This window comes from Salvelinus alpinus, chromosome 13, assembly GCF_045679555.1.
Source record: "Salvelinus alpinus chromosome 13, SLU_Salpinus.1, whole genome shotgun sequence".
In the NCBI taxonomy this organism is placed as follows: domain Eukaryota; kingdom Metazoa; phylum Chordata; class Actinopteri; order Salmoniformes; family Salmonidae; genus Salvelinus; species Salvelinus alpinus.
The window spans coordinates 4,102,861-4,174,949 of record NC_092098.1 but is presented as its reverse complement, the minus strand read 5'-3'; the positions used below and the strand labels follow the sequence as shown (position 1 = coordinate 4,174,949).

The window sequence follows — 72,089 nt, the reverse complement described above, 5'->3', positions numbered from 1 at the left end:
GAACTTTTCCATGCAACAATGTCTCTGGAAAACTTCCACATTATTTCCAGGATTGTCCGCTTCGATAACTGAGACACCAGACAAGCTAGCTGCAATCATGTCAGTGTGGGACAAGCGGGTGTACCATATCCCTTGTTTTACAACCCTGGGCTCAATGATACTGTTTATGAGCAGCTTATGCCATTTAGGGGCTGCTGCCCCTTCAGGTAGTACATACCATCTACACCCGCAAAATATGGAATCAAGTTCTTGGCTGCCTGTTATGCTGCTTCATCATATGCGTGGAACTTGCAAGTGTATACAAGGAAGCCAAATGGAGGAGACCTTGAGAAGAACCAAGGGATGCGGGTTGTCCTGGACGTGACACAGGGAATCCGTGGTCACAACATCACACGCGATCAACTTTTTTACTTCAAACAAGTTGGGACAGGAGCTCAAGAGGAAGCTGACGAATGTAGGATCAGTACGAAAAACAAGCCAGAGCTCCCACCTCAGCTGTTGATGACACAGACCAGGCCTATCAATTCCACTAAGTTTGTTCACGGCTGACACGTCCTTAGTGTCCTACGTGCAAAGAAGGGAAAAGTGTGGTACTCATGAGAGATGGAAGAATCGGTAGCCAGAAACATTAAAAAACAGAAATTATAATGGATATAATGCCACAAAAGGTGGGGTAGACAATTGGTGCAAAAGAAGAACCCTACGCAGGCCACTTGTGATATTCTTCAACATCTTGGACAACTCGTTTGTCACCTGGATGGCGTTTAACCCAGATTGGAACAGAAGGAAGCTCCAGAGGAGACAGCTCTTTCTCGAGGAGCTGGGCAAGGCATTGGTAAGACCTCAAATCCAGAGGATGCAACATATCCCAAGGACCCCAGCTTCTGCAGCCATTGTGAGGAGGATTCAGGAGGAGGATGATGGTGCCCCATCCACCCGACTTACAGAACCAACAACTCCAATACCGGAAGTAAGTGTGAGTGATGTTGTTGTGTGTGTGTGTGTGTGTGTGTGTGTGTGTGTGTGTGTGTGTGTGTGTGTGTGTGTGTGTGTGTGTGTGTGTGTGTGTGTGTGTGTGTGTGTGTGTGTGTGTGTCTGACTCTCCTACCTTGGCCTGCTGTAACTATATGAGTGAATGAGTGAGTGAGTGAGATGTTAGTAAAATTCCTGAACTAAATGTTTTCATCATTCTAGATTGCAGCCAGTAGCAACAAGAAGCACTGTGACGTGTGTGGACCCAAGAAGGACAGGAAGACACAGTACACATGCATCAAGTGCAATAAATACATTTGCAACTAACACACAGTAAAACTGTGGTGTGTAGTCCGACCTTAATTTGTGTTCAATGGGGCTCATTTCTAATTTCCATAAAACACTGTATCTAAAATGTTTCCTTCCAAGTTGTTCAGTTCAAAGCAATAAACATCAATAGTGATAAAAACCTTGTTTCATTTATATTTGTTCAAGACACACATGATTTATTCCACCCGTGTCTTGGTTACAATTTATTTTTGTTTACAAAAATCTAATTTGATCCAAAAAAGAGAATAGCGCTTTTATTGATAAATGTGATCTAGCAGAGGTACAGTTGAAGTCGGAAGTTTACATACACTTAGGTTGGAGTCATTAAAACTTGTTTTTCAACCACTCCACAAATGTCTTGTTAACAAACTATAGTTTTGGTAAGTCGGTTAGGACAAGTCATTTTTCCAACAATTGTTTACAGACAGATTATTTCACTTATAATTCACTGTATCACAATTCCAGTGGGTCAGAAGTTTACATACACTAAGTTGACTGTGCCTTTAAACAGCTTGGAAAATTCCAGATAATTATGTCATGGCTTTAGAAGCTTCTGATAGGCTAATTGACATAATTTGAGTCAATTGGAGGTGTACCTGTGGATGTATTTCAAGGCCTACTGTCACGACTTCTGCCGAAGTCGATGCCTCTCCTTGTTCGGGTGGTGCTCGGCGATCGACGTCACCGGTCTTCTAGCCATCATTGATCTATGTTTCATTTTCCATTGGTTTTGTCTGGTCTTCTTACACACCTGGTTCCAATCCCATTCATTAATTGTTGTGTATTTAACCCTCTGTTTCCCCTCATGTCCTTGTCAGAGATTGTTCATGTTCTATGGATTGGTGTGCGACGGGTTCTTGTACCCACATTTATTTTATTATGGACTTTGGTTTTGGAGTTTATGTTTTAAGTTATTAAAATACTCAATTTATACCAAGTTGAATTCTCCTCCGCTTGACTTCCCTGCCACCTACATACACAACGTGACACCTACCTTCAAACTCAGTGCCTCTTTGCTTGACATCATGGGAAAATCAAAAGAAATCAGCCAAGACTTCGGAAAAATTATTGTAGACAAGTCTGGTTCATCCTTGAGAGCAATTTCCAAACGCCTGAAGGTGCCACGTTCATCTGTACAAACAATAGTACGCAAGTATAAACACCATGGGACCACGCAGCCATCATACCGCTCAGGAAGGAGAAGCGTTCTGTCTCCTAGAGACGAACATACTTTCGTGCGACGTGCAAATCAATCCCAGAACAACAGCAAAGGACCTTGTGAAAATGCTGAAAGAAACAAGTACAAAAGTATCTATATCCACAGTAAAACGAGTCCTATATCGACATAACCTGAAAGGCCGCTCAGCAAGGAAGAAGCCACTGCTCCAAAACTGCCATAAAAAAAGCCAGACTACGGTTTGTAACTGCACATGGGGACAAAGATCATACTTTTTGAAGAAATGTCCTCTGGTCTGATGAAACAAAAATAAAAATGTTTGGGCGTAATGACCATCGTTATGTTTGGAGGAAAAGGGGGATGCTTGCAAGCTGAAGAACACTATCCCAACCATGAAGCACGGGGGTGGCAGCATCATGTTGTGGGGTGCTTTGCTGTAGGAGGGACTGGTGCACGTCACAAAATAGATGGAGTCATGAGGATGGAAAATTATGTGGATATATTGAAGCAACATCTCAAGACATCAGTCAGGAAGTTAAAGCTTGGTCGCAAATGGGTCTTCCAAATGGACAATGACCCCAAGCATACTTCCAAAGTTGTGGCAAAATGGCTTAAGGACAACAAAGTCAATTCAATTCAATTCAATTTTATTTTATATAGCCCTTCGTACATCAGCTAATATCTCGAAGTGCTGTACAGACACCCAGCCTAAAACCCCAAACAGCTAGTAATGCAGGTGTAGAAGCACGGTGGCTAGGAAAAACTCCCTAGAAAGGCCAAAACCTAGGAAGAAACCTAGAGAGGAACCAGGCTATGAGGGGTGGCCAGTCCTCTTCTGGCTGTGCCGGGTGGAGATTATAACAAAACTATGCCAAGATGTTCAAAAATGTTCATAAGTGACAAGCATGGTCAAATAATAATCATGAATAATTTTCAGTTGGCTTTTCATAGCCGATCATCAAGAGTTGAAAAACAACAGGTCTGGGACAGGTGGCGGTTCCATAACCGCAGGCAGAACAGCTGAAACTGGAATAGCAGCAAGGCCAGGCGGACTGGGGACAGCAAGGAGTCACCACGGGCGGCAGTCCCGACGCATGGTCCTAGGGCCCAGGTCCTCCGAGAGAAAGAAAGAGAGAAGGAGAAAATTAGAGAGAGCCAAGATTTTCAAAATGTTCATAAATGACAAGCATGGTCAAATAATAATCAGGAATAAATCTCAGTTGGCTTTTCATAGCCGATCATTAAGAGTTGAAAACAGCAGGTCTGGGACAGGTAGGGGTTCCATAACCGCAGGCAGAACAGTTGAAACTGGAATAGCAGCAAGGCCAGGCGGACTGGGGACAGCAAGGAGTCACCACGGCCGGTAGTCCCGACGTATGGTCCTAGGGCTCAGGTCCTCCGAGAGAAAGAAAGAGAGAAGGAGAAAATTAGAGAGCGCCAAGATTTTCAAAATGTTCATAAATGACAAGCATGGTCAAATAATAATCAGGAATAAATCTCAGTTGGCTTTTCATAGCCGATCATTAAGAGTTGAAAACAGCAGGTCTGGGACAGGTAGGGGTTCCGTAACCGCAGGCAGAACAGTTGAAACTGGAATAGCAGCAAGGCCAGGCGGACTGGGGACAGCAAGGTGTCATCATGCCCGGTAGTCCTGACATATGGTCCTAGGGCTCAGGTTCTCAGAGAGAAAGAGAGAACGAAAGAATTAGAGAGAGCATACTTAAATTCACACAGGACACTGGATAAGACAGGAGAAGTACTCCAGGTAACCAACTGACCCTAGCCCCCCGACACATAAACTACTGCAGCATAAATACTGGAGGCTGAGACAGGAGCGGTCAGGAGACACTGTGGCCCCATCCGAAGAAACCCCCGGACAGGGCCAAACAGGAAGGATATAACCCCACCCACTTTGCCAAAGCACAGCCCCCGCACCACTAGAGGGAAATCCTCAACCACCAACATTACAATCCGGAGACAAGGCCGAGTATAACCCACAAAGGTCTCCACCACAGCACAAACCAAGGGGGGGCGCCAACCCAGACAGGAAGATCACGTCAGTAACTCAACCCACTCAAGTGACGCACCCCTCCTAGGGACGGCATGAAAGAGCACCAGCAAGCCAGTGACTCAGCCCCTGTAACAGGGTTAGAGGCAGAGAATCCCAGTGGAGAGAGGGGAACCGGCCTGGCAGAGACAGCAAGGGCGGTTCGTTGCTCCAGAGCCTTTCCGTTCACCTTCACACTCCTGGGCCAGACTACACTCAACCATATGACCTACTGAAGAGATAAGTCTTCAGTAAAGACTTAAAGGTTGAGACCGAGTCTGCGTCTCTCACATGGGTAGGCAGACTGTTCCATAAAAATGGAGATCTATAGGAGAAAGCCCTGCCTCCCGCTGTTTGCTTAGAAATTCTAGGGACAATTAGGAGGCCTGCGTCTTGTGACCGTAGCGTACGTATTGGTATGTACGGCAGGACCAACTCGGAAAGATAGGTAGGAGCAAGCCCATGTAACGCTTTATAGGTTAACAGTAAAACCTTGAAATCAGCCCTTGCCTTAACAGGAAGCCAGTGTAGGGAAGCTAGCACTGGAGTAATGTGATCAAATTTCTTGGTTCTAGTCAGGATTCTAGCAGCCGTATTTAGCACTAACTGAAGTTTATTTAGTGCTTTATCCGGGTAGCCGGAAAGTAGAGCATTGCAGTAGTCTAACCTAGAAGTAACAAATGCATGGATTAATTTTTCTGCATCATTTTTGGACAGAAAATTTCTGATTTTTGCAATGTTACGTAGATGGAAAAAAGCTGTCCTTGAAACAGTCTTGATGTGTTCGTCAAAAGAGAGATCAGGGTCAAGAGTAACGCCGAGGTCCTTCACAGTTTTATTTGAGACGACTTTACAACCATCAAGATGAATTGTCAGATTTAACAGAAGATCTCTTTGTTTCTTGGGACCTAGAACAAGCATCTCTGTTTTGTCCGAGTTTAAAAGTAGAAAGTTGTCAGCCATCCACTTCCTTATGTCTGAAACACAGGCTTCTAGCGAGGGCAATTTTGGGGCTTCACCATGTTTCATTGAAATGTACAGCTGTGTGTCATCCGCATAGCAGTGAAAGTTAACATTATGTTTTCGAATAACATCCCCAAGAGGTAAAATATATAGTGAAAACAATAGTGGTCCTAAAACGGAACCTTGAGGAACACCGAAATGTACAGTTGATTTGTCAGAGGACAGACCATTCACAGAGACAAACTGATATCTTTCCGACAGGTAAGATCTAAACCAGGCCAGAACTTGTCCGTGTAGACCAATTTGGGTTTCCAGTCTCTCCAAAAGAATATGGTGATCGATGGTGTCAAAGGCAGCACTAAGGTCTAGTAGCACGAGGACAGATGCAGAGCCTCGGTCTGACGCCATTAAAAGGTCATTTACCACCTTCACAAGTGCAGTCTCAGTGCTATGATGGGGTCTAAAACCAGACTGAAGCATTTCGTATACATTGTTTGTCTTCAGAAAGGCAGTGAGTTGCTGCGCAACAGCTTTTTCTAAAATTTTTGAGAGGAATGGAAGATTCGATATAGGCCGATAGTTTTTTATATTTTCCGGGTCAAGGTTTGGCTTTTTCAAGAGAGGCTTTATCACTGCCACTTTTAGTGAGTCTGGTACACATCCGGTGGATAGAGAGCTGTTTATTATGTTCAACATAGGAGGGCCAAGCACAGGAAGCAGCTCCTTCAGCAGTTTAGTAGGAATAGGATCCAGTATGCAGCTTGAAGGTTTAGAGGCCATGATTATTTTCATCATTGTGTCAAGAGATATAGTACTAAAACACTTAAGTGTCTCTCCCGATCCCAGGCCCTCGCAGAGCTGTGCGGATCCAGGACAGCTAAGCCCTGGAGGAATACGCAGATTCAAAGAGGAGTCCGTAATTTGCTTTCTAATGGTCATGATCTTTTCCTCAAAGAAGTTCATGAATTTATTACTGCTGAAGTGAAAGCCATCCTCTCTTGGGGAATGCTGCTTTTTAGTTAGTTTCGCAACAGTATCAAAAATAAATTTTGGATTGTTCTTATTTTCCTCGATTAAGTTGGAAAAGTAGGATGATCGAGCAGCAGTGAGGGCTCTTCGGTACTGCACGGTACTGTCTTTCCAAGCTAGTCGGAAGACTTCCAGTTTGGTGTGGCGCCATTTCCGTTCCAATTTCCTGGAAGCTTGCTTCAAAGCTCGGGTATTTTCTGTATACCAGGGAGCTAGTTTCTTATGACAAATGTTTTTCGTTTTTAGGGGTGCAACTGCATCTAGGGTATTGCGCAAGGTTAAATTGAGTTCCTCAGTTAGGTGGTTAACTGATTTTTGTCCTCTGATGTCCTTGGGTAGGCAGAAGGAGTCTGGAAGGGCATCAAGGAATTTTTGTGTTGTCTGAGAATTTATAGCACGACTTTTGATGCTCCTTGGTTGGGGTCTGAGCAGATTATTTGTTGCGATTGCAAACGTAATAAAATGGTGGTCCGATAGTCCAGGATTATGTGGAAAAACATTAAGATCTACAACATTTATTCCATGGGACAAAACTAGGTCCAGAGTATGACTGTGGCAGTGAGTAGGTCCAGAGACATGTTGGACAAAACCCACTGAGTCGATGATGGCTCCGAAAGACTTTTGGAGTGGGTCTGTGGACTTCTCCATGTGAATATTAAAATCACCAAAAATTAGAATATGATCTGCTATGACTACAAGGTCTGATAGGAATTCAGGAAACTCAGAGAGGAACGCTGTATATGGCCCAGGAGGCCTGTAAACAGTAGCTATAAAAAGTGATTGAGTAGGCTGCATAGATTTCATGACTAGAAGCTCAAAAGACGAAAACGCCATTTATTTTTTTGTAAATTGAAATTTGCTATCGTAAATGTTAGCAACACCTCCGCCTTTGCGGGATGCACGGGGGATATGGTCACTAGTGTAACCAGGCGGTGAGGCCTCATTTAACACAGTAAATTCATCAGGCTTAAGCCATGTTTCAGTCAGGCCAATCACATCAAGATTATGATCAGTGATTAGTTCATTGACTATGACTGCCTTTGAAGTGAGGGATCTAACATTAAGTAACCCTATTTTGAGATGTGAGGTATCACGATCTCTTTCAATAATGGCAGGAATGGAGGAGGTCTTTATCCTAATAAGATTGCTAAGGCGAACACCGCCATGTTTAGTTTTGCCCAACCTAGGTCGAGGCACAGACACAGTCTCAATGGGTATGGCTGAGCTGACTACACTGACTGTGCTATTGGCAGACTCCACTAAGCTGGCAGGTTGGCTAACAGCCTGCTGCCTGGCCTGCACCCTATTTCATTGTGGGGCTAGAGGAGTTAGAGCCCTATCTATGTTGGTAGATAAGATGAGAGCACCCCTCCAGCTAGGATGGAGTCCGTCACTCCTCAGCAGGTCAGGCTTGGTCCTGTTTGTGGGTGAGTCCCAGAAAGAGGGCCAGTTATCTACAAATTCTATCTTTTGGGAGGGGCAGAAAACAGTTTTCAACCAGCGATTGAGTGCTGAGACTCTGCTGTAGAGCTCGTCACTCCCCCTAACTGGGAGGGGGCCAGAGACAATTACTCGATGCCGACACATCTTTCTAGCTGATTTACACGCTGAAGCTATGTTGCACTTGGTGACCTCTGACTGTTTCATCCTAACATCGTTGGTGCCGACGTGGATAACAATATCTCTATACTCTCTACACTCGCCAGATTTAGCTTTAGCCAGCACCATCTTTAGATTAGCCTTAACGTCGGTAGCCCTGCCCCCTGGTAAACAGTGTATGATCGCTGGGTGATTCGCTTTAAGTCTAATACTGCGGGTAATGGAGTCGCCAATGACTAGGGTTTTCAATTTGTCAGAGCTAATGGTGGGAGCCTTCGGCGTCTCAGACCCCGTAACGGGAGGAGTAGAGACAAGAGAAAACTCAGACTCAGACTCCGACTCGCTACATAATGGGGAGAACCGGTTGAAAGTTTCTGTCGGCTGAATGAGCGACACCGGTTGAGCATTCCAACAGCATTTCCCTCCAGAAGCCATGAGAAAGTTGTCCGGCTGCGGGGACTGTGCGGGGGGATTTATACTAACGTTACTATCTGTACTTACTGGTGGCACAGACGCTGTTTCTTCCTTTCCTACACTGAAATTACCCTTGCCTAACGATTGCGTCTGAAGCTGGGCTTGTAGCACAGCTATTCTCGCCGTAAGGCGATCGTTCTCCTGTATATTATGAGTACAGCGACTGCAATTAAAAGACATCATGTTAATGTTAGTACTTAGCTTCGGCTGTTGAAGGTGTTGACGAACCATGTCCAGATAAAGCGTCCGGAGTGAAAAAGTTGAATGAGGGAAGAAAGTTGCGATGGAAAAACTAAAAATATAAACGGTAATTAAAAACAAAACAAAAAAAACGTAAAGTTGTCAGCTAGCAAAGTAAAGTAAAGTTGGCAGCAAAACGCACAGCAACACGTCTGCAGACTCAACAGGTAGTCAACAGGTAGTGACTACCTGACTACCTATAATTCAAGTCAAGGTATTGGAGTGGCCATCACAAAGCCCTGACCTCAATCCTATAGAAAATTTGTGGACAGAACTGAAAAAGCGTGTGCGAGCAAGGAGGCCTACAAACCTGACTCAGTTACACCAGCTCTGTCAGGAGGAATGGGCCAAAATTCACCCAACTTATTGTGGGAAGCTTGTAGAAGGCTACCCAAAATGTTTGACCCAAGTTAAACAATTTAAAGACAATGCTACCAAATACTAATTGAGTGTATGTAAATGTATGACCCACTGGGAATGTGATGAAAGAAATTAAAGTGAAATAAATCTTTCTCTCTACTATTATTCTGACATTTCACATCCTTAAAATAAAGTGGTGATCCTAACTGACCCAAGGCAGGGCATTTTTACTAGGATTAAATGTCAGGAATTGTGAAAAGCTGAGTTTAAATGTATTTCGCTTAGGTGTTTGTAAACCTCCGACTTCAATTGTAAATGGCAAATATTAACCATGTATCATGTCTATATTGCTTGTAATTGTTATAATTCAATATCTAAGTATTAAGTATTTTTACGTCAATTGTTATGGCTGTATTGTTTTAAAAACCCAATAATGTTGTGGGACCATCAGCACCGCATACATTGGGTGAATAACAAAAACATGAACACCACACAAGGGTTAACAATTAACTCCCATTTTGTCCATCTCGCACTAGTAACATGTTGTGCTTCCATGCTGTTAACTATGGTTGCTACAGTGTGTGGAAGACACAGATCCACTTTTTGACCCATTGTAATCGAAGCAGTCGCTTCTACCGCCCTCAGACACAGTGGCATTCCTCTCGCCACTGAGTCTAACGATTTACTCCAGTACATTACTGGTCTGTCTTTCCCCCATGAATTTGCGTAGCCTGCACTGCAATGCTCTTCATGTTCATGAACAAAAATGTTTTAGGGTCATTTTAGGTTTGGCTACCCCAGTGATGGCTCTTGACACAATTGCTTCTTTAGCTAGACAAACGCTTCCACACTTGACTCCACTCTAGTCTTTCATGGGGACCCTTCCACCCTTTCGTCAATTATTTAAGTGCCTGAGCAATTTCAGAATATGATGGAATAATATGTCTCACAAAATTGAAAACCCCTTGGGTTTTCCTGAGTGTGTGAGGAGTGTTTGGTTGTGCCAGAGAACGCAGTGTTCCTATTTGATCACGTGTAATGTGCCTCATGCCTTTGAAATCGAAATCCCCAAATACAGTGTATTTGGAAAGTTTTCAGACCCCTTTACTTTCTCCTCATTTTCTTACGTTACAGCCTTATTCTAAAATGATTTTAAAAACAAAATCCTCATCAATCTACACTAGGGCTTTGGCAGTCACAAAATGTTGTCAGCCAGTGATTGTCAGGTATATAAATGTTGGCCTCATGGTAATTGACTGTTAATTAACATAAACACATTTAGCATCTCCTGGCTCCCACTGAAGCAGACCTATGGAACAACTACATTTTAAAAAGTCTAATAAATCCATGTAATATAGCTTACACCTTCACAATAAATCCATTATTTATTTTAGACAGGTCTAAAGAAGCATGACATGAAGAAAATGTAGTCTATTTCAGAAGAACAGAATAGCATACTCTGCGTTGTCCTAATGTTAGGTCCTGATCTGGCTACTATTCCATATGACTGTGGGCTACACTAGTTCATTTAGCAGACAAGATTTGCTTAGAATTCTGTGGCATTATTTTATAGTATGAAGAATACAATTGAACAAAACCGAATAAAATAGAAAGGATATTTTAGAGAGTGCGCACGTACGGCTATTCTCTGTTGAGCAGTTAACAAATAAATAGGTATTCCTATATGCTTAATTTAGAGTTAATAATGTAACTTTAGTTGTTCTACATGTTTTGATGTTTAATACAGTGTAAGGCTGCATGATGCGACTCTAATGACGATTTGAAAAAAGTCGCTAGAAAGACATGAGCTCTGCTTTCTTTTTTTGCGCAGGCTGTACACACCACATCAGTCACTCATTCATAATTTGACAAGCACTTGACAATGCGGCATCCCCTTTGTGTGGTCATAATGCACCTTAAAAAAACATGCTTTTTGCGGCCAGTGGCCATTGTGCCCTTCTCCCTGACCGCTGAGCACTCCAAATCCCCTTTCACTCACATGGCTCTCCATCATGTGATAGGGTCTTTCTCACAGGCTACAAGTGAAAACAGACACATCGGGGACGCAACTCCGCGTCCTTATCCAATTCCGAGGAGCATATTGAAGATATTGGAAGAACTGTCCACATTTACTTTATCAGCCAACAAGATGAGTAGGCTTAACGAACAGCAAAAGCACTAGCCTATGTCAATCTACTATCCCCCATAGTACAAAAGTTGACCTATTCTATTCTGTGAGAGTAATACATATTCCAAACATAGTCTGTGACAGTTGTGGAATGCAATAGATCACAAAATAATACAACCATAGGCTGGACACAAGCTAGGTCATTGCATTGGCCGTGGAGCCCAGTTTCGTAATATTACCATATTTCCCAGCTACTTGCCGTAGTTTTGAAGTAATCACGAAAAACAGGCCTTATTTTAGGGCATTTTTCACCCTGCCAGCTCCTATTAGTTCTTTTGAGCACCGTAGTACCAACTCGCCTTCCCTAACGTTTTATTCCCAGTTTATTGTTCTACTTCACAATGCCTGCTTTGCTATTGATGGCAGTGAGACCTGCCCACGCTGTTTGTAGTTAAAATGTAAACAAAAAAATGCTCATGGAACTCTGAGGTCATTGTTTACTATAGAGACATATAGGTACAGTGGGGAGAACAAATATTTGATACACTGCCGATTTTCCTACTTACAAAGCATGTAGAGGTCTGTAATTTTTATCATAGGTACACTTCAACTGTGAGAGACGGAATCTAAAACAAAAATCCAGAAAATCACATTGTGTGATTTTTTTAAGTAATTAATTTGCATTTTATTGCATGACATAAGTATTTGATAACCTACCAACCAGTAAGAATTCTGGCTCTCACAGACCTGTTCGTTTTTCTTTAAGAAGCCCTCCTGTTCTCCACTCATTACCTGTATTAACTGCACCTGTTTGAACTCGTTACCTGTATAAAAGACACCTGTCCACACACTCAAACAGACTCCAACCTCTCCACAATGGCCAAGACCAGAGAGCTGTGTAAGGACATCAGGGATAAAATTGTAGACCTGCACAAGGCTGGGATGGGCTACAGGACAATAGGCAAGCAGCTTGGTGAGAAGGCAACAACTGTTGCCGCAATTATTAGAAAATGGAAGAAGTTCAAGATGACGGTCAATCACCCTCGGTCTGGGGCTCCATGCAAGATCTGACCTTGTGGGGCATCAATGATCATGAGGAAGGTGAGGGATCAGCCCAAAACTACACGGCAGGACCTGGTCAATGACCTGAAGAGAGAGCTGGGACCACATTAGTAACACACTACGCCGTCATAGATTAAAATCCTGCAGCGCAAGCAAGGTCCCCCTGCTCAAGCCAGCGCATGTCCAGGCCTGTCTGAAGTTTGCCAATGACCATCTGGATGATCCAGAGGAGGAATGGGAGAAGGTCATGTGGTCTGATGAGACAAAAATAGAGCTTTTTGGTCTAAACTCCACTCGCCGTGTTTGGAGGAAGAAGAAGGATGAGTACAACCCCAAGAACACCATCCCAACCGTGAAGCATGGAGGTGGAAACATCATTCTTTGGGGATGCTTTTCTGCAAAGGGGACCGGACGACTGCACCGTATTGAGGGGAGGATGGATGGGGCCATGTATCGCGAGATCTTGGCCAACAACCTCCTTCCCTCAGTAAGAGCATTGAAGATGGGTCGTGGCTGGGTCTTCCAGCATGACAATGACCCGAAACACACAGCCAGCCAGAGTGGCTCCGTAAGAAGCATCTCAAGGTCCTGGAGTGGCCTAGCCAGTCTCCAGACCTGAACCCAATAGAAAATCTTTGGAGGGAGCTGAAAGTCCGTATTGCCCAGCGACAGCCCCGAAACCTGAAGGATCTGGCGAAGGTCTGTATGGAGGAGTGGGCCAAAATCCCTGCTGCAGTGTGTGCAAACCTGGTCAAGAACTACAGGAAACGTATGATCTCTGTAATTGCAAACAAAGTTTCTGTACCAAATATTAAGTTCTGCTTTTCTGATGTATCAAATACTTATGTCATGCAATAAAATGCAAATTCATTACTTAAAAATCATACAATGTGATTTTCTGGATTTTTGTTTTAGATTCCGTCTCTCCATCCCCACAACGGCGAGGAGATGGAATTGGGCCTGAGACCATTATATGTCCTGATAATTTCTGAGCATTCTCCAAGAGATGTAAGAAATTGTGTCTTAGTTTACAGATTTCACACACATAATATCATTAGACCCAATATGCAACACAACTGTTTTCAGAGCAGGAATCTGTTTCTTGATGGTGGGCATGACTTCTAATAAATCCAATACCCACGCTCCAGGAAAACAAAGTGTACGGGTATTTAGGACTTCTAACCATGGAGCTTCCCATAATAAGGGTTGATGGCTGATGTCCATCTCGAGCCGGAGCCCTCAGCCCAACCTTTGAAAGTTAATAAACTTGTAAACTCACTTTTAAGAAAATGGCCTTTGAATGGTTTGGTACTACTACTGGAGAGCCCTTCTTTGTCTACTCCCATTCAGCATCGTTCACACCCTCTTAAGCTTTAGCCCCACCCATATCTTTTTAATGGTTGATCTGAGCGTTCTGTACTAACTAGCAGTCAAGCATCCCTGTAATTATTATACACAATATATTCACAATAGCTATTGATAACAAATGTGTATTTTGTGGTTGTGACCCAGAGACTCTTGACCGTTTATTTTGGGACTGTTCTTATGTCAGAATATATTGGGGTGAGTTAGAAAGTTTAATTTTGATCCAAATTATGTGGACCCTGATTTAACTTTCAATGTTCATTTGTTTATTTTTCATGGTGGGCGGAGAACAAACCCCTCTTCACATTGTTTAACCTGTCTAGCCCCGGGGTTCCGCTAGCGGAACTCCTCCCACATTCCACTGAAAAGGCAGAGCGCGAAATTCAAAAAATATTGTACTTTCACACATTAACAAGTCCAATACAGACATTTACATTTACATTTAAGTCATTTAGCAGACGCTCTTATCCAGAGCGACTTACAAATTGGTGCATTCACCTTATGATATCCAGTGGAACAGCCACTTTACAATAGTGCATCTAACTCTTTTAAGGGGGAGGGGGGGGTTAGAAGGATTACTTTATCCTATCCTAGGTATTCCTTAAAGAGGTGGGGTTTCAGGTGTCTCCGGAAGGTGGTGATTGACTCCGCTGACCTGGCGTCGTGAGGGAGTTTGTTCCACCATTGGGGTGCCAGAGCAGCGAACAGTTTTGACTGGGCTGAGCGGGAACTGTACTTCCTCAGAGGTAGGGAGGCGAGCAGGCCAGAGGTGGATGAACGCAGTGCCCTTGTTTGGGTGTAGGGCCTGATCAGAGCCTGAAGGTACGGAGGTGCCGTTCCCCTCACAGCTCCGTAGGCAAGCACCATGGTCTTGTAGCGGATGCGAGCTTCAACTGGAAGCCAGTGGAGAGAGCGGAGGAGCGGGGTGACGTGAGAGAACTTGGGAAGGTTGAACACCAGACGGGCTGCGGCGTTCTGGATGAGTTGTAGGGGTTTAATAGCACAGGCAGGGAGCCCAGCCAACAGCGAGTTGCAGTAGTCCAGACGGGAGATGACAAGTGCCTGGATTAGGACCTGCGCTGCTTCCTGTGTGAGGCAGGGTCGTACTCTGCGAATGTTGTAGAGCATGAACCTACAGGAACGGGTCACCGCCTTCATGTGAGTTGAGAACGACAGGGTGTTGTCCAGGATCACGCCAAGGTTCTTAGCACTCTGGGAGGAGGACACAATGGAGTTGTCAACCGTGATGGCGAGATCATGGAACGGGCAGCCCTTCCCCGGGAGGAAGAGCAGCTCCGTCTTGCCGAGGTTCAGCTTGAGGTGGTGATCCGTCATCCACACTGATATGTCTGCCAGACATGCAGAGATGCGATTCGCCACCTGGTTATCAGAGGGGGGAAAGGAGAAGATTTTTTTATTTATTTTATTTTTATTTTAACGTTATTTTACCAGGTAAGTTGACTGAGAACACGTTCTCATTTGCAGCAACGACCTGGGGAATAGTTACAGGGGAGAGGAGGGGGATGAATGAGCCAATTGTTAAATGGGGATTATTAGGTGACCGTGATGGTTGAGGGCCAGATTGGGAATTTAGCCAGGACACCGGGGTTAACACCCCTACTCTTACGATAAGTGCCATGGGATCTTTAATGACCTCAGAGAGTCAGGACACCCGTTTAACGTCCCATCCGAAAGACGGCACCCTACACAGAGCAGTGTCCCCAATCACTGCCCTGGGGCATTGGGATCTTTGTTTAGACCAGAGGAAAGGGTGCCTCCTACTGGCCCTCCAACACCACTTCCAGCAGCACCTGGTCTCCCATCCAGGGACTGACCAGGACCAACCCTGCTTAGCTTCAGAAGCAAGCCAGCAGTGGTATGCAGGGTGGTATGCTGTATGATTAATTGTGTGTCGTCTGCATAGCAATGATAGGAGAGACCATGTGAGGATATGACAGAGCCAAGTGACTTGGTGTATAGCGAGAATAGGAGAGGGCCTAGAACAGAGCCCTGGGGGACACCAGTGGTGAGAGCACGTGGTGCGGAGACAGATTCTCGCCACGCCACCTGGTAGGAGCGACCTGTCAGGTAGGACGCAATCCAAGCGTGGGCCGCGCCGGAGATGCCCAGCTCGGAGAGGGTGGAGAGGAGGATCTGATGGTTCACAGTATCAAAGGCAGCCGATAGGTCTAGAAGGATGAGAGCAGAGGAGAGAGAGTTAGCTTTAGCAGTGCGGAGCGCCTCCGTGACACAGAGAAGAGCAGTCTCAGTTGAATGACTAGTCTTGAAACCTGACTGATTTGGATCAAGAAGGTCATTCTGAGAGAGATAGCAGGAGAGCTGGCCAAGGGCGGCACGTTCAAGAGTTTTGGAGAGAAAAGAAAGAAGGGATACTGGTCTGTAGTTGTTGACATCGGAGGGATCGAGTGCAGGTTTTTTTCTTTTCTTTTTTTCTTTTTATTTTTTTATTTATTTTTACAGCAAATGAAAGATAAACATCTTGTGAATCCAGTCAACATGTCCGATTTTTAAAATGTTTTACAGCGAAAACACCACGTATATTTATGTTAGCTCACCACCAAATACAAAAAAGCACAGACATTTCTTTCACAGCACAGGTAGCTTGCACAAAACCAACCAAACTAACCAAGAACCAACCAAACAAACCAAGAAACAACTTCATCAGATGACAGTCTTATAACATGTTATACAATAAATCTATGTTTTGTATGAAAAATTTGCATATTTGAGGTATAAATCATAGTTTTACATTGCAGCTACCATCACAGCTACCATCACAAATAGCACCGAAGCAGCCAGAGTAATTATAGAGACCAATGTGAAATACCTAAATACTCATCATAAAACATTTATGAAAAATACATGGTGTACAGCAAATGAAAGACAAACATCTTGTGAATCCAGCCAATATTTCAGATTTTTTAAGTGTTTTACAGCGAAAACACAATATAGCATTATATTAGCTTACTACAATAGCCAACAAGGCAACAGTAGCGATAGCGACAAAACCAGCAAAAGATATTAATTATTTCACTAACCTTCATAAACTTCATCAGATGACAGTCCTATAACATCATATTGCACAATACATATATGGTTTGTTCGAAAATGTGCATATTTAGAGCTGAAATCCGTGGTTATACATTGTGAAAACGTAGCAACTATTTTCCAGAATCTCCGGAAATATTTCTGACACTCACCTATTCTGACCAAATAACTAATCATAAACTTTACTAAAAAATACATGTTGTACAGGAAATGATAGATATACTAGTTCTTAATGCAATCGCCGTGTTAGAATTCTAAAAATAACTTTAGTACGACATACAGCTTACGTTATAGCGAGAGAGCGCCCAAAATCTGGGTGGAAACTAATAGTAAACATTTGACAGAAATACGAAATAACATCATAAATGGGTCCTACTTTTGGTGAGCTTCCATCAGAATCTTGTACAAGGGGTCCTTTGTCCAGAATAATCGTTGTTTGGATTTAGAATGTCCTCTTCGTCTGTTGATTTAGCAGCCAAAACTTGCCAAGTGGCGCGAAGCTGTCCATCGTCGCCAAAACTCCCGAAAAAATTTCAATAATCTGATAAAACTATATTGAAAAAACATACTTTACGATGATATTATCACATTTATCAAATAAAATCAAAGCCGGAGATATTAGCCGTCTATAAGGAAAGCTTTTCAGAAGCCAAAGCTGATGTCCTTCCCGCGTCTTCCTGAACAAAGGAAATTGGGGTCATGTCATTCCAAGACCTCTCTTTTGACCATAGATATAGCTAGACTCCCCATTTCACCTCTCACTGCCTATTGACATCTAGTGGAAGGCGTATGAAGTGCATGTATAGTCATAAATTTCAAGCAAATTGATAGGGAGGCCCTGGAACAGAGCCTCGATTTCAGATTTTTCACTTTCTGACAGGAAGTTTGCTGCAAAATTAGTTCTGTTTTACTCACAGATATAATTCAAACGGTTTTAGAAACTTGAGTGTTTTCTATCCAATAGTAATAATATGCATATTGTACGAGCAAGAATAGAGTACGAGGCCGTTTAAATTGGGCACGATTTTTCCCCAAAGTGAAAATAGCGCCCTCTATCCTCATAGGTAGAATTCCATTTTTTTATTTTTTATTATCAGTCAGTGTAAAAACAAAAAAGCAATACTGTACGTACCATAAAACATTTTGACAAATTGAAAATGTGTCTCGATATGTAATAGCCCTGTCTGTTAGGTTTATGTACTCTTGTTTGTATATTTCTGTTTTTGTATTTGTTTAGTTCAGAATATTAATTTTAAAAATGACTATTAAAAAAAATGTAAATAGCAGCCAAGCACCCAAGCTAACTGTCTAACATTGGCTAGCTTGGTAGCTATTTCCAGACACAAAATGAGAGAACATCCCACTATGACCATTTTACTCGCCCTAGCAGAGCTGGTTAGGCAGTTTTCATGTTATCCAGAGTGTTGGTGACTGTAACTGTGCTGGTGGTAACAATTTAATTACACTTTTTTGCCGACGTTTACTGACACCTGCCATATTCAACGGGTGTTGAGCGTTTGCAAATTCATCAGTTATTCTGCACTCTCTGCACACTCAGACGAGAGTATATGTCCAGACTGAATTTACAAACGCACTCGAAATGGTTACTTGAATAGTGGAGTCTTTTATTAATACATGTAGCTAGCTAGCTAGCTAAACAATGAACCATAATCACAACTCATGACGTTACTACCCTGCATGAATCTGCAGGTAACTAACCAACGTCTATCAACAGTTGACGCAGATACATAACAAAAAGCAGCGTTAGACAGGATTACCAACACATAATGACCAGCTCAAATAGACAGAAGCCTGCTATATGGCAGACCAATCCAAACTCATCTCTCGGCATGTCCAGCCCACTCATTATCTCAGCCAATCATGGCTAGCGGAAAGGTTGCTCCCTTTTTCTGTGGCTAAACCAACTATTTAGAAATTGTTCTATTTTTTATTTTTTTTTAAATGAAGAAGTATTCGTATTCTTTCTAAGTGTCACTCAGAAGGACTATATTCTTTTGGTGTGCGCAAATGAGTGCGCTATTTATCGCTATTTCTGACTTTCGTGATGCATCTGCTTGGTTGGAAAATGTTTGTGACGTGCTCCGGGGAGAGTGCGCACTTAGTTATTTATCTCCGGTATTGAATATACTATTTTCTTAAATTTGATAGTTTATTTACATATTAGAGTACCTGAGGATTGATTAGGAATGTTGTTTGACATGTTTGGACCAAGTTTATTGGTAACGTTTTGGATTCATTTTGTATGCATTTTGAATGAGGGGAAACAGGTGGATTATTGAATGAAGCGCGCCAAATAAACTTACTTTTTTGGGATATAAAGAAGGACTTTATCGAACAAAAGGACCATTTGTTATGTAACTGGGACCCTTGTGATTGCAACCAGATGAAGATCTTCAAAGGTAAGGGATTTATTTTATCGCTATTTCTGACTTTCGCGATGCATCTGCTTGGTTGGAAAATGTTTTTAATGCTTTTGTATGCGGGGCGCTGTCCTCAGATAATCGCATGGTATGCTTTCGCCGTAAAGCCTTTTTGAAATCTGACAAAGCGGCTGGATAAACAAGAAGTTAAGCTTTATTTTGATGTATTACACTTATATTTTCGTGAATGTTGAATATTTATATTTCTGTAGTTTAAATTTTCATCTTTTTGCAATCTCAAATGTCTCATTGACACAATGAATGGTCGTTTTGTTCAATAAATTGCCTCTTTATATCCCCAAAATGTCCCATTTATTTGGCGCGTTTGATTCAGAAATACACCGGTTCCAACTCGCCCAACATGACTACAAAGTATCTAATAAATTACCTGTAAACTTGGTCCAAACATTTCAAACAACGTTCCTAATCCAACCTCAGGTATCCTAAAATGTAAATAATCTATAAAATTTAAGACGGGATAAGCAGTTTCTAATACCGAAGAAAAATAACACAGAGCGCACTCCTGTTCACGCGAACAAAAGACTAGAGCTCTTTGTCCCCTCCATTCTCACTGCCTTGCAATCTAACCAACAATGCATGTGACGTAAAGGTAATGGCGGACTGAACAAAGTTATGTAGAGCACCTCAAGATAAAACGTAATATTCAATATTGACAAGTTAGACTAAAATATTAGCACTACATAATCTGGTGGGTGATAACCTTCAATCTGGATAATAACACAACACAAAACAAATCTTAAGACTTATCGACAAATATTACGAAAACAAGCAACACCCAAACATGACAGAGAGTAAGACAGGGGAACCGATTTCAAAACGGAAACGTGACTCTTCTACAGACACAGACAATTTAATATTTTCACCACCGGGAATGGTAAAGGTCGAAACCGATCTGTTAAAATCAATAAATGACAAACTGGGTATACTTTTATTAGTTAGTAAGGATATAAAAGAGTTGAAGGCAAGCCTCGAGATGAGTGATGAAAAAGCTGCGACATTGGAGAAGGAAACACACAAGCTTAAAGGGACAGTCAATAAGATTGAAACCGAAATTAATGAAATTAAAAAGGAGAACACCGTTCTGAGGGAAGCCTTACTGGACATACAAACTCGATCAATGAGAGAAAATCTGGTACTTACAGGTATCCAGGAGAAAGAAGGGGAAGTTCCTGAATCTGTAGTTAGAGAGTTCCTCCTTACAGCGCTTCAGATCCCAGGCGGTTATCGACAAAATCCAACTTGAACGTGTACACCGCTTCGGACAGAGAGGCCAAAGGTATGAACGCCCAATCGTTGCCAAATTTGCTTCATTTATAGATAAAATAATGGTTAAAAGCCTGGGTAAAAGACTTTCTGTTTTCAAAGAAAATAGATTAAAAGCGAAACGAGTAGCTCTCGTCGTCGATAAATTATATATTGATAACCAGTTGTTCAGAGACACAAAGACTACTCCATGGTTATTTTAAAAATTACAAAGTTGTCATCGATGAGGAAAATAAACACAATTCAAGCCCGGTTATGGATTGTAACAATACAATAAAAAATATAGCTTTTCTATAAATCTTCACATATAACTAATTGAACACACAAGCACTATTTCTATATAGTGAAGATAAAAACTAAGTAAACACACAAGCACTAATTCAACATAGTGAAGATAAAAACTAAGTAAACAGAAAGCACAGTATGTGTGGATGGTGTGTGTTTATTTTTTATTTTATTTGCTATGTTTGGAAAGTTGAGTGAGTGAGTAATGAAATGGTTGCATATCCCAGAGCCAATGTATTGCTGTGAGCCGGGGTATGAGAGGGCTTTCAATGTTGTTCAGATGATGGATATACTTTTATAATGAATTATACATCTTATTTATTTATTGTCCTATCATGGTGGAACAGTTTTTAAATAAATGATACATTTGATTTATTATTGTCCTATCATGGGGAACTACATTTTAAAATAAATGATATCTAATTATTTATTTTTGATCCTATTTTAATGGTACGGTACATGACCCTATACCCCAGACACCCACCTGAATGACCCAGATACTAAGGAGAAGTCCCTAACTGTTTTATGTGCCTGCTGTAAGCGGTCTGTATGCAGCCAAAATGAGGTCAGAGACCAAGAGCAGCACTGCCCCCTCAAGATTCTGAGCCTGCTTGGCAGGGTTGGTCCTGCAAAGCCAAAGCCCCCGAAAGGGAGAGCATACTACACAAGGAAATTCTCAAAGCTGCTAATGAGAACCTTGACGACCTTGTACCTAGCCGGTGGGGATTCCGGTGGGGTGCCCCCACCCAGGCAGTGGCAGTGCTGGCAACACTAGCTGCAGTAACCCATTGGGAGGACGTCACACTCGGACATTCAAAGGGGGTATATTATTGTGACCCTGGTGGCACAAAATCAAAGTCGGACTGCATGGAGATGCTTGGGAATATGGTCAATACGGGTGACCGTATTGTGTGTGTTTCAGGAAAAAGGTGTACATTTGACCTCCATCATCTAGGATGTGACAATGGTAAATAAAATCTGTCAATTTTTGTGCGCGGTCTTGCAGGCCTTCTCATGCAGCTGCAAGTGCATTTGTAAATCAAGACCTATCTTGAGTTGGGCTCTGGGATGGTGCAATTGTTGAGAAAGTGAGCTTATGGTTGTGTGGGGGTAAGGGTTGAGTGTGTATGGGTGTATGTGTGTATCCCACAACTGTTGCGAAGGAGTAAAAGATGTTAGGGACAATAGAGGATGATCCACAGCTATATATAATACAAATCGAGGTGAGGGCGATGGAAATGCATTTGGCAGTTGATCTACTTCAATTCGGTAAATGGCACTGTGTGCTCTTTTCAAAGGATGGATCCCAGTCGGTTCAGGGCTATGGGATACAGGGGGTCGAGGGTGGTCTGCCGGGCATTGGGATGACAACCCAACTCGGGATGAGGAGGGCTTTTAGCGGGTGGAATAGTAGGGACCAATTGGAGGTTTACTTAGAAATGCAAATATCATGGTACAGCTATATAGACACTTAATCATCATCTTACTTTTTAATGGTACGTTTACAAGCATATATTTTGATAAAAAGAATTGAAAGTTGTGTCTCATTATGGTAAGTGGTGAAATAAGTTATAGCCAGTTACAATTGTAATGGCCAAGCAGATAATAAGAAAAGACGATCAGTATTTACCTGGTTAAAAGAGAAGGAATATAATGTTTACAGGAAACCCATTCAACAGTTTTAGATTAAGTTTTGTGGAAAAAGAACTGGGGGGCAAAATATATTTCTCCCATGGGCAAAGAAATTCAAAAGGGGTGATGGTTTTAATTAACAATAATTTTGATCCAAATGTCCAAACAGATCCTCAAGGTAGATGGATTATTTTAAATATGTTATTTGACAATAAACAGATATGTCTTATTAACCTATTTGGTCCGAATAATGATGATCCAAGCTTCTTTGAAAATATATATAAGAATTTATCAACTCTACAAGCAACACTAGACCCTATTATTATGGTGGGAGATTTTAATACGGTCTTAAATACCTCTATGGACCGGAAAGGAAATCACACTACAAACTATCACCCTCAGGCACTTAAGGAAATCATGAATGTCATGGATATATTGGAATTAGTGGATATATGGAGACTTAAATACCCTGACCTAGTGAGATGTACATGGCGGAGGCTTAATCAAGCTAGTCGTCTTGACTACTTTCATATACCATTCTCTCTGGCACCAAAAGTTTAAAAATTGTTGGTAGGGGACAGAATGCGGTCGGATCATCACATAATTGGCATATATATTACTCTTACAGAATTTCCACGTGAGCGAGGATATTGGAAATTTAATCAAAGCCTACTAGATGATAAAGTGTTTAGAACTAGGACAGAAGAATTTATAACTGACTTTTTCAGACATAACATAGGTACAGCAGATCCCCGTATTGTATGGGACACTTTTAAGTGTGCCTTTAGAGGCAATGCAATTCAGTACTCATCTATAAAACAAAACCAATTTAGATCAAAAGAGTCCATATGTAACGGTCATCGTTGCATGAGGAAGGATCGGACCAAAGCGCAGCGTCGTAAGTGTTCATGATTTATTTACAACACTTGAACAAAATAACAAAGAGCAAAACGACAACGAACAGTTCTGTGAGGTGCAGAAACACAAAACAGAAAATAACTACCCACAAAACACAGGTGGGAAAATGCTACCTAAGTATGGTTCCCAATCAGAAACAACGATAGACAGCTGTCCCTGATTGAGAACCATACCCGGCCAAAACAAAGAAATACATAGAAAAATTAACATAGAATGCCCACTTTGCCCACTTTGGTCCACTTTGGTGGCGCCTCTAGTGTGGGGACCCTCGCCGCCGACCCCGGACTGGGGACCCTCGTTGCAGGCCCCAGATCACTAGGTGCAGACGAAAAGTCAAAAAGTTCCGTTACAGTCCGTAGAAACATGTCAAACGAAGTATAGAATCAATCTTTAGGATGTTTTAGATTATGTTTTTAATAATCTTCAATAATTTTTTCCTGAGTGGGCTTGATGATAGCCAGTCAATATTTAAATCACCTAGAAAATATACTTCTCTGTTTATATCACATACATTATCAAGCATTTCACACATGTTATCCAGATACTGACTGTTAGCACTTGGTGGTCTATAGCAGCTTCCCACAAGAATGGGCTTTAGGTGAGGCAGATGAACCTGTAGCCATATTATTTCAACAGTATTTAGATTGTCTCTAAGCTTTACAGGAATGTGGTTCTGAATATAGACCACAACACCGCCTCCGTTGGCATTTCTTTCTTTTCGGTAGCTTTTATAACCATGTATTGATACCACAGTATCATCAAAGGGATTTTCAGAGATAGTCAGAATATGAATGTCATCTGTTACAAGCAAGTTATTGACTTAATGGACCTTGTTTCTTAGGCTACATATGTTAATGGGCTATTTTTAGCACTTTTCTGGGTTGCTTGATTGTTTTTAATGCTTTACTGGGAAGCTTATCAGATGTAGACATACTCATGTTATTTACATTGGAGCTGATAGTGCAGGTGAGCTGGATAAAGTGGTCTTCCTACTATTGCACACCGCCTCCAGGAAGGTATACTGATAGTAGTGTTCACCCAGTTTGAGAGCTTCCCTTTTACGCCAGGGGCAGTCTTCTCTTTCAGTTCATCAGAACATCCTGCAAACAAATATGCATATTTAGTAGGCATTCTGAATTTTGATACATTAGAAGAGAGCCTTGGATTTTCCTGTAATATGATAATGGGCATACCTGTTGGTTTCCTGCACCACACTCTCCATCAAGGATTCAAGGAACAGTTTAAAACATTCTGACTCTGAAGGGGTAGGCAGGGTGCTTTATACGCCAGACAGGGTGTCATTGAAGTGACAGGATCTCCAGCAGCTGGGACCATCCTCCTCAACTTCAACCTCTTCTCCCTCACAGCCTACAACATTGACAGCAGCACCAGCATCTTGGGGAAGTGAATGATGTTCATTGCCTGCAAGGTTGGGGTGGGCAGCATTTTCCTCACACTCACAGTCCAGAAGGTTGGAGGGCAGATATCCCTCGTCACTATTGATACGACGCAATCTCATACACAGATTCTTCATCAGAATTACTAAATATTTCTCATATCTCCTCATCAGTGAGGCGTTTCCTTTTGAAATCAGACATTATCTCTATACTCTGGCTATCAGTGTCTGTCAAGGACTGACTTAGATTGTAACTATGGTAAGTCTGGGTTGCTAGCTCAGATTCCGTTTCCAGGGGGTTTATCTGTATTTAGTTTAAGCTTCTCCCGTGTTTGTCCCCCATTTATTGATAACTCCTGAAAACCCCCCACAAATGAAATGAACATTTCCACACCACTAAAATGGTTTCAACTAAATCTGTCAACCCTGTTTGTGCTACGGCTAGGCAGTAGGCTTGTTTTTGGGTGATGATCTGTGAGGTAATAACATTTTATTTGCTTTGTGATTGGTCAAAAACTGTAAATAACTTGTCAAGTCATGTGCTCCGGTTCTTGTATACAAGCTCATGCAGATTTGTAATATGCTGAAAAGTGGCCAAACTAAGTTGATATTTTCCAGGCAATGGGCACAGCCATCTTTGACTTTGTTTATTTGCATCTTATGCCGTGTTCAAATCAACTTGGAAATCTGAAAAATACATGGTCAAAACTTTGACATCAGTGATCTTCACGTCGTAAAGTCAGAGCTCTAGAAAGAGGCCCCGAGTTGGAATTCCGAGTTGGACGAGCGTTCAAATCTATTTTTCCCAGTCGGAGCTCATTATTTTCAGTTCCCAGTGGTTTTCAATACACTGAAGTCGGAAGTCAGAGATTTCCGAGTTCCACGTTGTTTTGAATGCGGCATTATAGTGAATTCGCATTCTGGAGTTTTCGCAAAAGTAAACAACCATGGCTGCCATCATAAAGTCTTTAACTGCTGTTAGCTTAGCTGACACGCATTTATTTTCTAAACCACATTACATTAGTTTATTCTGCTCACCAGAGATGTGATACATTGTAAACTAGTCTAGCTGTTAGGTCGCTAACTTATGTTTTGTTTTTTGTCAGTGCAACCTGTTATTTAGACTGGTTTATTGAATGAGTTTGGCTGTGGATGTGTTCCGTGTGATGCTTGGATGATGAAGTTTGCATTTATCTTTTACAATAAAAGGTAAAATTGAGGAATAAAGATTAAGACCTTTATTTCCCATCAGTACAAAAAATATTTAGATACTGTTCTAACAACACTGGTGTTTAGACGTGATTGTTGCGTCATACGTTCTGTTCCAATCACGTATTTGAGATCGTACGCAGCAGGGACCACTTAACAATGATCACAAACACGTGATTGTACGCGTCAAAGGGTTAATATTAGGAATGTTGAGAAATAAATATAGTAGGCCTAGCCTATAGAAAGCTGATGGCATCCTCCTCTTTTTAGTAGAGGCCATCACTCTGTTTTCTCACTCAATTACATAGCCTATAGAAATGTTGCGCAACATGAGCTCATTGGCTCTCATGAAGTGTTTGATTAGATTTCAATTACACTTGCATTGGATGTCAGAGTGATTAGAGGGACAAAAGAATGCTGAGTACCAGGCAGTTAGCAAGTTTGGGAGGCTAATAATGACCAGCAGCAGCATCAGAGCTCAGAGAAGTCTAATTACCATGACTTAACGGTCACGTGGAATTTAACTGCCTTCATGGCTCGTGACCGCCGGTGTGGTGGTAATACGGTCACTGCAACAGCCCTAATTTACACACGACACCCCATAATGACAAAGCGAAAACAGGTTTTTAGAAATGTTTGCTAATTTATTACAAATCAAAAACAGAAATACCTTATTTACATAAGTATGCAGGTCCTTTGCTATGAGACTCGAAATTGAGCTCAGGTGCATTCTTTTTCCATTGATCATCCTTGAGATAGTTCTACAACTTATTTGAAGTCCACCTGTGTTAAATTCAATTGATTTGAGATGATTTGGAAAGGCACACACCTGTCTATATAAGGTCCCACAGTTGACAGTGCATGTCAGATCAAAAACCAAGCCATTAGGTCGAAAGAATTGTCTGAAGAGCTCAGAGACAGAATTGTGTCGAGACACAGATCTGCGGAAGGTTACCATAAAATCACCAACGATGTTGAGCATGGCCGTAACTACATATGAGGACACCATGGTCTGGACCTCAGTTTATTATTTCTAAAAATACATATTTTACCTGGTCAATGTGTAAATATTGCTCCCAGCATTAATCGAAGCTCAGAACGCTTATATTCTTGATCTAACTGAGATTTCTAATCATGCCTGCCTCTTTGCGAATGAGTGGAATCATGAACAGTGGTTTGTTCGTTATGTTTGCCTGCATCCCCCGGATTAGCATCACATTCATCACTCTCTCAAAGGGGTGTGCTTGTCTCCACCCCCCTCCAGGTGTCACCTATCTTCCCCATTATGCCCAGTGTATTTATACCTGTGCTCTCTGTTTGTCTGTTGCCAGTTCGACTTGTCTCGTCAAGCCTACCAGTGTTTTTTCCCGTACTCCTGTTTTTTCTCTAGTCCCCGTTTTCTAGTTTTTCCCGGGTTTTGACCATTCTGCCTGCCCCGACCCTGTGCCTGCCTGCCGTTCTGTACCTTTCGGACTCTGCTCTTGATTACTGACCTCTGCCTGCCTGTCGTTTACCTGCCCCCTGTTTTCCTAATAAACTTTTGTTACTTCGAACTGTCTGCATCTGGGTCTCCTCCTGAGCCGTAATACTCTCGCAGCACAGGCTGAGGGCCTAAGACCTGAAACAAATTACTCCAGCTCGCAGTCAGCTCAAGTAAACAACTAGTCTAGAGAAGCTGCTGACAGTGTGTTTGTGATGCCGGCCAAAAAGCTATTTTAAAACTCCCGCGACTCATGCCGCATCTACAGACATCCCCCGAACAAACAAAAAACGACTCTCGATGAATGAGTGCACAACTGGTCAAAAATATATGCCACTTATAGGTAAGCTATGTCAGTCAGGTGCAGGGGTGCAAGTAAGAAGGTACAGTCTGGTACCGTGTGTCCGCAAAATAAATAGTGGGGGTACGCTGTACCGGTAAAACATTAGCCTATTACAATAATTAAAACAAAATGTCAAGAAAACTGTAGGCTATTACACCACTTTTTATCATTACTGCATGTCAGAGGCATAAAAAAATAGCAAATGGACTTGAAAACGGGTGGTATATACTACTCTCCAAAATGCGATGTGGTTAGACTAGAACACTGAAATTTTGCCAAAGCAGAGATGAGTGGCCCACACCGAGACACACATGGACAGAACTGGACACATATATTCTGGCCAAAATACAATCTACAAATGTCATTACACTTTTTGGTGCTTTGTGTAACCGATGTCTCTTTCCAATCACCACTGTTTTTGAGGCTGGAAATATGTTGAGTGGATGAACGTGTGAGGGTAGCCTAGTAAAGGAGCCCTTTGAAGTGATTGTTTGACAATCAGATGAAAACATCACGACTGGTTGTGTGACAATCAGATGAAAACATCACGACTGGTTGTGTTAATGCCACAATAAAAGGTAATGTATTTTAAAAGTTAAATGACACATTTTTACTTTTAGGTCCACAGAGATCCTATTGAATAAATAGGGATTCTATATGTAATTCTATGATTAGACGCATACACATTTTTGGTGCACGCGCAAACATCCCTAAAATAATTACACTTTCACCCCTGGTCAGGTGGCTAGCTGCCGGCAGAGACTTTTATTGCAGTAATGTTGCAGGGCTCTGGCTAGTATTACTTAGCGAGCTAGAAGGATGAAGTAATAAGCTAAAATTAACTGGAGCCAAAGAGTAGGCTACTGAAACAGACAGTGATGTGGCGTTCAGTGGTGAGGCTGAGGCAGGATACAATGCATGCTGACATAACTTGTCATAACCTGTCATAATATAGTCATAGCACTGTCATAATATAGTCATAGCACTGTCATGACACATGCTGTGTATTTAGACCTGTTGTGACAGATAGTGCATTATTTTATAGCTGGTTATGACACCTACATAAGAGAGTCAAAACCCACAACACCTACCACACAAAGCAAAACATTCCATTACACCATAGCCTACTTGTCAAGAGTATGTTTATGTTATACAACATTTTCTGAAATTGACCATATACAATTATAATTGTAATTGCGTAGCAAATTGTCAGATATGCACCTTCTCCCATGCTCTGTTGCTGCTGACTGGGATGAATGCAGGAGCAGATTTCAGGAGCAGGAAAATACACCCTCTTTTTGACTGATGACTGACATAAGGGTATGTATGTGATAGGCCTGTCTGGGTTATATGATTATGCTGGTCATAATGCTTCTTGACATTGTCATAGAGTGTATTTTCTTAGTCCAATTAAAGTGACACAGGATGTTCATAATGCTTCTTGTCAGGTTCATAAATCTTTTTTTACTGCAAGTTATTTAAAATATGATGCACAAAAAAAGGAATAAAGAAACACATTTTCAAACGAAAGGAACAGGGGAAAAAACACATTTGAATAAATCTGGGTTTTGACACTTATGTAGGTGTCATAACCAGCCATAAAATGGCGTAATATATGTCACAACAGGTGTAAATATATGGGTCATGACAGTGTTATCACCATATTATGACAGGTTATGTAAGCCGTTTTGACATAATGACATAGGTATGACTGTCATAAAGATGGGTGTCAAGTAAAGTGTTACAATCTTATCAAACAAGTTAGGACAAGTTAGAAGATATGTTTCAACACGAACACATCCACATGCCGTATCTTCCCTATAGGCCGACATCAAAACGCAAACAATACAGTTCTAAGAATGTCTTTTGTCGCTGATGCTACGTGGCGGTGTGATACAGTTATAATATATCCCCGATTTCAGGGGTAGAACATTACAATTGTATAGCTGATAGTGCTGAGTGATTAACCAACATTTCGGTTATGTTTCGGTTTTTAAAACAACTAATTGACCGTCTTCGGTTCAATTATTTGAATTCCATTTGGTTCAGTGTTTTTCTGCGCGCAATGTTCAGTGCAATTATTGTAATTCCATTTCGTTGTGTTTTTTTGTCTGCATGCTCAATGAGCACATTTTGCAGTTTCTCTAGAGATAAATCAGATCAAGCCTGAACTGTGAGATGTAGTAGTGAGTTGTAGTTTCCAAAAGGCCAATATTCTACATAGTTTAGCGCAGAAAATGTGGTAATTAACTCTAATGACCAAAATACATTGCGCCTACTTGTCAGATCTGTGTTTTCGGCCTGCTACATAAGAGACAGAAGAATGTGAGATTGAGAGCAGTTGCTTCTCGGCGTATCTATACCTGAAAATACATGATCTAAGTGATTGATAGTTGGTATTCAGCAGTACGCCTTTATTGAATTTGAAGAACTACTAAAATAGTGTTGTTTTTTTCCCAGACAGCATAGGCAGCAGCTGTATAGAGATGATAAATTCAATAATAAAGTAATCAAATAAAACCAATGTAATATGCACAACTTTAAATAAATACATTAATGTAAATAAATGATGGTTAATAAGTGATAATCAGTAATGGGAAGTGTCACGCCCTGACTTTAGTTATATTTGCTTTCTTTATTATTTGGTTAGGTCAGGGTGTGACAAGGGGTGGTTTGTTTAGTTTTTGTATTGTCTAGGGGTTTTTGTTATCTATGGGGATTTTGTATTGTCTAGGGGTTGTAGGTTTATGGTGGCCTGAGTGTGTTCCCAATCAGAGACAGCTGTTTATCGTCGTCTCTGATTGGGGAGCCTATTTAGGTTGCCATTTTCCATGTTGGTTTGGTGGGTAGTTGTCCATGTTTAGTTGCCTGTGAGCACTACGTTGGCTTCACGTTTCGTTTGTAAGTTTGTTATATTGTTAAGTGTTCTTCGTTGAATTAAAAGATACATTCCAATCACGCTGCCCCTGGTCCACTCCTTTAAACGGCCGTGACAGGAAGTCACTACGATCATTCATTGTTTTATTCTGTGTAGTTACAGCAAACAACCCACATAATGCATAGTGCATTTAATGTTTTTTTAAATTATCAAAAGCCAAAACCGTGATTATTTTTTAAATAATATAACCGAAACTGAACCGACTTCAAAAAGCACTAATAGCTAATAAGCTATGTGTTTGTAGATCTACTGAGATGAATGAACTTACCGCAGCCAAGGTGATAATGTCTGGAGTAATTTTTGCTTGTTTTGCTGTTCTCCAAATAGCATTTGAAAGTCGTTTCATTGTATAGAAATGCAGCAAATGTGCTTAATTTACTGTAGTGGAGCTTCAAGTTCCTCTGTGTCCACCAGGGGTTTGAACTGATTCAGGGACCAGAACTGAAAGCCGGAAAATAACTACATTTGTCAAGGAACAGAATCTGAACTGGGAATGAAAGTGATCTATATTGTTCCGGAACAGAACCATTATTTTTACGTTCCGGGCATTTTTCTACAGTCCCACAAAATGCAACAAAGCGCCTTTGTAAAGCCCTCCCTCTGTCAATAAGAGACTTCTTCCAGTGTCTGCCTGCCAGCTGAAAATCTTTGCCAGTGTGTGTCCTCCACACTCTCTTGCTCTCACCCCACCTGCAAAATTTCAGCTGCTCCACTTGTCTTTCTATCACAGCATGTAAAGGACTCACTGAGCTATAGCTTTCCCACTCCATAGCAAGCTGCTCTGTCCACACTGCATGATTGGTGAAGTAATTTAATGTTAAGTTAAATGTAAAAAAATAAATAAAATGATTTCAGAGGTTTAAAAAGGAACAGAAAGGAACGATATAAACCGGTACAACAAAATAGGGGGGAAGCACCTGAGCGACAGATACTCTGGGTAATTGACATGCAATGCGCTTCGCACCACTGTCCATACCCCTGAATCGAGTTGCGCACCCCACCCTCACAAGCCTGACTGGGACAGCCAAACGACCGGATTAGGCTACGAGATGCGTCCAAGTGAGTGGCTAGCATTCAACGCTGAAAGGGCCGCATCAACAATAGCCCCACGGGAACGACTTCCATCACAGAAGCCATCATCAACAGTATACATAGGCACTGGTGAAAATGCACTGTGTGACCCAGCCGAAATGTGTGTGATACACGAGTGAGACCCAGAAGAGAGACCCAGAAACGTAATTCGCTGAGATGGAATCAGACAGCTCTTTTTCTGGTTTCTTATGAAGCCTATAGATTGAATACGGGACAGTAGCATGGATGTGTGCAACACTGCTTAGCCCCTTGACTCCGCCGCCACCAGCCAATCGCTGTAATAGCCGCCGGCTCGTAAGCATTCTATTTGTAGACTCTGAGGTGCTTGCTGAGGGCACGTAGGTTTAGAATGGATTGCAAAGTATCATCCCTTTTCATAACCAGGAATAAGTGCTGTACCAACAGTCCCGGATCTACAACATAGGAACAACTCAGATTGCCTGCTTCTGGAGTCGGAAGGATATTTCCTTCCTCAAAACGGGCACTGAGGCCTCGGGAACAGTCGACGTGATGACGCTGCAGAAGCGTGGACACAACAAATTGTAGCCTGTACCCTGACGTCACGCATGATCTGGGGCTACATTGAGCATGTGCACCACAGCGAGACTCCCATGAAGTGCCTTCTGAAGGGGCGGGATGCCACCTTCTGGACTGGGAGATATTGGTTCTGAACATGGAGAAGAAACACAATTGAACTCACATACGGGAGACAACACTTTTAACTTCTTTGGGCTAAGGGGCAGTATTTTGACGTCTGGATGACAAGCGTGCCCAAAGTAAACTGCCTGTTACTCAGGCCCAGAAGCTAGGATATGCATATAATTGGTAGATTTGGATAGAAAACACTCCGAAGTTTCTAAAACTGTTACAATAATATCTATGAGTATAACAGAACTGATATAGCAGGCGAAATCCCGAGGAAAATCCATCCAGGAAGTGGGATTTTTTTGATGTGAGTATGTTTTCCATTGAAAGCCTGTTGACTATCTAATAGGTTAGGGCCCAGATTGCAGTTCCTATGGCTTCCACTAGATGTCAAAAGTCTTGGTTTCAGGCTTGTTTTCTGAAAAATGAAGAAGAATGAGACCTTTTGGTCAGGGGACTATGGAATCATGCAGTACTGGTTTGCACGCGTGACTGTGTGCGCGCTCTTCGTTGTTTTTCCTTTCTATTGAATACGCTATTGTCCGGTTGAAATATTATCGATTATTTAGATAATTGACAACCTGAGGATTAATTATAAACATCGTTTGACATGTTTCGACAAACTTTACCGGTACTATTAGGATGTATTCGTCTGCATGTTTTGACCGCCTTTGAGCCAGTGGATTACTGAACAAAACGCGCCATCAAAACTTAGTTTTTGGGATATAAAGAGGGACTTTATCGAACAAAACAACCATTTATTGTGTAGCTAGGACCCTTGTGATTGCAACCAGATGAAGATCTTCAAAGGTACGTGATTAATTTTATCGCTATTTCTGACTTTCGTGATTCTTCTACCTGGTTGGAAAATGTTTGTATGCTTTTGTAAGCGGGGCGCTGTCCTCAGATAATCGCATGGTATGCTTTCGCCGTAAAGCCTTTTTGAAATCTAACAAAGCGGTTGGATTAACGAGAAGTTTATCTTTTAATAACTATATGAGTGAAGCAATTCATGTATTAGGGATTGATTGTTTTGATTGTTGTTATGAACTAAAGATGTTGACACTATTCTCAGCATGCCAAGGTGAATGGAGAGTGTGAACTCTGATCTGGAGAGTGAAACTGATCCTGATCTATAGGCATTGCCTTAAAAATAGTGGAATCATGATGCTTGTCTTGGGTCTTGTTCATTATACACCAATGGAATACATTTTACTAACTGGGTCACTAACTGGATTTGTCCAACAATATATGCAAATTTTTGTTTCTGGGATGGAAATAGTTATTTCCACCATGCTGATCCATTGGAGTGTGATAGATAACTAAAGCGTATTTTATTAAAATCCATTGTTGCATGCACTGCATTATGCATTAAATATGTGATTTTCGCTGTCTATGAAGATGTAGCTTTGAATCCCATAAACTGTATGCATCTTCTGTTTTTCTTCATGGGTTCGTGCAGGTGACTGTGTCTCATAACCTCCCCAGACAAATTGCTAGAGTGCTTAGAAAATGTGTTGGAGGTTGAAATGGGAGACAGTGCTAAGTTTCTTGGAAGGAGGCTGAGCCAGTGCTATAGCAGCCGCTCACGTGCAGGAACCCATGCAATCAGTTATTGCTTTTGTACTTCTTGGTTTATGTAGAATGTGTGCATTTTCTACATGTGAATGAATGTTCTTAAATCTTGTAATTTTCTTTTAAATTGAGAGGATTCTCAAAATGGGGGATTATGGTGGAAAAATTGCAAGATTATGTTATAATACTTTTATTGCATTAAATGGTTGTTTTATTCAACAGAATAGAGTATTCTATTAACTATTGTGTGTGTGTTCTACTGAGGATGGGCTTCTGGGAGATAACACTGACAGAGGAGATTTAAGATGTATTTTGGGTGATAAAAACTAAAGAGCATTCCAGAGCATGAGTTAATGTTTCTGTTCTATACGGGGCCAGACACTGCTCTCTACACAATGAAAACTGTTGACACAGCAGATACTGTCTGCTATGTATTATAGGTATCTTTCATACAGATTTTAACCTTGTGACCCATTCTATATATCTGTTGTTCGTCATGTAGGTTGAAAGGGGTATATCTTGACTATAAAAGACCTTTGTACATTTGTCTCGGGGCTCTCAACGAATCATCTGAGCGTGAATCCTCAACCAGCCATCATTATCGTAGAGCACTCAATCGATTCACTTTATATGTGTGCATTGTATTGACCTGATTCCTTATTAATAAGTGATTAAAGATTTAGTTCAAGAGTAAATCTGACTTGTGTGATAAGTTTGTCTCTCCTCATTTGATAGTAAAGAAATTAACCACCACAAGGCCTACTGTACATTCTGAGACTTTTGTAACGTTTGGAAAATATGCAGGGCTTGACCATTAACCTGTTTATCCACTTATCCTTCAGACAAGGAGGTGACTGAAAATGTGTTGTTTGTTGCAAGAAACCACTTTACAAATGAAAGTTAATTATTATTCTCATAACATTATTACAGAGAATTAGACAAATATTTCTACCCTCTGCCTTTGGGCTACTTAGCTTATTCAAGCCTGTACTCTTTACCTCACTCGCTTTGCAAAGATGGCTAGAAATGCACATGTTTTGAGCTCTTGTAGGAAGTAACCACTGCCCAATTGCTGACTATAAATGAGCTATAACTGGGCTAATAACTCACTTACTAGCAAAGAATATGAACAAATGTGCACAAGTGGCTACACGCAGCTCTCGCTTTGATCTCAAAATAAGTGTAACCACTCATGCTGTAAACACAGTCCAGTTCAAAGTGAATGGCACAGATCCATATATGGCAATGGTATATTTGCATTTATAAACTGGGTGGTTCGACCATGGAATGCTGATATGGCTGACAGCCATGGTATATCAGACTGAATACCACAGGTATAACAAAACACTTATTTTTATTGTCCTAATAACATTGGTAACCAGTTTATAATAGCAATATGGCACCTCGGGTTTGTGGTATAAGGCCAATATACCATGGCTATGGGCTGTGTCCAGGCACTCCACGATGCGTCATGCATAAGAACAGCCTTAGCCGTGGTATATTGGCCATATACCACACCCCCTCGTGCCTTGTTGCTTAAATAGAGATGCTGCAGCTCTGAGTGGTAATGCCACACAGGTTTGTAGAGTATGGGCTGAGTTGTGCCTGTCATTGCAATAGAATCCTACTCTGGTGCGTTCTGCCTACAAGAAAATCTCTTGCATCGTAAAAATAAACATCTGTCTCCGGATTACATCTTCAAACTAAGGGCAACCATGGCATCCGACAGGAGACGCGTCCATCTATGATGTGTACGGGAAAGAAAGTGGTATAATTTCAAGTTAAAGTGTACTGTTAGCTAGCTAACGTTACATTCATGCAGGGTAGTAACGGGATTATGGTTCATTGTTTAGCTAGCTACATGTCTTAACAAAAGACTCCACTATGCAAGTAACCATTTCAGGTGCATTCGTAAATTCCGGCTGGCCATCTACTCCGATTTCAGAGCACTCTCGTCTGAGTGTGCCAGAGCGCAGAATAAGTGATGAATTTGTGAACGCTCAACACCAGTTGAATATGGCTGGTGTCAGTAAATGTTGGCAAAAAAGCGTAATTAAATTGTTGCCAGCAGCACAGTTACAGTCACCAATGCTCTGGATAACATGAAAACAGCCTAACCAGCTCTGCTAGGGTGAGTAAAATGGTCAGAGTGGGGTTTTCTCTCATTGTGTGTCTGGAAGTAGCTAGTAAGCTAGCCAATGTTAGCCAGTTAGCTTGGGATCAGCCATACTCATCGGCTAGAGCGTCCAGTGTGTGCTCGGAGAGCGAAATGCTCTGAATTTACGAAAGGACAATTTGACAGCACAGTTGTAGTCACCAACGCTCTGGATAACATAACAGCCTAACCAGCTCGGCTAGGGCGAGTAATGTTCAGTGAGCTGTTCTCTCATTTGTGTCTGGAAGTAGCTAGCAAGTTAGCTTGGGTGTTTGACTGCTATTTTTTATTTATTTTATATATATTTATTATTAATATTATTATGAACCAAACAAATACAAAAACAAAAACTGAAAAATACATAAACCTACATATCGAGATACATCTACACAATAGTACGTATTGCTTTTTTGTTTTTACACTTAATTTCAAAATAATATTTCAATTCTATCATAACAATGTGAAGAGGGGTTTGTTCTCCGCCCACTTCATTTTATGGACAAAGAATCTCCCATGAAAAATTAACAAATCAACAATGAAAGTTAAATCAGGGTTCATATCATTTGGATCAAAATATCAGTCTTTCAAATGAACATTAATAGTATTTTTTTTAATTTATTTATAAAATCTACTCCGAAATCTTCTGACATAAGAACAGTCCCAAAATAAATGGTCAGGAGTCTCTGGGTCACAAACAACAAAATACACATTTGTTATCAATAGCTATTTTGAATCTGTGTATAATAAAGGTCTTTACAGGGGTGCTTGACTGCTGTTATTAGTACAGAACGCTCGGATCAACCCTTAAAGAGATGGGTGGGGCTAAAGCTTAAGAGGGTGTGAATGATGCTGAATAGGTGTAGACAAAGGGCTCTCCAGCAGTAGTACCAAAAGATTCAAAGGCCATTTTCTCAAAAGTGAGTTTACAAGTTTATCAACTTTCAAAGCAAAATTACTTTCCCATTGTTCCTCAAATACAGTGTATGATATACCATTTTGTAGCTCTGAGTCTCTACATTTATCCAATGTAAAAAACACAGTTTCAAATGTTGATACTTAAGACCGATTTGAGCCTGTCGTTCACAAATACTAAACGACCCTAAGGAATGACTCTTGTTGGAGCTACAAAGTCATCAAGAGAGTGTTTTATTGGATATCCCACATCTGACATCTTGTATTGGTTAGGAGACACCATTATGTTATCCTTCATTAACATATTTACTCCGATAAAACCAAAAATGTTATACAGCATTATGGGTATTGAAGTATTTCATCCTACAAGTGTGGCCTGAGGGGGACTTTTGACCTGTGTTTATTGACAGTTGAAGAAACTCCAACTATTCCGTAACACAGAGTGTATTAACAACTGGCATTAAGTTGAACAATCACTGAACCTTAGACCACAGACACACAGAACCCCCTTGGGCCGAATGACTTCAAAAGTTATATGCACTGGAGAAGAGGGGTGAAATTTGTTGTTATGAGTAGTATAGCCTAGTTCCAGATCTGTTTGTGCTGTCTTGCCAACTCCTATAGCCATTATCCAGACTCCTATAACCATTGGAGTCTGGATCTGGGACCAGGCTACAGTAGACCTTTTCTCCAGGTCAGCAATATTGTTCCCAGATGTATCATATTCTATTCCCTGACTTAGCACCCAGCAGACCTCCTCAAAGTTGAGATGTGCTGATGTGGGCCCTAAGGGCTCTTCTGATAAGCCCTTTAATTTAAAATTCACCATATAGGCCTACCCTCATTCAGTACCATATGATACTGGTACAAAGCACTTTTTATTCCACAGCGATTATCCTTTAAACTGTCTCCAGAGAGAGCAGTTTGTCTGATTCAGTGATTCCGTGTTCAACCACAAAAACAGGAATCTGTTGCTGATCAGACGGAACCCAGAGAGAGAGAGAAGAGAGAGAACTGAGTCATCTGCTGACTCTTCTCATTCTAATTAGCTCCAGAGTTCTAGAACGGTTGACATTTTTTTTCTGTGGTCGTTGAAGAAACTAAAAATGATGGGGGAAAGAAAAGAAAGAGGAGGAAAGAAAGAAAACAGCTTGGATTTATGGGTCAGTTGGTTTAAACAGGAAATAAGGTGATGAGGTTGGATTTTCCTCCTCCTCCAAAGACTTCCCCCTCTTCCCATCTTCCCAATAGATCCCAGGTTTAGATTCCAGCGCCTGTATTCAAAAAGCATCTCAGAGTAGCAGTGCTGATCTAGGATCAGTTCTGATTTGAGATCATAATGAATACGATTTTATGGACGTAGGGACCTGATCTTAGATTAGCACTCCTACTCTGAAGCAGAAGGGGGATGAGTTCATGATAAGAATGGTGCCGGAGGAGAAGGCTGCCGATTTACGGGCTCCTGACCAACGAGTGGGTAAGCCGCCTCTACTATCCACCCTATTAGCCAACGTACAATCACTCGATAATAAACTGCATGAGCTCCGATCAAGACTATCCTACCAACGGGACATTAAGAACTGTAATATCTTATGTTTCACCGAGTCGTGGCTGAATGACGACATCGATAACATACAGCTGACTAGATTTTCAAATGGTTTTGCTCACCTGAGGAAGAGTGTCTCATGATAAGCTGTAGACCACACTATTTACCAAGAGATTTTCATCTATATTTTTCGTAGCTGTCTATTTACCACCACAAACCGATGCTGGTACTAAGACCGCACTCAACAAGCTGTATAAGGCCATAAGCAAACAAGAAAATACTCATCCAGAGATGGCAATCTTAGTGGCCGAGGACTTTAATGCAGGGAAACTTAAATCCGTTTTACCTCATTTCTACAAGCATGTCACGTGCCACCAGAGGACAAAAAACTGTAGACCACCTTTACTCGACACACAGAGGCGCATGCAAAGCTCTCCCTCGCCCTCCTTTTGGCAGATCTGACCATAACTCTATCCTCCTGATTCCTGCTTAAAATCAAAAACTAAAACAGGAAGTACCAGTGACTCGCTCAATACGGAAGTGGTCAGATGACGCAGATATTAAGCTACAGGACTGTTTAACTAGCAGACCAGAATATGTTCCGGGATTCTTCTGATGGCATTGAGGAGTACACCACATCAGTCACTGGCTTCATCAATAAGTGCATCGATGATGTTGTCCCCACAGTGACTGTACGTACATACCCCAACCAGAAACCATGGATTACAGGCAACATCCGCATCGAGCTGAAGGGTAGAGCTGCAGCTTTCAAGGAGCGGGACTCTAACCCGGACGCTTATAGGAAATCCCACTATGCCCTTCGACGAACCATCAAACAGGCAAAGCGTCAATACAGGGCTAAGATTGAATCCTACTACACCGGCTCCGACGCTCGTCGGATGTGGCAAGGCTTTCAAACTTTTAAGGACTACAAAGGGAAGCACAGCCGCGAGCTGCCCAGTTACACAAGCCTACCAAATGAGCTAAATTACTTCTATGCGCGCTTCGAAGCAAGCAACAGTGAAACATGCATGAGAGCACCAGCTGCTCTGGACGACTGTGTGATCAAGCTCTCCATAGTCGATGTGAGTAAGACTTTTAAACAGGTCAACATTCACAAGGCCGCAGGGCCAGACGAATTACCAGGACGTGTATTCCGAGTATGCGCTAACCAACTGGCAAGGGTCTTCACTGACATTTTCAACCTGTCACTGACCGAGTCTGTAATACCAACATGTTTCAAGCCGACCACCATAGTCCCTGTGCCCAAGAACCCCAAGGTAACCTGCATAAATGACCACCGACCCGTAGCACTCAAGTCTGTAGCCATGAAGTGCTTTCAAAGGCTGGTCCTGGCTCACAACACCATTATCCCAGAAACCCCTAGTTTGCATACCGCCCCAACAGATCCACAGATGACGCGATCTCTATTGCACTCCACACTGCCCGTTCCCAACTAGAAAAAAGGAACACCTATGTGAGAACGGAATTTATTGGCTATAGCTCAGCGTTCAACACCATAGTGCCCTCAAAGCTCATCACTAATGTAAGGACCCTGGGACTAAACACTTCCCTCTGCAACTGGATCCTGGACTTCCTGATGGGCCACCCTTAGGTGATAAGGCTAGTTAACAACACATCTGCCACGCTGATCTTCAACACAGGGGCCCCTCAGGGATGCGTGCCCAGTCCACACCTGTACTCCCTGTTCACCCATGACTGCATAGCAAAGCATGACTCCAACACCATCATTAAGTTTGCCGACGACACAACAGTGGTAGATCTGATCACCGACAGCCTATAGGGGAGAGGCCAGAGACCTGGCAGTGTGGTGCCAGGATAACAACCTCTCCGTCACCGTGATCAAGACAAAGGAGATGATCGTGGACTACAGGGTTGTAGTGGAGCAGGTTGAGAACTTCAAGTTCCTTGGTGTCCACATCACCAACAAATTATCATGGTCCAAACACCAAGACAGTCGTGAAGAGGGCACGACAATGCCTATTCCCCCTCAGGAGACTAAAAAGATTTGGCATGGGTCCACAGATCATCAAAAAGTTCTAAAGTTGCACCATCGAGAGCATCCTGACTGGTTCCATCACCGCCTGGTATGGCAGCTGCTCGGCATCTGACCGCAAGGAACTACAGAGGGTAGTGCGCACGGCCCAGTACATGACTTGGGCCAAGTATCCTGCCATCCAGGACCTATATCCCAGGCGGTGTTAGAGGAAGGCCCTAAAAATTGCCAAAGACTCCAGCCACCCTAGTCATAGACTGTTTTTTCTGCTACCGCACGGCAAGTGGTACCGGAGCACCAAATCTAGGTCCAAAAGGCTTCTTAACAGCTTTTACGCCCAAGCCATAAGACTCCTGAACATCTAATCAAATGGCTACCCAGACCAGTCAAAAGTTTGGACACACCTACTCATTCAAGGGTTTTTCTATATTTTTACTATTTTTCTACATCAGAACTATGAACTAACACATATGGAATGATGTATTATCCGAAAAAGTAGCCACCCATTGCCTAAGCCCATTCCAAAAGTACCCTTGATAAAGAGCTCTGATGGAGTTGGGCCCCGACAAGAATGCTCCAGATTTATTGAGAAGATGTTGTTACTAAAGTATCTGTATCTCCCAAGATATGTCTCCCTGGAACAAGCACTTCTTCAAACTGCTCAAAGTTTTTTTTTTTTTTCTTCTGTGAAGTGCATGCCGCACTGCTCAGAATTTCTCTATTTCTCTAGATACAGTCGAGAGTTATTTGGCTGTTCCAGAGCAGCCTTCAACCAAACTCCATCACCCTGGACTGAGGCTAAGAAGCCAAGAACAAAACAATTCCGTCAGGTTTTTCTATTTTCTTACCTTTTTTAAATTTATTTTTAATTTTATTTCGATCTGCTTTTTTATGTAGGTCAGTTTAATCAAACGTTCTTCCCACTGACATAACAATACCTTTAGCTTGATGTAATAGTCCTCTCTGCAGCCTGGAACAATACCTCCCTCCTGGCTGACTGGCTGTACTAGCTAGCCTCTGACCCCTTTCTCTGTTTCTCTTTCTCTCTCTTTCTCTCTGTGAGAGCCGAGAGCCTGCCTATATATAACAGAGTAATAATGAAGTCAAACTGCCATACATGGCTTTGCTTTGGGAGGCTCCAGATGTAAAACTTTCCTGCTTGCAATTTGGTTCCTTCCACACTCCCTTTCTCTTCCTCTCCCTCTCTGCTCGACCTCTCTGTTTGCCCTCTTTTTTTGGATGATGATCCATATTTTTGACGTGCCCCACATTTCTTAAACAATGCCTGGAAAATGATATGCTATAAACATATGACTAACAGACACAACTACAAGAGAGAGAGAGAGAGAAAAAACCCTTTGTATATTGTATACATATCCCACTGGGCACGCCACGTCATTTCAAAGTGGATCATATTTGACAGCAGAGTTCAAATGGGAATACAATGTCAGATGTTTAGTTTATTTATACAACAGATTCATGTGCTATCACTGTGCTTGGTCAGAAGCAAATGACCTGGATTGGAGTTGAGGTACATTAAAAGTACATGGTGCAAGTGATCAATGCCGTTTGAGATTCTGCACCGATTATTACAGCAATTGTGAAGATCTCCACAGACCTGCAACGACCTATGCATGCTATCTTGAACATGCACGCTTTATACGATTCATAAGAAGAAATGCATAGTTAGACAGTAGCCTCAATGTGGCTATGGATGTGTTTATCATTTTAAGGTTGAATGTTACATTAGTTTGAAAGAGATGTATCTTCTGCTTGGATAGTTCCATCTGTGCTACTGACTTAGTCTGGCTGTAATTCCAGTTTGTCTACAAACTTAATCATTTATATGTTGACTTCATTTCTCCATCTCAACCAAAAATCGACGTTAAATAATACGACTAAATCAAATCAAACTTAACATGCACTTCAAGTAAAGTTTGATTTGATTTAGTCCCATTCTTTAACTTATATTTTTGGTTGAGATGGATTTGTGTATGTTTACCATGAAGACCATGTGTTTTTAAATTTTACCCCCAAAACAACAGTTTACATTGATTACTTTTTCAAATTCGAATGTATTTTTCACATAGATTCCATGTCACAAAACGTTGACAAATGACATTGAGTCAACCAGTTTGTGCCCAGTGGGAAGCTTATTCATTTATCGTTGGCAACAAGCCTGAGGACGACTGTGAGAACCAAAGATATTTTGGAGAGGGGAAGAGGGGGAGTGAACAGATGTGTAAATGTTTTTATTTGGAATAAATATCTTGATGTCAAATACAATTTTAAAAAATGCCAGCGTAGACAAAACCCCCCCGAAAAACATGAAAAAGTATTTACAATACTTATTTTGCGCAAAGCCGAATGGATGTATACATAGTATACAAGACAGCCCATGCAGGACATGACATTGCACTCTTTTGCTGTACAAAGTGCAAAAGATAAATGACAAATAAAATATTCCAAGTAATACAGGAACCATCTTTTAGATGGGACAATGTGGTCACTCTGAAGAACCAAAACAAAAAGCATATAATGGATTACAGGGGGTTTCATTAACTGTGTACAAAGAACAGCTCGCCTCTCGCCTTTAGGGCTCCGGCTGTGGACAGGATGGAACAGAGAGCTCAAACAGAACACACATTCTGTAACAGTCTCAGAAAGATCAGGACATTCTTCTATACCACTTAGATCATTTCATTTCAATTATAACAACTTGGCTAGGACAACTGAGCCAAACACGTTGACAGGATTTCAGAAGCTGCGCCACTGGCTCAACAATTGGAATGATAGGGGCAACAATGAACACACAATCAAACCCAATGATAAAGATGCTTACACACTTGCTATGTCCTAGTACTAGTTCAAACACTGCATCGATACGAGCACACTACTTAGAAGAATGCATGCCCGACACCCGCTGCTTAATTCATTGTGGTCTGCTAGTGCAGATATTGGAACACACTGTCTGTCCATGTGCATGTGTGGAGGGGATGGTGGGGAAAGGGCGAATGAACGGGAGAAGGTATCTGCAAGTTAGCATTTCGTTGGACGGTGTACACTCGAGTGTACAAAACATCATGAACACCTGCTCTTTTCATGACATAGACTGGCCAGGTGAATCTAGGTGAAAGCTATGATCCCTTATTGATTTCACTTGTTAAATCCACTTGAATCCGTGTAGAGGGAGGGAGAATCAAACAGGCAACAGGCTGAGTCAACATCGGTCTCTGCTAAACGTAGCTGAACTACGTGGTAACGGCCGGTGAGGTCAGGGGCTGGGCGCAGCCTAACTTAGTGTGGGGCTGGGCGCAGCCTAACTTGGAGGATGATGACATCGCTGAAAGCTCTCTCTCGCTAACATACTAGTGCGGTGGTGACAGAGTGCAGACTACTACAGAGGCGTCGGTAGCGAGTTTACTTTTTCCTGTCCCAGTTCGTTTCTTGGGACTGACTACACTACCGTATGGGGCTTTTTCTAAAGCAGCCAATAGGACGATTTTTGCAACAGTTTCCGTTACAGAAGTTCTGCTGTCTGTCAAAGTTCTGTAGAAAGTGAATGTCTTATGCTGCATCCAAAGTACAGGTTTATTTCTGCTCTTCTGTGTTGTTTGCAAGAGGAGCACAAGGGAAACAGATATGATATCCCCATTGCACTACCCCTTTTTGTCATTGCTAAAAAAAAAATGTGTAGGCGTATTTTCATGTCGTGGAGGAGCAGAACACAATAGGAAAACAATTATTATCATGGATCACGGAACAGATATCCTATCATCACATTCTATGCTTACCAAATTAATTCCTAATAAGAACATGTTAATTCTAGAACCAGGTGTGGAATAATTACCATGATACTGTATCTACTGGTAATATCCGGTGCAATAATACTCAGTACAATACTCTGTATAGTTCAACCATTTCTCTTGATTCTTATTCTACCTCTGGACGTAAAGGATACAATAAGTATTTTTGCAGTATAAACTCGTCTCATGCAGTACAAGGGTATTAGGATCTTGGTCCAGTTAGCAGATGGTTTTTCCATACTGTATGTTTTCTTTATATTTTCCTACAAAGTCTGGCTTTTCAGGAAAAGTAGGTGAGAAAGCTGTGTGGACAGTTGGCTCGCCAGCGAATTAGAGTTCTCCTATGTCCCACAGAACCTGAACTTTGCAACACCAGAGAGGGACAAGATGGTGCCTTGGTTCCAGATTCATCAGGTCAACTGGATGGATTGCTGGCATATGGACATTCTAGAATACAATCTAGAATACGTTGGGATTGGAACAACAAAAAAACAAACAGCACCAACTCTTTCTGTAATATTGGCTCTTCAAAAGTGTTACTGGTAACCAACTAACCAATGACCTCAAGCTTACAGCACATTTCCCTCTCAGCCTCTCTGTCTTTCCAACAACATTGGGTCCTTCATCTCCTTCACATTTGTCCCATTTCGCAGGCAGATGCCAGATACACCAGAAACAAAGTTCAGGATCATTATTGGGATTGTTTATTCTTGTTCGTTTTGTCTTTTCTTTGTCAAATGCATTTCTGAAAAACACTGTAGACTAGGAGGGAACAAAAGGAGGGTTCATGGTGTGTTAACAGGGCTTTAGGTGACAGAAGTCCAGTTCCTGTGGCTTGCGTTTCCCCGCAATGCAGTGGTCCCGGGGCAGCTGCAGCCCCGTCTGTGTGGTACAGCGCAGCGGCCGCCTCTTGAAGCCTTTCCCGCAACTCCTGGAGCAGGGCGACCACTCCCCAATCTCCCACACCGGACAAGGGTCATCACACTCCCTGGTGGCCGAGGGCCTCACGATGGAGTCACAGTTCAGCCCTGGCTCGCCGTCCTGCCCCAGGCACTGCACCAGCCTCCCTTGCACCCCTCTCCCACACGTCACCGAACACTCGTCCCACATTCCCGCGGACCACTTACCTGGAATGGGTCCCTCAATACTGTATGAGGACTTCTTCAGGAGATCCCCTCCTTCTCCTCCCTTCTGCCCCCCGCCCACGTCCTCCGCTAGAACACTATTATGTGACCTCGCCCGTTCCTCCTTCTTCTTGTCCTTGCTCTCGCGGGCCAGGTAGAAGGAGTAGCGGATGCGGGGAGGGGTCATTTGACCGACAGACAGGACCTCCACAGTGAGGGCCTCGCGGAGCGGCTTCACAGCCAGCAAGGTCTCTGCCAGGCCGGCCGTACCGCTGTACCTCAGCAGGCTACCCTTCACGATGATGTCCCTCTCCACGGCAGAAACCACGTAGTTCCCGTTAAGCAGGTACTGGCCCTGGCTGTTCTTCACCGCCAGGTAGTTGTCGTCACTCACCAGGCCCTTGTAGCCGCGCTGCCGTACGTCTATGTTGGATGCTCCCACCGGAAGCATAACCACAAAGTTGTAACCGTGTCTTTGGGGAAAAATAGAATACATTCATAAATCAGTAAATCCACTGTTATTAAACAGTTACAGGAATGTTAACAAAACCATTCCTTTTACATGGAATTCATCCAATCCATTCCTGTTATAGGAATTTGTGTCACTTGTAAACAATGACGACTTCCATGCATTACAAGATGGTTCTCTAAGCACCTATGAGAAATTGCATAAATGGCCCTAGAACTCACATGGGTTTGGTGAAGAGTCCCGACACCTTCTTGCAGCTTTTGTTGTCACCTCCACAGATGCCACACTTGTCAAACTTCTTGTTGGAGCCCAGCTTGCCGTCACAACCGGCCTTGATACACTTCCCCTGGACACAGACGGCTGAGGAGTCTGGAGAACATGGGGTCCCATCCACCACCTGGGATACAGAGAGAGATATACTTTATTACTCAACAAATGTTATGCAACATCAATAGCGGCAGGTAGCCTAGTGGTTAGAGTGTTGGACTAGTAACCGAAAGGTTGCAAGATCAAATCCCTGAGCTGACAAGGTAAAAATCTGTCGTTCTATCCCAGTTAACCCACTGTTCCTAGGCCGTCATGTTTAATAAGAATTTGTTCTTAACTGACTTGCCTAGTTAAAGAAAGGTAAAATAAAAAAATAAAAAAATTCAGTTCTGAGATTAGTGTACATGACATACACAAACTGTACATGTAAAATATCACACCTGAGTGGTGTTTGAGGAGTTAGCGAGGTAACTTTGGTCAACTCGGGATAACTGGTCATACGAAAGTGGAAAACCTTTTAGCCGGATAAATTTCTATGCCAACGAATTCTTCAGAACTAACCTGCACCGGGCAGGCTAACTCCCGGGAAAACTCAAACTTACCCTGAGTGAAATGACTGAGCCGCGAGTTGAGGACAAACGCAATCAGATTCCGTCCCTGTTGCAAAGATTGCGTCATCATCTCCTTCATTTGAGGAAGACGACTGATTAAATACTGCATTATTCAAATGTTTTTTTGTGTGTTAAAAAAACCCCAGTAATGTTAAAATATCACATTACACATTTCGTAAGAACACAATTAATTTAAAACGTCACCGCGACGTAACCCTTTTGTATGATTTAATAAAGAAATAAAAAAATATCGATAGGAGTGGGGGGAAAAAATATGTTTGTGTGTTGATAAATAAGCACACCAAAGCACACAAAAGACGGCATTAACAATAAGTAATAAAAAATAAAAAGCCTATTTCACACCATCAAAAAATCATTTTGATTTCGGCACAAATGAAAATGTGGCACTGATTCGCACATGGATTGATATTTCAGCGTTGTCTCAATGAAGAGTTTGTTGTTCGACTAGCCAGGTGCAACATGCAAGTGCAGTTAAACACCTGCTAGAGTTAGCGGCAGGCGGACGAGCAATATCCACTGTCATAGGATGGATGAAGCCCGAGCTGGAAAGTGACGCTAAATGAAGCTGGTTAGCTTTAGCAAACCCTAAGTAGATGTAGCTTGTTTTGTGGGATACCCCTCTGTTCTGTCCTACTGTGATCGTTTTAGACACGCTTAGACTGAGCAAAATATGTAGTTTACATACAGCCTTATAGTTGGTTCTCACACCCTGAACATGACCCTACTAACGCATGATCAGCCTGTCTGGAGTGGAAGCAGTCGACCAGGTCAGTATGCTCAGCAGTCTGTGTCGGCAGAGTCGGGGCCATGGTGAAATATGTAACTGATAACTCAACATGGTGTCTGTGAGTACTGCCTCAACTGAACTCAACTGTCTTTTTCCCATGACCCGGTCAAAACTGGGACCTAATTGAAGTCCCAATTTTTTAACCTTCCTGATGTGTTCCGATCGAATTGGACCGATTTACAAGTTTTCTCTCTGAAAAATATAGTTAATTTAATCTTGTTGTCATCAGGTTCCATGACTTTGTCCACACAGGGCATCTGAACACACAAAATACATTTTGATGATTTTTATTTAACTTTTGTACACCTGTGGTGTTCCCAGTCAAAAATGACCGATCATTATAAATGAATGGGTGAGACTACAATTAGTGTATAAAATTGAGTTCAGGCAGATGCCCATTCATCAGATGGACACACTTCCTCTCCCAGACTTCCACATGCATGTGTGTTTGAGCACACACACACACAGCACACACACACACACACACACACACACACACACACACACACACACACACACACACACACACACACACACACACACACGCCTCACTCCCCTTCTTGGCTTCCATGGCAACCCCAACGGGAACTTTTCCCCAATAGAACCTTTCCCCCCAGGGGAACCACACCTGTTGGCATTCTCACAAACATTCGCAACATTGTTTCAATAATATATAGAACTTTTCTCGCAGCTCTGGTATATAAAGCCTTTTTGAGGCCTTGCTCACAATTCATTCTGTGGCAGCACAATGACCAAACGATATACTGTATGTGAGGCTCTTGATCATGTCTTTGATCATGACACTGGTGAGGAGGAGAGAGTCCTTGTTAAACTTTGACACAAAGTGATCTGTGATAAATAGCACAATATGTTTCATCTGAGTATTTGTTATAGTCAAAATAATCCATACATTATGCTTTTTTTACTCAAAAACAAGTTGTATGAGCTCAGGTCAATGAGGCCTACAGGCCATAAACAGAAAATAGAAGTTCAAAACTTGTAATGTTCACAAGAACTTAAGTTGATAAAAAGATCTAACACAACATTAGGTGATATTATATGGATTTTTATGGATTTATAAACAGCCATAATGGGGCGGTCATTTTGGACTGGGAACACAGAATTAATTAGCATGAAACGAACACAACAGGAGGGTTAAATAAACATACTTGTTCTCAGAAACTCTGTTCCAGTATTGACCAGTAAGAGCTCTTACCCCTTCATGTCTCTCTGCATATCTGCCCCTGCTCTGAAAGCCTGATAGTGTGACGGCAATGTGAAGTGGAGTTTGTGGACTGTGGAACCCGCAACTCCATGCCGTGACTGGGGCTCCTGCTCTGTCTCACTCCACACCACTCTATCTGAACAAGATAAGCCATGTCTCCATGCCCTGCTTCTCTCTCTACATTCCCTCCTCATTCCTTTCTTCTTAGACGCTGCTCTCTTCGGTCAGTTCATCTGCATGTACGTGTGTGTGTGGGGAGGGGGGGGGGGGGGCTTGTGCAGCGAGGTGCTGTCCGTGGCTCCAGGAATACGTCACATCATCTCATAAGGCTTGACTGCCTGCCATTGTTCTTTTCATGCCTTTACTACTGATACTGTACTGTAACATCTGAAATACCAGTCAAAACATTATGCTTCAGTAATTCTGGACAAAAACACGTCTCAGGTGGTCTGGACATGTTTAGTAGAGGTCTTCACGGATATACCCTAGCCCGATTACCCGAGATCCGACACGATATTCGAACAGGTCAGATATTCTGTAGTTGACCCTTGGATCCCTGGTTGGATCACGCTCGGTCGCCACAGATTTCGCATCTGTCTGACAATATGTGAAATACCGACCAGATCCAAAACTGTATTTGAAGACTAAAATATCCTGATGAAAATAAATATTCCCCATAAATCACATTTGCTACACATGGCAGTTGGTTCAGTCAAAAGCATGAATCTCTCTCCTCTGCCGGTCTGCCTCTTTCTCTGACTGGCTTGATCTCTCGCCGTAGCGGACATGCTACATTGTTTCAACTGGGCCCTCCCAAGGGGGAAGTGTTCAGGTAGCATATTTTATGATGTTTCCACTGGAGATATGAGATCAGCAATACGTTGCTATTTCACACCAAGGCGCAGTGGTTACTTACGCCTATCGAGAAGGAGAGTGTCGGAAAGATTTTTCAAACACAGTGAGGAACTATTGCTTACATTTACACACAGACCAGGCACTTTCATGCGTGCTCAAGCAAAAATGACCTGGTCCTGTCGGTGTCGGATGGGAATTTAATGGATCCAATTCCATTCGGATCTCAATTTCGAGATCCCGAGAAGACCTCTAACGTGCAGCGGTTAACAATGCTGCTTCTAGCACACATGTACCATGTCTTCAAGGTTTCAAATGTGCCCGTTGCTAACCTTAGGTTTGAGGATATAGAATATAGTAAAACAAAATAGAATAGGAAGGTGGCTGCTAACTAACCTTGGGTGCAAGGACATAGAAGTATCCGGTGCCGTTGGCCCTGCAAATGAGCTTGCACTTGTCCTTGGGGGAGACCCCGGAGTACTTGGGGACCCAGACCACAGAGGGGGTAAGACGGTTGGTGTTGAGGCTGAACCCGTTAAACGCCTCACACTGCTCCTCGCGGTAGCTTTTCCCTAAGACCAGGGAGAGAGAGGTCAGAGGTTAGAGGTGAGGACCAACCATACAGCCATGTTGATTAATGTGTGCTGTCCCAGTAAAATGAAATGTAATCAAGTAATAGAGTAAAGTAGTGGTAGGTTTTGAGAGATGACCTGGCAGGGATCAACCTCTCATGGAGCAAGGTACAACATGTTGCCATGGTCCGGAAGAAGTGGAGTGAGCTCATTGACCTTACAATATGTCCCAAAGGGAATGGAGAGGATTAAGTAATTAAATACAGGTATTGGGCCGACTCTTACCTGTGTCAGAGCAGGGGTTCAGGCTACAGGAGCGGTACTTGACCCGGACCCCTTGGCAGTATTTGCCCCCGTTGGAGGGCACTGGGTTGTTACACTCCCTCTTGGCCAGTTGGACACCCCCGCCACACGTACGGGAGCAGGAGCCAAACGAACCCCACCTCCCCCACCGCCCGTCCACCTGGGGTGAGGTTATAACAGGTTATTATACGTCTATAACAGTTATTAAAGTGTTATTACATGGTTCTTATAAGAGATATGACAACATGGCCAATGCTCCAGCATGAGTAAAAGGCCTAAATAAGTATGTTTGACAACATGGGGCTTGCGTCATTCATACCACAGTGGTAGGGGATTCACATCTCTACTGACATGACATATCTCACACTGGTGTGAGAATTGCTTGAAAGCTTGAAGTGTATGAAGTGTGTTGACGAGTTTTGGACGAGTGTGTGTGTGTGTGTGCGTGCGTGCGTGCGTGCCTGCCTGCCTGCCTGCCCACCTGCATGTGCGTGCATGCGCATATCTCACAGCCTTACCTTAGTCTTGTGTATATCCATCTTATCCATGCAGACGCCCCTCATACACAACTTTCCATCCCCACAGGCGGTTCCATCAGCCCAGGGGAAGTGACGTGTCTGACACACCAGCTGGCCCCGGGACATCCCTGTACACCAGAGCCGACCACAGGGCGGCTGCATGAAGGGGCAAGGCTTGGAGCCATCTCCGAAGGCCAGCTCACACTGCCGGTCCAGGCTGTAGGAGGATCCAGGGAGGACTTCAGGCAGGGCCAGAGGCTTCAGGGGCTGATCCAGCAGACACTCACCTAGTGAACAGAGAGAGAGAGAAATACAGGCCATGAGTTACTCAGCTACACCAACAGGTTTTTTACTCCAACTCTTAGTAAGGCTGAGCTTACTGTATTTCAAGTGCCTTCAATTCAAGTGTTTAACTGCTCTGTCTTTTTGCATCCTTTCTCTTTTTTTAATTTTTCTGTAGTGAAACACTTTGCATGTGAGGATTAGGATTTTCAAACGTTTGTGTGAGTGGGTACGTGTGTATCTCTGCGTGTGTGCACGTGTGTGCAGATTAAACAAGTGCACAGCCTCTCAGCCAGTCACCCAGTTGTGACCCTGTGACGTCGACCCCTTTGAAGACGGCGCTTCAGAAACTGCTGATGGTTCATTACACTTAGCTGTTAAAGACCAACCCCAACCAAAAACACACACACACACACACACACACACACACACACACACACACACACACACACACACACACACACACACAGGAGGTGGTACGTCTACCTCCTAAAACATACACACACAATCTCTTGACTCGGGCCAAGTCTAGTTTAACCCATTAGTGTGCTGTTCCATAGGCGTCTGCCTAGTGTCTGCCTAATGTCTGCCTCTGCCCTGCTGAGTAGAGTAACGATCACACACACACACACAAGCACACAGACATGCACACACACATGTGCACGCACAGACATATACAGAGACACACACACACACACACACACACAAACAGATACATGCTAATGAATTGACCTAAGGCTAGGGTTGCAAAGGGTCGGAATCTTTCCGGTGAAATAGTAGCTTACAGTAAAGTGTGTTTAAATAATTTCTAACGTCTTAACAATTTCTGCTAGTTAGTTTTTGCTACCATGTGGGTTTTAGCTTGCTTGAGCCTGCTAACTGAGGAGTGTGTTAATTCACCTGTTTCCATACATTCCATTTTAAAACATTTATCTTACAAATCAGTTGTTTAATCTAACTGCTGAACTATTTATCTATACATGGAATTGTATTTGTTGTTTTTTTTACTCATTTTTTTCTAATCTTTACAGGAAAATCCACAGACACTATCTGATGTGTGGAGACATTTCACTGCAGCTAATGTAGAAGGAAAAGCTGTGTACATTTGCAAATACTGTGCCAAATCATATGTGAAGAATGCAACAAAGATGCAGCATCATCTGGCGAAGTGCATAAAGTTCCCTCAGCGCTCACAACAAGCAACCTCTGACAAAAGTCCCTCTACTTCTATTCGAGGTGAAAATTATGAATCAGACACCTTATCGATAGCAACAGCTCATGGTCTTCCTGGAATCAGAAGTTTTTTTGACTCAATGGAGGAATGTAGTCAGAGAAATGCTGATGAATGTCTTGCTCGAGCTGTGTATGCAACTGGTTCACCTCTGATACTCACAAGCAATGTGTATTGGAAGAGATTTCTGAATGTTTTTTGCCCAGCATACACCCCTCCAACAGACATGCTTTATCCACTCATTTGCTGACTTCAACAGAGTTCAAGTGAAGGTCAAGCAAATCATAGAAAAAGCAAACTGTATTGCAATCATCTCTGATGGGTGGTCGAATGTTCGTGGGCAAGGAATAATTAACTACATCATCTCCACCCCTCAACCAGTATTCTACAAGAGCACAGACACAAGGTACAACAGACACACCGGTCTCTACATAGCAGATGAGCTGAAGGCAGTCATCAATGACCTTGGACCACAGGAGGTATTTGCACTGGTGACAGACAATGCTGCGAACATGAAGGCTGCTTGGTCTAAAGAGGAGGAGTCCTACCCTCACATCATACCTATTTGCTGTGCTGCTCATGTATTGAATCTGCTCCTCAAGGTCATCATGGCACTGAAAACAATGGATACACTCTACAAGAGAACCAAGGAAATAATTAGGTATATGTGAAGGGTCATCAAATTATAGCATCAATCTACCTCACCAAGCAAAGTGGAAGTATAAGAGCACCACATTAAAGCTTCCCAGCAACACCCATTGGGGTGGTGTTGGCATCATGTTTGACAGTCTCCTGGAGGGGAAGGATTCTCTCCAAGAAATGGCCATATCACAGTCTGTCGATATGGACAGCCCCATCAAGAGGATCCTCCTGGATGATGTATTTTGGGAGAGAGTGGTAAGCAGCCTGAAACTCCTGAAACCTATAGCAGTAGCCATTGCACGGATTGAGGGAGACAATGCCATCCTGTCTGATGTTCAGACTCTGCTTGCAGATGTAAGAGAAGAAATCCATACTGCCCTGCCCACTTCACTGTTGCTCCAAGCAGAGGAAACTGCAGTTCTGAAATACATCAAAAAGAATGAAGACTTCTGCCTGAAGCCCATACACGCCACAGTGTACATGTTGGACCCCAAGTATGCTGGCTAAAGCATCCTCTGGTGCAGAGATCAACAAGGCCTATGGTGTCATCACTACCGTGACTCGCCACCTTGGCCTGGATAAGGGCAAGGTTCTTGGCAGTCTGGCGAAGTACACTTCCAAGCAAGAGCTTTGGGATGGAGATGCAATATGGCAGTTGTGCCAACATATCTCATCAGCCACCTGGTGGAAGGGACTTTGTGGATCTGAGGCTCTTTCCCCTGTGGCCTCCATCATCCTCCAAATCCCACCAACATCAGTCGCCTCAGAGCGCAACTGGTTATTGTTTGGGAACACACACACCAAAGCACGCAACAGGCTGACCAATACAAGGGTTGAAAAATTGGTGGCCATCCAGGCTAATTTTTGGCTTTTTGAGCCTGACAATGAGCCATCCTCAACACAGTTGGAAAGTGACAGTGAAGATGAGGCCTCAGAGTCTGATGTTCAAGAGGTGGACATTGAGGAGGTCCAGGGAGAAGACATGGAAGCCTGAGAGGAAGACAACCAAAGTTTTTGTTTCTAGACTATCATTTTACAGATGTATGTTGAAAACATTTTTTGGGAAATGCGATGAATCATTGGGGATCATTCAATAATCCCTTTCTTTTGTTGTTCAGTGAAATCATCCCACGTGAAGAGTCAACTAATTTAATTAAAGTTCAATTCGTAACTAAATAGTTTTTTTTTTTTTCAATTGGAAGGATTTATCATTTGCAATTATGTCTACTTATGATAAGGTAAAAGGTTTATGTTTCTGTCTCCATGTGATATGGTAAATATATCCAATGCAAAAAACATCTACATTTAAATGGTATTACTATTAATGTGCATATATTTCCATTAATTCCCATATATTCCCGTTAATTCCCACGGAAACTTTCCACCTCTGAATATTCCCCAAAATGTGCACACCTGAGTGACAAAAGCCCTGCAGAGTGGAGTTAAGATAAGAAGAAGAAGCACAGAGCAGAGGGCCTAGCTGTTTCTAGGAAAAGTCTAATAATAATTAGGGTTTGACAGGCCTGTGTTACACAACATCAAAAGGCCAGACTGAATTGGAAGCGTTGGACAGTCTGTGACTTAGCACTCAGTGAGACACTCCTAACTTCTCAATACACTCAAATCTAATGTTATTTGTCACATGCTTCGTAAACAAAAGGGGCATACTAACAGTGAAAGGCTTACTTACAGGACCTTCCCAACAATGCAGAGAGAAAGATTTTTAAATAATATAAAAATATACAGTACCATTCAAAAGTTTGGACACACCTACTCATTCAAGGCTTTTTCTTTATTTTTTTACTATTTTCTACATTGTAAAATAATAGTGAAGACATCAAAACTATGCAATAATGTAGTATCATGTAATATGGAATCATGTAGTAACCAAAAAAGTGTTAAACAAAGGTTATAAAGTAGGCACTAGCCTTTCTTGATAAATCCTGCAATATAGCCTGTTCAAAACTTTGGTGAAGGTTTAAACCAGTTTGCAAGTTTTGTTGTTTTGTTTTGTTTCATTCTCTTCAGCCATTTTCTTTGGCCAAATGATGTTCCAAATGCAATGTTGTATTTGCTGTCATATAATATCCTGCTTGTATTTTCCCTTTAGCAATAACATGACTTATGACATTACATTACCTTAAGTTTAGAAACTTTTTTTGACAGTTTGGTGTGGTGTGAACTATTAACCTATTAAATGCTACTGCAGGCCTATGATATGAAGGCAGTGTGCACTGGCACTCCAACTGTCTATGACAGTAGAACTTGAGGAAGAACATTTTAGGCCTACCAAAGATTCTCCTATAATCTAACATACAATGCTTATTTTAGTTAAAAAAAGATTAGGATAATAAAACATTTACGAATTAGCCTCCTATGTCTATATCTGTATAGCAGACGCAGTAGCCAATCTGACAAGGATAAATAAATGAATGTCGGTGTCGTAGCATGCCACTGGCATATCTGTATCTCTCTCTCTGGGGCTAGGCCTAAGCATCTCTTCCTTTTATATTTTATTTTTTAAATATGAATATCATACAGTGGATGCATAAGCCTATAGGCCTATGTGCATGCAATTCCCTGATGCATTTAGTGCTCAAATCTGCAAAAATCACTCCTGTCTCCCAATGGCACGTTTTGTTAGCTAATCCAAGTTTATCATTTTAAAAGGCTAATTAATCATTAGAAAACCTTTCTGCAATTATGTTAGCACAGCTGAAAACTGTTGTGCTGATTAAAGAAGCAATAAAATGGGCCTTCTTTAGACTAGATGAGTATCTGACGCATCAGCATGTGTGGGTTCGATTACAGGCTCAATATGGCCAGAAACTCGTCAGTCTATTCTTGTTCTGAGAAATGAAGGCTATTTCATTCGAGAAATTGCCAAGAAACTGAAGATCTCGTACAACGCTGTGTACTACTTCCTTCACAGAACAGCGCAAACTGGCTCTAACCAGAATAGAAAGAGGAGTGTGAGGCTTCGGTGCACAACTGAGCAAGAGCAACTTTCAAAATTTCTAAAGGATATTTTCACATCTGTCACTTTGACAATGGTATTTTCATGCTAATTGCATTATGAAACGAACATTCACGCGCAGCCTACTGTCTTGTGCACATTGTTGCGCTTATAATGTGAAGACACAGACTAATAGTGCATCAACATTTTCTGATCTGTTGCATCAGACTCATTGATTTTTTAATGTTTTTTTTATGTAGCCTATGCCCAGTGTTGTGTTCGAGACCACCTAAAGCGAGACAAATTCAAGGCCAAGACCGGAGCAAATCGAGTCTGAGTCAAGACCAACACCGGAGGGAGGTCGAGACCGAGTTGACACCGGGAGAGGGACAAGCTGGTTCGAGACCAATTCAATACCGAGAACAGAAAAAAGCGTGTCCCATTCAAGACCATGATTGTAATTCTTTGTCCAGTATTGCTGCATATTGCAGAAGAACATATGGATTCTATAGACATTCAGAATGGTAAACAAATGCATGCTGAGGGCAATTATTACTAACCCAAACACAGCGGGGAACAATGAGGACCTTCTAAGCCTTCAGAGGGCTAAGGATTTATAATATAATAAAAACAACAATAATTACAATTATATTATTATTTTCAATCATGTTCTGATTTAATCTCTTCAGTTCAGATTTAATCTCTGGCGAGTTAAATCTACCTAGCTAATTCAGCCATTAGCTAGGCCATGAGAAGCTGGATAGAAGGCACATGCCATTCAACTGTATTAGGGCAAAATTTGGGAGTGACATTGGAATAAACCAATCACATTTTGAATTGTAATGGGTGGGACAGTTTTTACCAAAAATACGTATGGAAACTTCTGCCTTATCAAAGGCCAACAGATCACTGTGCAATAGCGAGCAGTAGTTTTCCCAGGGTCTAGCTAGCTATCTTTTGTTGTTGGCTAGTTTGCAGCGGCTGCAACAGGTGTTATCGAAGAGGATGTTGTTGCTAATTTGTTAGCTTCTCCCTTTTCAAGAATAACTTTTAACAAGAAGTTAACCTTTAACTGCAGTGGGCTAAATCAGGGTCACTCAGAGTGATTCTTAGTAGTCTTAAAAAAAAAATACATTTAAAAAAAGTATACACCTCACACATGGTTATGGACTTTTAAAAAAAGACACCTGCACCATGTCAGATATAGAACTAAAATGTATTCAAATTGTTGTTCGCATCCCAATATTACAGTTTATTTACATCACAGAACACTGAAATATAACAAACGTGTTTGACATAGAAACACTTGATGTTCGATTATTTTTATGTTTATAATCTTCACTAATTACAAAATTAGAAAAAATATTAATATCATTCCACCTATGAGGCCAAAGAAGGCGCTTTTGGTCATTGACTGCAGGGAAGGGTTGTTTCAAATGATCATCATCTGGTGAGTGGAACTGTGATGTTTTAGTTTTTTTGCTCAATCTGATTGGGTGGGCCTGGCAGGGCCCCAGTGGTTGGGCCTGTGTCCAACCAGGCCCACTCATGCCTATGCCCCTGATACAAACAGCACATAATGACTGAAATCACAAATAGCCGACTAACCAAGACTTCAGACTAACATTTTTCAAAACCTGGTTTGCATACCCATTGTTGCCTTAGTTAGCATTTATTGGTAGATATCATAAGTTGAAACGTCTTTCCTACCTACCAGCTATGGATGACATTCTGTGAGCTGCTCCATACCAAAACCAGTTAAGAGCTGCGCGCTCTTGCTGCCTGCCTGCAGATGATATTCTGCTGAAACTAAGATATGTGAGCGGTGTGCATGTGAATATACACTGCTCAAAAAAATAAAGGGAACACTTAAACAACACAATGTAACTCCAAGTCAATCACACTTCTGTGAAATCAAACTGTCCACTTAGGAAGCAACACTGATTGACAATAAATGTCACATGCTGTTGTGCAAATGGAATAGACAAAAGGTGGAAATTATAGGCAATTAGCCAGACACCCCCAATAAAGGAGTGATTCTGCAGGTGGTGACCACAGACCACTTCTCAGTTCCTATGATTAACAAGTGAGTAAATGCAATGCCCACTGAAAGAAAAGTGGGTATACGGCATATACCTGCATTTAAAAACTGGATGGTTCGAGCCCTGACAGCCTTGGTATATCAGGCCATATACCACGGGTATGACAAAATTAGCCTCCTATGTCTGATGGTGTTGATGTGAGCCATGCATTTCATGGCTACAGATGTGAGTGCTACGGGGCGATAGTCAATTAGACAGGTTACCTTGGCGTTCTTGGGCACAGGGAATATGGTGGTCTGCATGAAATATGTAGGTATTACAGACTTGGTCAGGGAGAGTTTGAAAATGTCAGTGAAGACACTTGCCAGCTAGTCAGCCCATGCTCTGAGTACGCATCCTGGTAATCCGGCTTTATGAATGTTAATCTGTTTAAAGGAATTACTCATATTGGCTACGGAGACAGTTGGTGCTCTCATGCATGGTTCAGTGTTGTTTGCCTTGAAGCGAGCATAGAAGGCATTTAGCTCATCTGGTAGGCTTGTGTCACGGGGCAGTTCGCGGCTGGTTTTCCCTTTGTAATCCGTGATAGTTTTCAAGCCCTGCCAAATCCGACGTGCGTCAGAGCCTGCGTAGTAGGATTCGATTTTAGTCTTGTATTGATGCTTTTCCTGTTTGATGGCTCGTCAAAGGTTGAAGAGGGATTTCTTATAAGTGTCCAGATAATGTCCCACTCCTTGAAAGCGGCAGCTCTAGCCTTTAGCTCAGTGCGGTCGCACACGAATCCATGGCATGCCTGTAATCCATGGTTTCTGGTTGGGATATGTACGTACGGTGGGGGGGACGTCATTGATGCACCTATTAATGAAGCCGGTGACTGATGTGGTAAACTCCTCAATGTTATTGGATGAATACCGGAATATATTCCAGTCTGTGCTAGCGAAACTGTCCTGCTGTGTATCATCCGCTTCATTGGACCACTTCCGTATTGGTTCTTCCTGTTTGAGTTTTTTGCTTATAAGCAGAAATCAGGGAGGGCGAGGGAGAGCCTTGTATACGTTTCTGTGTGTCGAGTAAAGGTGATCTAGAATTTTGTGGCCTCTAATTGCACAGGTGACATGCTGGTAAAAATTAGGTAAACTGATTTCAGTTTCCTTGCATTAAAATCACCGGCCACGAGAAGCGCCACTTCTGGGTGTACATTTTCTTGTTTGAATATGGCCCTATACAGGTTGTTGAGTGGAGTCTTAGTGCCAGCATCGGTTTGTGGTGGTAAATAGACTGCTACTAAAAATATAGATGAAAACTCTCTTGGTAAATAGTATGGTCTGCAGCTTACCATAAAGTATTCTAACTCAGGCGGGCAAAAAATGGAGACTTCCTTAACATTAGAGAACATGCACCAGCTGCTGTTAACAAAGAGACACACACTCCTAATGTCTCAAGGCACTCCTAACTTGCGTGCGTGCTGGCGCTACTTTCAACCAGCCATTGTCGTTGTCTACTTTTCTTTGTCCTGAGGACAAATGTCATGTAACGGGCATGAAAACAGAATTGAACGAACAGAGCATTTTTCCTTCTATTCTATTTTAACCTATGTGGGTAGCACTGAGGACTACACCTAGCTGCCCAAACCACTGTGGTGGTTCTTCGTATAACAGCCCCTATAATTTGGGACAGATGGTCAGGATAGCAGGACTTGAAATAACAGTTTGTCACTGATCTGGGTCCAGACCTTGTGGTTTGCCCTGCTTGGCACACGCTCCATATTCAAGAGAGTAGGATTAGGATGTCTGCAGAGAGAGTTCTCTCTCTCTCTCATTGTCTGTAATGTAACATTGTGTGAGTGCCTCCAACGTTACAATGAGTGTAGCCTGTCTGGTCTGTGTACACGTCCCATTTAGAGTTCATCTGATACATGATTTGTCTTTACGACGGAGACAACTATAGCTGGTGTTAACCCGTCAGGTCATATTCATGGCTGAGAGGTTATTATATTATTGGACTATTTGAAGACTCATAATCATTATGTTAAGCAATATAAATGTCTAAAACACATTTCCCTTTCAGGGACAATAACTACCATCTTATCTATTTGATCTTATCAGGCGGAATTGAGAAAAACCAAGAGACAAATGTCTGCTTTGCGAAGTAAGTCAGCCTGCTCCTTGACAACCGCAGGCTTCCTAGCCCCTTAGTTACTGACCCAGTGGCAACAGATAACAGGCTAGACTGTGTGACTCTGTTTGTGGCAGGGACACAACAGGAACAAAACAGGCTCTGTGATTATGTGCTCAGCAGCACGTTAGGATGGGCATGTGTTCTCTTAATGTGATCAGCCATCAGCAGTCCTGGTGCCAACACAACACAAGATGTTTGTACCGTGTGTTGTCAACCAATGAGTGTGTTATAAGGGGGGCCTGAAGCACCACAGTGAGACTGAGTTCAGCTGAGTCTCACTCACACCTCTTTATCAAACACTCGCCCTCATTCCTTCCTCTTGTTCTACACAACAAGGGTCAGGGGTTAGGGGTCAGAAGGTAAGAGTCACGATGACTCACCATTTCCACTGTCCAGGCAGTTTACCAACCTTGTAGGGTTTTCCCACATATTACGCAAGATAAATGGGTTAAGGGTTTGCCCACTTATTGCATAAGGGTTTGCCCACTTATTTACCGACAGCACTCAAGGGTTACCCACATATCTCTTTACCACTACCACACCTTAGTAAAGGGTCAAGTATGTGCTGTGCGTACATGCCTATGTGTGTGCGTCAGGGGTTAGAGGTCAGAGGGTCTGCTGACTCACCATGTCCGCTGTCCAGGAAGTCAGTGATGATGGCTGCGCTGCAGGGGGACCAGGGGCTGGTCCTGTTGATCTGGATCAGGGTAGGGGACATCATGTGGTTGTCCTTCAGCTTCCCAAACGTCTCCTCGCACGCCTTCACATTGTCATGCGGCATGTTGAACACGTGGCCTGTAGCAGGAAGAGGAAGGAGGGAGACATTGCTGTCCACTGTCTCATTCGTCTTTGTTGTTCAATAAATGACTTACTGGATTTACTTAGGTCATAGGTCATATGCCTTGCCGTCAACTGACTTGTTGTTTCTGTCAGTCACTAAACACTGGAAATTTACAAAATGATTTTATGGTTGCTCAGGTATTGTGAAAGGAGTTTCGTCTTTGTTTGACAGTTTTTACAGCTTTACATTCACATAAAAATACAATGAGAATCTGCATGGATATCGGTCTTCCTTTATATCAGCTCTGATGTTGTTCAAACTAAAAAGTGGAAATCTGGGTCATTTTTAGTAACTATTCTTGTCACACTGACAAAACAGCAACTTTGGGTTCTCAATGACGGTGCCAGGGGGGTTTGGAGAGGGCAGCAGGTTTGGGTGAACGGGTTCACCCCATTGAGTCGACTCAGTCAATTCAGGAAGTAAACTGAACATTCAATTGCGACCCTGGAGGACGGACTAAGGTGATGTAACAGAGCACTCACCAAGCTCGTGAGCAGTGGTGAAGGCGGAGGGCAGACCGTCATCTTCTATCACGGAGCAGCTTCTCTTGGGGTCACACATGGTGCCCACGTCAGCCATGCCCAGGGTGTCACAGGTGGAGGCTCCACACAGGTCCTGGACAGGAGATAACACACACACCACACACTGGTCAGACAAACACACTCATTTCTCCCATTACACATGGCAATAACATTTCTATTGCTGTTCTGAGATTTAACTAGGATATTCACTTGATGTCAAGCTAATTTGACCCTCTTACTTGTCGTGCTTTTAATACCTTGAAAGAGGAGGACAACACAGTAGTATGTACTATATATAGTGATTATACTGTGTGTCATCAAATCAAATTGTATTTGTCACATACACATGGTTAGCAGATGTTAATGAGAGTAATATCATTATGCTGTGACAAACCATTCTAATACGTCTGCTTTGGCTTGCCATGCGTTCTCCCAATAGGCATAGCTTTCTGGAAACCCCCGCTACACATTCAATCTACCTGTACTTGAGTTCATGTAAATGCCTCCAATTGTTCTGCCAAGTAGCAAAGTTTCCAATTTACCTATATTTCTGCACCACACTGTTTTAAACACAATGGATGTTAGTAAGGACCCATTGGGACCTCATTATCACAGGCCTCACTGACAACCAGGCAGTACCTAAACAACCCATGGAGCAATGCCTTTCTGTCCAGTTTGTATTATTCTGTAAGTAAATCTGTGAAACTCAATTTAGTATCATACAGTATGTTACGTTATGTCGGGTTAGATTATGAATGGAATAGCGGTCGTACAATATCATACAAATTAGAGGACGTACAGTATCATACATTTTACCTGGTCGGACAGTAGCATACGAATTGGATGACGGAAGTTATCACACGTCTGGGCGGACATATAGTATTATACGTCTTTCTCTGAGACCAGGTTGATTGTTGCGTGTAACAACAAAGTAGAATTACGGGAAGAATTTACGTTGGCGGTTTGGGGAACTAACAACAAAGGTTAGAAAACATTACGTGAACGGTTTGGGGAACTAAAACAACAACGGTAAGGTGAATTTAAGTTGTAGTTTAGGTGAATTGGGTAAAGTTTAGAATAAAGGTTAGGGGAAGGGTTAGCTAAAATGACACAGTTGTTCCCGACGTGACTCAAACACACAATCTTTAAATTGCTAGACGGTTGCGGATTACGCCCGACCAATCTCCCTACTTTTGTTTCAGTCTAAAGTAACTAGACCATTAGTAGGTGTCATACGTCTTGGAGGAGCTCTGAAATACATTAAGTATGTTTCGTATTGCTCTGATGCCAGGCTGTGCACACTAGAGTAGAATCTTCCACAAACCTCTCAGCTTTGATCTGGTATTTAAAAGTATATCCAAACTGAAGCCTTAAAGTACTGTGACAAAATATTTGCAGTATATACCACAATTGTTAGACAATGAAAATCCAATCCAGATGTGTGTGTTTTAACGCAATATCAAATAATAAAGTACCTGGGATTCTTTTCAATTAAAAGAGTCAAAAAGAGTAATTTCTCAAGCAATCATTTTTTCTACGACTGTCTGGGAGTGGTCTGAGTGGGGAGGGAAAAACTGAGAACTAGCTGTCTTTTCAAACAGCTCTTACACTAAAAGGCCATTATTATTATTCCAACCTCATAGTGTGGAAATATATATAAAAACACAGGACAATCACATTTTTTGATTGCGCTAGGCCTATGAGAAAATATACTACACTGCAACGAGCTGCTGTGTTTTCATCTGCCAATGACCTACTTTTCCCATCCGCCATCTGCCATATCTTTCCATGGTGTGGACTCACTCACCCAGCTGTTTAACACACACACAGACACGCACGCACACACACACGAACACAACTTCCAATCCGGACTCTCCATCCTATCCATCTTTCCACAGTGTGGACTCACTCACCCAGGTGTTTAATGACAATGACCAATAATATCGTTCCAATCCTGACTAATCATAATTTTAAAAAACACTGCTTTTGGTGACCTTGTTTCTGCATGTTACTTCCTCTTTTCATTGAACCAGGCATAGAACAGAGTAGGATTTGGGGTGGCAGGTAGCCTAGTGGTTAGAGTGTTGGGGCAGTAACCGAAAGGTTGCTGGATTGAATCCCCGAGCTGACAAAGATAAAAAATATGTCGTTCTGAACAAGGCAGTTAACACACTGTTCCTAGGCTGTCATTGTAAATAAGAATTTGTTCTTAACTGACTTGCCTAGTTAAATAAAGGTTAAATTAAAAAATACTCTCCCCTCCATAACATAAGTCATGTTGCTAGTGATGGCTCAGTAGGGCCAGGGGGGACATTCAAAAGGAACATGTTGTTGCACAGAATTGCAACAGAACAGCGTAGGGCCGGGAACCAATCAGAGTTGTAGTGATTCAATCAATCAGCCATTGGCTGATTAGTAGGGGCCTGGCGGCATATTCAAAAGCGACATGTTGTAGCAAAATGTTAAAAGAGCAACACCGAGAAAGAATGAGGCTAGGCACTAAACAAGTTACACAACAACAACTGCAGCAGCTTGCAACGACAACTGGAAACCTTGGTCTGATACACCAGTATCACCGGGAAGGGTTTTATAAGATCTGGAAATACTTAGCTAGGTGTGTCCTTCCCCCCTTGTTACCCTGGTGTGTATCTGTCTATCATGGAAGTTAATAGCAAACTTAGTGTAGAGTTACTCTCCCATCCAGCCCTCTCTGGGGAAATATGAATCTGGCAGGTTTATGGTCAGAATCCATTACTAATCTTTTGGAAAAGGGGTTTTCACATACACTGCACATTCTGTGGACGTTACTGTGCGATCTCAGCAAGCTGCAGAGCAGTAAGGAAGGAGCCATGGGGAGAACTGAGGCTCCCTGTGAGAGCTGAGTGGTCTATATAAAACACATAAGTATAGTACATTAAACTCAGCATAAGTAAACATCACATCGGGCGCAATCTGTGCCTTACTCAATCCAGTGTGCTGTTGATTGCAAACCATTTCAAGACCCTTTCACAGGCGTCTAAATCTAATGTGCCTAACCAGCTGGGGGAAAATGGTTGAAATGGCGTTAGAAACTGATTGAAATGACGTCATTGTGATGTCATGCCCTCTGGGTATTTAGAATGAGAATGCCTATGCCACAGGCATTGAAAGTGTCCCATGACTGTCTCCTGCTATGGATCAAGGTCGGCTGAGTGCATCATCAGCATCACCACCAGCCCATGTCTGTCAAAACCTATTCATTTTCACTGTGTCAAAGACGACTCCTCTCCTCAAGCAACACTGACCCAATTGGCACCCGGTGGTACAAACAGCAGACTTTCATTAGGCTTTTATAACATCCAAACTGTTCCATGTGTGCATTCCCCCTCCTTCTCTTTCCATTTCTCTCTCTTCCTCTCTGCCTCTATCTCACTCCAACTCCCTCTCAATTTGTCTACTTTCTCCCACTCTCTAGTTCTCCCACTCTCCCCCCTTTCTTTCTCTATCTCTCTCTCTCACTTTCTCCCTCTCTTTTTCTCTCTAGTTCTCCCACTCTCCCCCCTCTATCTCTCTCTCTCACTTTCTCCCTCTCTTTTTCTCTCTAGTTCTCCCACTCTCCCCCCTCTATCTCTCTCTCTCTCTCACTTTCTCCCTCTCTTTTTCTCTCTAGTTCTCCCACTCTCCCCCTCCTCTCGTTCTCTCCCTCTCTCTGAGTCACAGACCACATACCAGTGTCCACCACAACTCAGCTTTAACATGTTTAATCAGACTTGTTATTATTACAGACAGAAACGAGTGGAAATGGAAAGGAGAGCTGGAGTGGGGTGAGAGGAGGAAGTTAGGATTACTGCCAATGAAAGACAGTAAAGAAATTAGCTCACACAAGGGTCTGCTGTGTGGTAGTTGTAAGGGCCCATTGGGAGTATTGGGTCTCATAATGACAGCTTCACAGCTGAAGGTGAGATATGTTAGTCTTTCACGTCCACTCCAATGTTCAGGAACATTAAGACTCATTTGTCATGAGGAGTAATCTGAATGCCTGAGGGAGCTAAATTTAAACTGCAACTGATTGTTTCAAGTATTTCTTTCTCCCACTTCCTTTAACAAGTCACCATGACAGTATCTTTTAAATGATGAGCCCAAGCCCATGCTTTGGAAGGTTTTACCTCACAGAACTGCATCGTAGCTCAGTGGTCATAACAAATCCTGTTGCCAATGGTCTGTATGGTTACCAAGATTACTGAAAAGGCAATGACTGCAGAGTGTAATTCTAGAGATAACATATTCATCCAACTTGTTGAATTAAGTTGTATCAATCTACTCCACTTCTAGTAGGCCTATTATCATTGACATTGCTTTTCAAGCCTACATTCAGCCTACACAGCTGCCAACTAAGCCAACCAAAGTGTCGCCTGGAGAGATATGATTCTGACACATTCAATTTTCTCATAGTGCTGCTGATCCATATTGCCATTCTTTGCCACTCTTTGCCACAGCGAATGTGCTGACACACACAACAGTCAGTCTCTGTTATGTTATTCATGTGTAATTACTTGGTTATAGCCTGGCGTGAGTGTTTATATTTAGTGGTTTTAGGATGACAGGCTCGTGTGGTGCCGCTTAAAATGACTTGCAGGGCTTCTTTGTCACTTTTGGGGTTTTGAGAGGAAAGCGTGTGACTGATGATGGCCAACTGTGCCACGCCACACTGCCAGTGCTACTAAGCCTCTTTTATTAGGTGTAAATCTGAGGGACTCGATAAAGTTGGGCTATATTAAAAGGTAAGGTTTAGCCAACTGGAAACCACTATGGCAAATTAAAAAGCAACAAGATGTGTAATAGTGTAGTTATTGTGTGGTTGTTTCAAATCTCCAGTGTATGTTGAATACTCGACAATCAATTCTCAATCGATTTTCAGAACGATTATTCACAATATGCGTAGGTGAACAACCCTGACGAGTGACAGGTTGATAGGTCAAACAAAATAATCGCTGTAGAGGTCACATGGTAGAGACGCGGGGAATGAATGGAAACACACACAAACAGATCAACTGAGCCAACAACCCAGATGAGAAATGTGCACTAGGCAGAGGAGAGGTGTGCCGACTCCTGTCCCTTGTGGCTGGCTGCAGCTGCGAGGCTCTCCCTCCTCTAGTGCTGCTGTGGTTTCAGACTGGGGGCAAAGCAAGTGGGCCAGGGCCAGAGACGTGGCGGGAGGGAGGGAAGGACAGGGGAATTTCTGACATGTTCATGGTGATCTTCCCCAGGGGCATATTTAATGGGGAGCAGGCAAGGCATCCTCAGAGGGGGAAGCGGGAGGTGGGTAGGGACAAGCCAGCGCATTTACAGCTGGAGGCAAGGCAGGGCGGGGAAGGTCCACATAAAACAAGACACTTCCGATTGCTGCATCCCTAAGGGGAACTGACGGACTGACTGACACTCCCTTGTCACAGAGCACAGGGTCAAATAACTAAGCTAGTTGAATTAGTTTCTTGGTATATTTTCTATTGGATTGTTATGTTCAGTATGTTTGCTGGAAAGTACGGTGACTTGGTCATGAAGAGATTGGCCATGACACAATGTGCTATATGACATGATCCGGAATTATTTAAATTACATCTGCCAAGTAAGGGTGGTTGAGTACAGCACTGCGCTGGCATTGAGTTTGGCTCTGTCAATCTATTTCTTGCATGAAAGCTCTGAGACTACAGTAGCTAACTGCATGGTAACTGTATTCCTTGCTACTATTGGAGGTGTCTGAATCTCTCTCCCCACTAAATGCGTGCCTACCTTCAAGACAGTAAACCACGGACAACCTTCTTTACTAAGGAAAACAAAGGACTGTATAACGTCTGCGTCTGTCTGTCTGCCTGCCTGTCTGGCTGTCATATCACGGCTGTCTGAAACTTGGCTGAGAAGTGAGTGTTCACACGTCTCTTCTTGGGTCAAAGAGCTACACCTTCTCTAATAACGGTTGGAATGTAAAGGAGGGACTTCAACTCTGACCTGAAATTTAGAAATGAATCAAAAAGAGAATATGTCAGCAAAACAGAAACAAATAACTGCCACTCTGCTCTGACAGTGATTATTTCTGGTTGTAATGGTAAACTTGGACCATGACAATCCCTGACCTTACTTCATTCAGTGTTAGGGCTGACCAGCCGGTTGGCCACGTGGCACGTAGTCTTGTTGTTTGGCTGTGTGAGTAATGAGTGGTCTGGTCTGTCGACACTGCTGTGGGCGCGGCCCTCCATTTCCCTCTCCCTCCCTCCCTCTCTCTCCCTCCCTCTCTCTCTCCCCCTCTCCCCCTCTCTCCCTCTACGTCTCTGTCTACCTCTCCCTCCCAACAGGTGGGGACTGTCTCAGAGTTCATCAGAGGTGGAAAGTGTGTTTGAGTGCAAATCAATTCATGTTTAAGGGCAGGGACAACCCACTGAACCCAGCCTTTTATAAATAAGCATTGTGATTTGTGAACAAGTATAAATCAAGTCAGTGTCTACTTTATGAGACCTGGGGTTGGGTTGGTTTAGCTAGTGTTACGTCTACGACTATGTCTCGTGTGCCATTGGGTTTACATGGACTTATGCCAAGGCTCCCATACCTCCTTGTGACACAAGTTCTATTATATGGCATCTATGTCACCATAGACAAACACATTGCCTATAGCTCACTGTTGACTAATAGAAGATGCTGGTCAGCATTATAGACTGGATTAGATTGTTTATGTGGTGCATTCAATTATATTCCCATTTTCAAACTATTGCAATGGTCCGATGCATCACAATAATCCTCATTCTGCATGCAGATTACACAGTAATTCTAATTGCACAGATGCATACATATTTGCAAACCAAGGTCAAATTGAGGGTGCTTAAATCTATCCAGTTTCACTGCATGTACAAGTGTGAGGTGTAAAATGGAAATGTGTTTTTTGGCTTATTGCAACCCTGAGAGTGGGGTCACGGACAGGAATCAACTATTATTGACGGAGACCCTGGAACAATCAGGGTTAAGATTGATAGATCATAGATTTTTCATCTTGTCGAATTCAAACTAGCAACCTTTCGGTTACTGCCCCAACACCTTTGCAATAAGCTACCTGCTACCCCATGCTCCCATGGTGATCGCAAGGTGACAGAGAGAGAGAGCACCCCATGTTGACAGAATAAAGCTCAACTTTACCTGCTTGGTGAACAGTATGGCAGTATCCCAATACTCTGGATGCTTGTCGTTATTCTTATTCATCTTTTTTTGCCAAGTGCAAAAGTTACGCAGCGTCATTGCTGCATTGCCTGAGACTTTGGGTCCTTTGTCGTCATCAGTTAGCACAATGAACTTGACAACTACAATGTTGATGTAGTTGAGAATACTGGGGTGTTTGTAGAGCCTAGCTGCCACAGACATGAGGGTCAAGAGGTAATGTTTAAGGTCATCTCCATGGAAACTAGCCATGGACTCATCAGCAACAACCAGCGTCTCCACGTATCTGGGGATGGAGGCAAATCTCTTGGATCTGGGGATGGAGGCAAATCTCTTGGATCTACCTTGGATACCTTTCAACATTGTTTCAGTCCCATTGTGCCCTTTGTATAAGTGCTTGTATTTCTCCAAAGACGCGGCGACCTCGGGACTCAGACCCGTGTCCACCGCGCACCTGGAGGTCGAGTTACCATTGAAGTTAGCGTTGCTACGGCGCCGGATAACATGCACGCTCTCGGCGCTCCTGGTATTTCCTGAAGTGGTGTCATTGTGGACAGGCTTGATGAAATATTCCCAGCCTTTGAAACCGAATGCGCCTTGCAAGCCCTTGCACAGACTCAGCGCTGCGTATGAGAGCCGGTCTGAGTTGACATAACCAGAGTAAAAACACCTGCTCAGGTCCCCGCTTGCAGCTGGACTGGAGGCAGAGACGGTGGGGGCAAGGAAATTAGAATCTGGATGCAAATCAAGCACTAACTCCTGCTGGAAGGCGCGTATTTTAAGAACAATTATCCCCGTAAGAATATCCTCGCCGTTGTCAAAAACATTAGGCTCATATTGTTTGTCATCCAGTCTAATGGGGTAGCAAAGTTCACTTTCACTCTCCATGCAATTAACGGATCTGGAGTTTAGAATCACGAAACAATAGAGCAATATTGTCCTTATGAACATAACCATGATTGATTTTATTGAGTAACCTAATGTAATGATCAGGAATTGAAATGAACAGCAGAAGTAGCCTGCACGAGCCGTAAGCGTTCCCTCTAATGCAGTCGTAATGAGTGATCGATACAACAGAGAATAATCCAAGGCGCGAATGGAAGGCTATTCTAAAACATTGCCGTTACAAGTCCGCTCAGTGCAAAATCCTTCAGTATCTGACCCGTTCCCATCATCTACCTGTCTGCTGAGCCGATTGCTGCCTTCTGTGGACTTTATGCTTTGGCGTCATGAGTAGCCTAAATATTGAGAAATTGTAATCAGAGTTTTTGGGGTCGTAACTAGTTACCACAGCCGCAAAGTCATGATTATGGTTTAACCCCGCCTATTTCTACAATTTCTCTTCAAATCTGATTTTAAACCTAACCTTAAATGTATCCCTAACCTTAACCACACTGCAAACCTTATGCCTAACCATAACCTTAAATTAAGACTATAAAGCACATTTTTGTTTCAATGATTTTTTACGATATAGACAATTTTGACTTTGTGGCTGCGGTAACTAGTGACAACAGAGTTTTTGGGGAGGCGCTCGGGAAAGCTCATTGGTTATGCGTCTCAGTTCAAGGTTTACTCTGCGACCACTTGAAACTCTGTACTGTATTAGTATCACCACTTCCGCGCAGCACACGAAAAGCAGGGTTTTCTTCCAACTTACCCCTCGAGCTGGGTCTGTGCTATGTTATGCAGTGCATAGCGCGCAGCCTGCCTCCATACACATCTGTATCCAAAGCAAAGTGGCACAACACCAAATGAGTGGTATATTTTGCATTTGTTTACTAGCCAGTGACTATACTCTACAAAATGTCCTTTTATATAACATGGCTTTGTGAATGAGTAAGATGTATCTAGGGTTAGGCTATGCTTCAACACCCACTGAGGATACAAATATGGTCATCTTATTGGCAGACGAGCTCAGAGACAAACATCAGTGGCCGTGGATAGTGTGCATAATTGTAATCTTGTGCTCAATATACACATTCTTCTTGGGGTTTATAATTACCTGAAAATATTGGGCTTACATGCCTATGCACTGTAATATAATTGAGCCAGTGAGACAGGGTTTAGGCTATATCTGATTATAAAGTAATCATGCTATCACAACCATCATCATCAGATCATCGGGGAAAAGTCCATTCAAGTTCAACACGAGTTTATAGCCTACAATGTAACACATTAGCCTAATGTTACTATGGAATTGTGAAAATATGAATACAACACAACCTTGACAAAGTGAAACAATGTGATGTGTTGGGTACTTTTACTTGACGTTTTTGCTTCTTTCAAGATTGTTCAAAACTCCAACTTAATTTAAATTGATGCCCGGCGGTGTCCAGTCAGTCCTCTTTTTAGATACAATATGCTGGCGGCTGATACAAGTGCGGCATCTTGTGGCAGAATAGGCAGAATCATGTACACAGCTTCCATGCTGCATGTCTATGTGTCCCCTATTTGAAATAAGTAATGTCTCATCGAATAAATTGAATACAATTAGCTGCTATCATCCATTAACTGTTAGGTTTTAATTGTGTGCATAATTTGTTTGATTTCTTCCCATTTAAATTCATTTTTTTGTAACATACATGGGTTTCAACGACATCACCAGAAGCGCCTACATTTGAATTGTGAAACAACACTGCCACATCGTGGTTAAAAGACGGTGATTGAATAATACTTTTGTTTTATCATTGGTCATTATGATAATTTAGCTGACGCCTGATAGAGACTTCGAAGTAAAGTAGCCTATTGTAATGTGGCCAAAATGGGAACAGAAAAATATGTAATAGACATCGAAGCATTTTAAAAGTCCCAAAGTGAATGTGATGCGATTGCATATTTATTTTTCATTGTAATTTTGCCATTTTTTATTTAACTCCACATTTGTGTGTTAGATGTGGGCGTGTTTAACTTAATTGAATGTGTCTAACGAAAACACCATTATTACATTATTATTGTTGTTTAACAAAAAGCCATTTTACA

The 72,089-nt window shown here is 42.4% G+C and overlaps 1 protein-coding gene across 1 annotated transcript; it reads right to left on the bottom strand.

The window, feature by feature from the left end:
• Positions 1-42,918: 42,918 nt before the first annotated feature.
• On the bottom strand, positions 42,919-70,384 carry adamts15a (ADAM metallopeptidase with thrombospondin type 1 motif, 15a). Its single transcript, XM_071337495.1, has 8 exons — positions 69,093-70,384; positions 61,893-62,025; positions 61,197-61,364; positions 51,239-51,525; positions 50,703-50,880; positions 50,242-50,417; positions 46,304-46,479; positions 42,919-46,086 (listed from the first exon to the last, which is right to left on the bottom strand). Exons 1-8 carry the CDS (start codon positions 70,065-70,067, stop codon positions 45,285-45,287), a joined length of 2,895 nt encoding a protein of 964 aa, XP_071193596.1. The 5' UTR covers positions 70,068-70,384; the 3' UTR covers positions 42,919-45,284.
• Positions 70,385-72,089: the final 1,705 nt, after the last annotated feature.

Excerpts from the sequence above, each read along its gene's own strand:
- adamts15a (XM_071337495.1), bottom strand. The coding sequence starts at position 70,067 with ATGGTTATGTTCATAAGGACAATATTGCTCTATTGTTTCGTGATTCTA. Across the intron at positions 61,365-61,892 it reads CACCACTGCTCACGAGCTTG|GCCACGTGTTCAACATGCCG; the intron begins GTGAGTGCTCTG and ends TTCCTGCTACAG. Across the intron at positions 50,418-50,702 it reads GAACCCCTGCTCTGACACAG|GGAAAAGCTACCGCGAGGAG; the intron begins GTAAGAGTCGGC and ends CCCTGGTCTTAG.